The following is a 54,166-nucleotide window of genomic DNA, read 5'->3' as shown; positions in this document are numbered from 1 at the left end:
CTGCTACTGGATGCCTTGAATTTCCCTCGGGATCAATAAAGTATCTATCTATCTATCTATCTATCTATCTATCTATCTATCTATCTATCTATCATAAACATAATTTGCATGACATATCTGTTATTGTCGTATTTCTTGCAACAAAAAACTGTTTTTTTTCCAGTATTGAAAAGAATTAGGAATATTTATCCATTTCCTGATATTTCATATCATATTTTCTCCATGTTTATAAGTAATTGATGTTAAAATATGACTGGTGGGCAGATAGATAGATAGATAGATAGATAGATAGATAGATAGATAGATAGAGATGTTTGTGTGTGTCTTATTTTTATACAGTAGACACAATAAGGATTAGTCCATATTAGTTAATGGCGCTGATGTTAGTGGGAATAGAACTGTTTTGATGTCTTAATGCAAGCCACAAGGTGGCGCCATCAGAACACATTAAATACCCAGCCTGCTTCTATTATAAAGTATTAGCAGATTGAAATACAGATTTTAAAGTAAATCATATCAATAATTAATTATGCACTCAGATTACTATTCATTAATTGTGCTAACACACTCTCCAAACACAAAGGGGACGTGTACTGTCTGGGGAAAAATGAAGCAATGCATGATGGACTGTTTATTATTGACTATTGAGACAGTGAGAGACAAAGAAAGAAACAGTATACAAATATTGGTCATACTGTCAGTGTTGTATGTAAGTATGTTACACACATTGAATTATCTCTCTGGGATACAGTACACCCTCACACTTGACTCATCCACAACATTTCCATCAACATTTCATTTGCCCTCTTGGAGGCAGTAAAGGAATAGCCGTTCTATTTCAAGTACTGAGTGGGATTAATGAAATGAGGATTTCTCCACCAGTGTTCCACATTCATTAACCTAATGTTGGCTGTGGCATTGAAGTGAAATGGAATGGGCTGTAATGGCTCCACAATAGATAAATAATTAAATACTATAAGAAAAATAAATAAATAAATGAATGTAAACATAAAAGGTTGCGCAAAAAACATCAGTTCAAGTGGCAGTGGCATAGAACCTTTTCCCCTACTAGTTAAAGGTTTCTCCAAAAGTAAAAAGCTGAAACAAGCAAAAAATGTATATTTTAATCCACATATTTTCCTATTTTTTAATTCAGAATTTGTTATAAATGGTAATTTGGTCCGAGATTACAAAACATTGTGTTACAATTTAAAACTTTATAGCTCTCTATCTAAACATTTAGAAAATGGGTTGTCAAGAAATGAATGTTAGGCAGGCTAAAATAAACCCAAATTAAGTCAATATCAAGACCATTGCCTGAGAAAAAGCTTAAACAATCTACAAATTCATTTTTGGAATGTTTATAATAGCTTAATACACACGTTACCACTGTTTCTGTTTTTTATTCATATTCTGTAATTCAGCAGTGTGGACTAGATAAAAAGGAGGTCGTTAGATGGAACAGACATAATGGTGAGCTATTTCAAGACCCTTTAAATTGGGCCGGAAAGGTCAGTGATGGCCCATTTTCTAAAAAAAACCCATCATGTCAGTGTCCGCTCAAGAACACATCAATTAACATTGGGGAAATCTCAGGCTAATAGCAGGGCCTGGATTTCAACTTGGAACTCTTGCAGAGCTGGTGCCATGTAGGCAGTTTGCCTGGTGGCGTGACTGGAAATGGGTTTTAAATGCTTTTTGAGTAGATTTTCTGTCTCACACCATTCAGCCTAAGAAATCTGTCAGTATTCTTTGTCCTTTAGTTTGTTTCTTCCTAGTTACATATGCGTGATTGCGTTTTGTATGATTATCTCTGATCGTAGCCATCAGAGGTAATGACTGCACCTAACAAGTCTTTGGAATGCTTTTTTGAAGTCCTCGTTGAATATGGTGTAGATAAGGGGGTTGATCAGTGAGTTGAGGTAGCCCAACCATGTCAGAAAGTCAGCCATCTCCACTGAAGTATCGCAAGAACCGCAGGTGTTGACGATCACCTCCTTGACAAAAAACGGCAACCAACAGATGACAAAGGCTCCTATTATCAGACCCAATGTGGACGCCGCTTTACGCTCCCGTGAGCCCGAGATCCTAGGCCCTTGGTAAAACTGACTACGACGGGACTCGCTGCGTGACTCATGCCGACGAGTTTTGCACTTGAAAGCCTTTACTGACACCCGCGACTTTTCACGTGGAGGTTCCTCAGTTGAGGGTTCAGAGAAAGATTTTTCCGGCGGGCTTACAGGCTCCGGACTTCGAGGTCCCCCATCGATGTCCCCATCTCCGGTAGGGAAGGACGACGGAATCATGCTTCCGTTGGTCATACATGAGTGGCGGCTCGCCCTGCTGGCCTCCCTGCGCATATAAAGGGTCTGAGCAGCCTTGTAGATTTTGTAGTAGAGGATAAGGATGAGCAGAAGGGGGATGTAAAACGCTCCGAAGGTGGAGTACAAGGTGAAGGCCAGGTGATGGTGGATGATGATGCACTGGTCTTCCAGGTCTCCATCCCCGCTGAAATGCCGCCACAGTAAAGGAGGAAGTGAGACAAGAATGGACAAAAGCCAAACCACCGCCACCATCGCTCCAGCTCTGGCCCCTGTACGCTTACGAGAGTACTCAACTGCATCGGTAATTGCCCTGTAGCGATCAATGGCGATTGCAGCCAGATGTAGAATGGAACATGTGCAACAGGTGATATCCACACTTAACCAGATGGTGCACACCACCTTGCCCATGATCCAGGTCTCTATCTGGATATACATGATACTGAAGGGCATGACCAGCACAGCCACCAGCAGGTCGGTCACAGCTAATGAGCAGATGAGGTAGTTGGCTGGGTGGTGCAACTTGCGTGTGACGGCGATGGCTGTGATCACCAGGCAGTTGAAAAATGTAGTCAGGATAGCCACAATAGAAAGAGTCACTGTGAGCAGGACTTTACGAGAAGGAAGTTTAGTGGTCTCCAGTGAGTCATTACCACTCGTGTTAGTGGCAAACACCCCCTCGGTGTAATTGAGGAAATCCATTCTGAAAAGAAAATGGAAAGAGAGTTGGGGCTTATACAGGGAGGAGGCTTATGAAAATTTAAATTTTTTCATATCAAATGAAGACAAACGATTTTCATTCAACATCTTTTTGTTTAATCTGGTTATTGTCAGGCACAGATTTGATCTGTTAACACGTGAGTTGAATGAAATATAAGAACAATCATATTCTTCCCCTGTTTTGTTTCCTTTTGAACGTTCCAAGACATTTGCTCAAATGTTCAACATCAAAATGGATTAAACAAATGTTCTTAAACAAACTGTTTAAGGTCCGCAAACTCTAAAGGTTGGCCAAATATGTTTGGCTGAAATCTTGTAAGTAAAAATCCAGCAATCCGGTCCTACCTGTCTAAAATCTAGGGCTGTGGCGTCCAGTTGGTTCAGTGTGCAGCAGACTGTCTGCGCTGATCCATCCCGCCTGCTAGCTTTGCCATCACATCACCTCTGTCGTTCACTCAGCACCTTCGAGAGAGAGAGAGAGAGAGAGAGGGGAAGGGGAGTCATGAGAGAGACACTGTAAGTAAAAGAGAGAGAGAGGAAAAGGGAGTGACAGAAGATTGATGATAGAAAAAGGACGACTTAAAAGCAACAAAGTGCAGCCAAGGACGAGCACACTTACAAAACGAGAGAAATCACTGCAGATAAAAAGGATGGATTTTCACAAGCTAATGTTTGCAGGTGTGTTTGACTTTGTTGTCACTCACTTCATTTGAATCACCATCTCCGATCCTGGCTCTGTGGCTTTTATTTTAAGCAGAACAATTGACTATTCGCAAATGAGACATCTGCTCCTCTAATTAGGGTCAGTCCAGTGAACCAGATCATTGACTCTGTTATAAATACGATCAAACACAGTCGTTTTAATCATACAATAACAGTCAATGTCAAAAAGAATTCAATCCGGGGGGACAACTTTGTGCCATCATTGACACAAACATGCTTTTGCTTTAAGTTTATATAACATGACACAAAAACATTCAACTCTAATTCATTTTGGGAATTCTTGTATATTTGTCAACTACAATTAATAAGGGGCCACGATGAGTTAATCAAAATGCTCAGGTATGCCTGTCATTGCAGTTCCCCTTCACACTCCCTGCATTGCTCAGTATCCTGAAGACATGAGTGAAAACTGTTGCTATAGAAACACAAGGAGTACAGTACTTTTTTTTCCTAATGTGGTGATGGAGCAGAGGCAGCCAAACCCTGACTGTCAGGTTTCTACTGAGACCATACGATTCCCAGGAGGCCAGTCCGGGGGGGTTAAGCATGTGGGCAAGCCTGGATGTCAGTTCAGTTGACAGCGAGACGATATTTCAGCTCGCTTAACCCTAACACATGGCAAAATGACTGCTAATAGAACTCACCAGGAATACTTCCAAAGTGCTTTCTGGACAAAAAATGGATTCTATATTTGTATGGAGTGATATTATTTTGCTGTTGGACCACAGCTTATCACTTCTTACTGTATATGATATATCATCTGATGCAAAATATAGAAGCCATTATTGTTCTATAAGTATCTGTGTTGTATCATAAATGGTCTGCAGTGATTGGTTTACAGCAAAGAGAACATTTCTTTACAGAATACCTTCCCTCTCAATGTCCCATGTTGCTTCTTTTTAGCATCATGAATCATACAAAATGAATCATTTCCATAAGCTTTACAATATTCAGCATCTTGTACAGCGCAAGTGTAGCTGAGAGTACAGAAGTGCAGAAGCATATGATGTGTAGCATCTCACTACTTCATTGAAGGTGTGGGCACTGGCTAGTTCTCTGCTCAAATGAGTCACCTCATTGCTTATAGTTTGCAGGTTAAAAGGCATTCAAATACAGAACACCACACATTATGTAGAATACTGAAAAACCATAGCAGTGGCTTTCAAGGTCTTACTTGTTTAACCATCATATGAATTAAGTTTGAAGGACACCAGGGAAATCACTAAAAAGCTCAGAAGCGACCGTGAAGAGGCTCGTATGTCTAAAGTTTTACGGATGTATTGTCGGCATGTTGTCAAAGATATGTGGTGATTTGCAAATCTGTAACAATAACAGAAAAAAACAATCCCTCATGTTTCAGCTGAATTGGTACAAATTGTGTTTTAGCTGAAATGTACACACAATTGTACTTTGAGAAACAATGGCATGTTGCTTTGAAAGGGTCCACATACATGCATTTTCTTGATAACTTTCTTTTTTCAAGGTGTATTTTTGGGCTTTTAATGTATTTATTTTAAGATACAGGACAGTGGATAGAGTCAAAAATCAGGGAGAAAAAGAGAGAGAAATGATGTGCGAAAAGGAGCCACAGATCTGATTCGCACCCGGGCCATCCATTTGAAGGACTCTATAGTCATCTATAGATGGGGTGTGCACATTAACCGCAAGACTGTGTGATTCAAGTAGGACATTAACAACGTTAAAAATATGGCAAATATGGGCGCCAGATAGCCAAACAGTGGCAAGTGCCTTATGTTCAGAGGTTTTATTCCTTGTTGCAGTGGTCATGGGTTCGAATGCCTTGGCCTTTTGATGCATGTCATCCCCCATTTTCTTCTCACAATATTTCCTGTCTATCTTTGGCCTTCCTATCCAAAAAAGGCAAACATGTAACTCCCTTCCGCACATTAAAAAAAATAAAAAAAGTCATTCAGAGTTTACGTCCATATTTTTGTGTTTGTAGAAGATAAAACTCTTGTTTTCTCTTCCAGCCCTCTTACACTGCAGTGCCAGACTGACTTTAAAACAGCCTTTCTCGTCTGTGTAAACAAAGTTTTTTTAAATTAATTTTCAGCCTCTGTACAAGCAAATTACTTCCTGACATGAAGTTTCACCACACACTTTAATGACTCTCTCTTTTTTTTTTTTCAGAGGAGTCGGGTACAGTCCATTATGTTGCATTGGCTGCGAACTAATTCAAATCTACACTTTTTTTTTTACTACTATTCCAGAACAAATTGCCTTGCTATTTGTTTCTTCTTACCTGTGATTTGAGTCTTTAGAGACAATAACATTGCCTCCCTCTGTATAATGATGGATTTCTACACTCTTTCTACATTCTCATTTCAATGAATTTAGAAGAACACCCTGCAGAATACTGTTCACAGGTAGATGAATGATAATTACAGATGCACTGTTCTGTTGTGCTCTGGAGTTGCACTGCTGTATTGTCAGCCCTGCATCTGAAATAGTTCTTTTAAAGTACTTGTGGTTATATGTATATTTAGATCCAGTGGGGCATAGCTGGGCATGTTTCCATGCGTGCAGATGTATATGGACTGATTGATGGCATGTGTTAACTGTGCCAGCCTGTCATTATGTGAAACAAAGAAATCATCTGCCTTTGTCTTGCAAATGTTCTAAAACACACTTTTTGTTCAAGGCCATCTGAAGATAAGCTCCAGTGAGCCGGTGCGAAGCTGCTCTCTGCTTTAATCAGACGAAAACCCAGAGTCCTCGCATGAATCCAGCAAACAAGGAAAACAGCATTATGAACGGACTCACTTTGTTTTAAAATGATACACAAACTTAACACCCAGCTTCTTTGTCACATTATTTTTCCCATTATCTGTTAATTATGGATAGGTTGATACAAGATAAGAACCAGAGCTCTTTTTCTTCATTAATTGGCTCCATGAGCGGGAGTGTGAGCAGATGTTTTCAACTTTTACAAATAAATATGGCTCTTCTGAAAGTCAGCATGGATTTCATTTATGTTCAGTGAAGAATACAAAAATAAACAGTTAGGAAATATTTCATTGACATTCAGCAATTTAAAAAAATAAGGTAGAACTTTAATGATTCCATCCTCACGCACAGTTTAATCACCTGTGTACCAGCACATGAATCTCGTGAACACAAACACTGAGGCATTTGCACATCGTAGAAGCTTGACCATCTGACATTCAACCTCTGCGTGTCTCTCGCTCTCTCCTCTTACAAGACGAGGGAATCTGCATCTGTCATGTGGAGTACAATCACTGAAACACAAACACTCTGGCCCAGGCAGGATTTTCAAGCTGCCAAGTGTTGTTGTGAAGGAGGAGAGCTGCGAGAAAGCCGCTAGTGTGACTGACAGCTTTGGAAAGATGCAAAATAGATGACTAACTGTCGCACCATAAGAGGGCACAGCAGTTCTCATTCATTTGCAGCTCTATTTGTCTGTTTATCTTTTATCATCTGGTGTATCCATCTAAATGTGCTGCTGGAGGTAAATGACAAAGTTAGACTCAGGAAATGCGGCAAAGTGCTCCGTATGAAGTGATAAAAGGCTGTTTTTGTTGCTCTGAAAGTGAAAATGGAAACAAATGTTATTTCTCAGAGAAAGTAAAGATGAATTCTACCTTCCCGGAACAAAAAAAGGGCAACCAGCATTAAAAAATCATTATACACAAAGGAAATGTGTAAAATATATGGGTGGCACTATTCCAAAGTAAAGTATTCAATATTTCGCTGATAACTTGTACTAAACGTTTTTCCTTATCTATAACTTAATATTCCAATGTCCAATTACTAAAATGTGTCAAATTCTAAGTGCCTCGTCCTTCCTGACCTCCATTTCACAGGGGTGATATCATTCCCATCACCCTGAGTGGGCTAAACTTCTGTCATGTCCACTTTACAGCAGTCACTGTTCTCACTCATTGACCTGTGTCCTCGTTTCAAGCTCCACTGCATCGCTTCATGCGTGTCACAGCTGGGGTTTCACGGCCCAATATCACACACACACACACACACACACACACACCTACACACACCACGTCACCGTCAGCTCTCTCTACCTGCTTCATGCAGATAGAAGTATTAGCTCGCAAGATGCCCCCCCCAAGGACAGGATTTGATGGAACTGGTTCAAGCACTCACATCATTGAAATGGGGCAGACGTGGTGCATCTTGTCTGTTTTTTTTGTTTGGTGTAATGTTTTGTTAGTGAGCTTTAGGTGTTTTAAATATGGGTCCAGAAGGTGGTAGGTGTTAATAGGTAGCATATGACTTGCTGCTCACAAGGGAAACATTGAAAATGTTTATCATCCCACTGCTGTTTGAGTTTCTCGAACCAGCCTATTAGCTACTATACTGTACATGGGATTTCTGTGTTAACCACAAAGGGGAAGGTTCATGTTTTGTACAGGGCGTCCCTTTCAGTGAAATGTAGTGCTGAATGATTTTAAAGTTTTAAAAAAATCGCATTTCACATTGACTTGTAAATGCACATTTTCGCAAGACTTTTTAAAATTCTAAAATGAACTTCTCGCCATTCTTGTAAATATAGTCATTAATGATTTCGAGTCATATTTTAATGACTCGTAAAATATTTCATTCATTGTCAAATGCTCACCTCCTACATTGGACCTTTTGAACATTTTGTGGGTTTTTTTATTCAACATTTTTAAATTCTATTTAATATACGTTTAATTTATACTTACACTATGTTATTGAAGTTCTTGCTCGTTCTGCTTCGTTTCCTTTGCTAATTGTTTTGCACCAAATACACCAAGACAAATTCCTTGTATGTGTAAATGTACTTGACAATAAAACCGGATTCCGATTCTTAAATCAGAACATAGTCTACGAATTGAGATTAGAATCGGATCATCTAGTATAGGGGAGATTTACACCCCTACTATTTAACGTGAGCACTAACCTTCCCTCTTTCAGGCAATAAATCTGAACACTATCTTTTTATGTCAAACTGCACGACTCTGAGCAGTCGAGATCAAACAACCTAATGTAGTAACAATATGCAAAGCACATTTTTGAACGTCGGGGACTTAAAGGTGACACTTCTGTCGGCTGATACTTTTAAATATGTATAAGAAGTCATCTACACTGAACATGATTTATTGCTCTCTTTTGTAAGAATTTGCCAATCTGTTCTTTGCATCTCATGCAACTGTTGTGTAAATGGGAAATACACCAGAATACCAAAAATATATGACACATATGTTCCCTGTTATTTATTGTGTAGACTTCACTATAGAGTGTGTTGGTGCCAGGGCTGATACAATCATGAATTAGATTGAACTGATTCACTTGAATAAAGTCACATTCAAGGCAGTGTTTACCTGCTGTGAACTTCTGTTTCTTTGAGGTCAGATCGTGATACTTGCCCTTTTTGAATTAGCTCCTTTTACATTGCCTGTTCTGCCCCTGTTCTGCCTTACCATCAATATATATGTCACACAGGCCTTATGGTGGGGGTGGGATGTTCTGCCACTGAGCTAGCATAGTGTACGCAGTTTACCATTGGCGCTGTATGTGTCCGATTGTAAAGCTGATGCTGTCTGTATACATGTTGTGCCTTGTGAGAATCCATAATGCGGGACAAACACACACAAGGATACCAGAATGACTCCACCTGCACTGTAATATATAAAATAAAAGAACAGGTGTAGTGACAGTTTGCTTTGTTTGTTGCAGTATTTCTTTGGACAATTTCATTTATCCAATTGCCAAAATATAGCTGATATACACCCACGCTTACACCTCGACTGATGACAGTAGCTATTTCATTTCTTTCTGTGATGCAATGGCACCTGGACTCGGGCTTTATATGACCAGATGGAAGCAGAGTGGGGAAAAAATAGGCTGAGGGGCTGTGTGGGAACTTGTGCAATGATGTGTGCCCTGTGTGTAATGGCTTTGCTGTTTGAAGTCTGAGAGAGTTTTTCCCTATAGTGGCAGCATTTAACATGTTGAGGAAGCACGAGGAACAAGTGGAACATTTGGTGAATTATGCTTTTGTAGAGCAGCAACAGAAAGTTGAGGGCAGGTGGAAGGAGTCTTTTCGCACCGCAACTAGATAATGTTGAGTCAAAATAAGTGGACTGGAAAGCCAGAGAATGATATAAGCACTAATAAGAGGAAAGACTCATATTTGATTATGCTATACAAAGTCCAGATAAGAAACAGATGTCCTCAACAAGCAAACTTGACCAGGCTTTTTGTCAAAGCATGACAAGAGAAAGCTGTGAGAAAGCTTCCCTGGTTAGAAAGTCTCCATCCCCTCTCTTCTTGCAGAGAATACTTTTTGCCCAGCCGAGCTGCAGAACAGAACAGTTGGAGATTTGAAAAGCCACGTATCTGACTCAAGGAGGAGGTTATATTCTCCCCTGGGTTGCTATCACCTCCTTTCAGATTATTTTAAACAAGACGTAAAATCAGGATTACAACAATTTCTACTAAATAAGTGAGGTGATTGCCAAGATTGTTTATGCCGAAAAATAACGAAGACAGATTCGAATTACAACATAGTGACTTCCCCAACACCATACATACTGTTGATTCCACTGTCAAGCACAGATACTGCAAGATGGGGAACAGCAAAAAGACAATGTAAAAAAGATTCCTTCAACATTTCTTCTATTATGTCAAAACAAAAAAAATCCTGTCAAAAATTTATGAAGCCAGTAGTGAATGAGTCATTGTTTTTGACCAGGGTCGGTATGCTGATCAACAATAAAGTTAAATGTGATTGTTTAAACATATAATAACTGAGTGTAAAATTAATGAGTAATTGTTGCTTGTGCCTGATATTATTGCCCTTCAATTGATTGAGTTTCTTTGGAAGCAGTGTGACTGGTAGCATGTTTCATCATGCTTTTTACTTTCAAAGCCCTGCATCAAACCGATACTCTGATTAAAGCCTCGACAGGCTCTCAATATTCTTCCTTAATGGCAGACATTCCCTAAATTAGAATCAAACAGGCGCAAACATAAAACCAGTCAGTTAAAAATGAAGTACACAATGAACACAGCTTGGGTCAGAGCTCTTGATGTAAGAAAGTTCAGTTTAGTCTAAACAATTTAAACCAGTGGAAATTTCACAGATCCTTTCAAACTACATGCCAAACCTATAAGATACATGAGTAGCTTACTCATAAGAATGTTGGTTTTGCTGGAACCAGTTTTCCCAATAAATTAAATAACAATATCCTATTACAAAAAAAAAGGTCAAGAGGGGCTCTGTCAGTCAGAGGAAAAAGAAAAGTACTGGAACAACCTTTAAAGCACTTAGAAAATGTGTATCATCTGTTGCCAACTGAAAGGTCTGTGGTTTAATCCAAATCTCCTCCAGTCTCTTATGCCACACAAACTCAGTTTCCACAGCATCTGTGTGCACAGCTTCTTCTTTTTTCTTTTTTTTTTACCTCTGCCACCATTTTGCACCAAGTGCAGTGGAGGGTCGGGGGACTGCGTGACTTTTTTTTCATTTTAAAATTGACCGGATGTTCTCAGCGTTATCTTGTGTTACTTGACTTCCAGCCCAGATCATTCTTCTCGGTTCAGTTTGATGCATGCCAGCAGCGGGCTTCATTGAAAATAGATAGAATGTGCGTATTGGAGTGGCACACCCTGGAGTGGAAAAAAGAACAGTGACTAGAGAGGGCGCAATCAGCTACATAGTGTGCGACGCGAGTGGAACCTGGCACCCACTGATCCTGTTAAAACTGCCAAACAAATAATATCTTGGATAAGTATGATGATGTCTAACATTTGATGAGTCAACCCTAAACAATGACCCATCCAGAAATAGAACTAAAATATATATTAAAATTAACATTAACGCTACAAACTCTATCAAAAGTAATATAATTATTACATATTTGTCAATGGGTTTCATTTAAATAATGAGTGAGGTCTTCTGTACCGAAGGCACTCAAACACTTTTTCATGAATTACTATAAGCATTTTCAGTTGGAACAGAACTCTGTTTGCAAGAAATCCATCACTAGAAAGTGTGTAGCTCGGAGCAAACAGAAAAGAGGTGAAAGTTGCTATGTCACAAAACACTGCTTAACGCAATATTGATTATCTTCGTCAGCGTTTGTCTAAAGGTGCACATCCCACACTGTCATAGGCCTTTAAACAAATACTACAAACAAAAAGCAGGATACACTTTGAGATGAAACATCAGGTGGGCCTGGCTGAAGACACAACTTCTCCTTGGGAATAACGTGTGAAGTGTATTAACAAACCTCTAAATCTATTATTCTTCAGAGACTAAAATGTATAGGAGGACTCAAGTCACCCAAAGACAAATGCTTGATCAGTGTCATTTAGCTTAAGACAGATGTTCCCCTACAGTTAATGTCAGTAAAGAGCAGTAGTTCTTTGACACTCGAGAGTTGCAGCTCTTAGGGTCACATGTTGCCTTTAGTACCTGTACACATTTGGTCTAAATCTAATAGAATTGTAACTCACCTCGGGACGATGCAAGATAAGAAATCTCCACAGGGAAAATATGAGCAGCCAAAAATATGATTAATTTTTGCCATTTTAGATGAAATGGCACCATCGGAAACATCCCAGACACACAGCAGTAACTCATCAGCAGCTGCCTACACACATTATCAGCTTATTGTTCATTTGAAGGTCTGCTCACTGACCGAGGTCTGCTAACCAGTTTTGTTTATTCCTGTGACCTCATTAAAGGAACTTGTAGTTAATAGGATGCTCAGATATATTCAAATTTAGTTCCTGTTTTTTCACTCTGAACTCTAGTGAATAGCTTTACATCAGAAGTAAGTTTGTCAGATTAGTGCTGATAAACACTATAATTCCCCCCTAAAGTTAATTGTCTGTATTCAGATTGTCCACATTAACACTTAATGGCTTGTGATAGAAAAGTGATGTAAACAGGTAAATTGTTTTTAACACAGATTAGTCACATGACCTTCTCGCTTCATATCCAAAATGAACACAGAGCCTTATTTACTTTAATTATCCTGCGACAATCACTCTCAGAAGAGGAAGAAAACCAAGCAGCCGAAAGCGAGAACGCGAGTCATTAAGTACTGACAGCATAAACCCCAAAGCTTGATGTTTCTCGACAATTCTGTGATTATCGGAGAAATATATGAACAGCACTAAATTAAAGTCTCTCTCTACCACAAAAAAAAAAAAAAAAGAATGCCAGACGCAATTGGGTCACAACGGACGCTCCTATAGAGGAATTCAGAGAACTGATCACAAACTGGATGCGCAAGTATTTTCGACAGGAAAAAGTTGAATTGTTGGAAAGTTTTCAACCAGTGTTTACTTTTTTAGCAGCAGGTTCACGTTGCCTTGTTTATTACATACAGTTCAAACTTCATGTCTTTACAGTATGGTTCGGGTCAATTTGACCCTGTTCAGAAAATTCCTCGAAGCTAGTATCTATATAATTTAGTTACAGATCAATTTAGAATGTTCTCTATCTGGCATAAATCAAGAGATGATTCATTCCTACAGTGTTTAATATTTCCAGCTTTGCAGGTGTTCATGTTTGCAGATGTCAATCTCAAGACTGTTTCAAGGCACCCTCTGTCCTCTGTATGACTTCTGCTCCTTGCGTGCATCACATGTGATCATTCCTGCACTTTCACTCTTTCACTGTTTCTAGATTCCCCAATGACTCCTCACACACCGATATGTGACTGTCCTGGACCTGGGTACCTGTGGTGGGAAGGAAGAGCTGTCAAATCTCATAACGGGTCAATTTGGACCCCAACAGTTTGTAAGGGTGCAAGCAAATGTGTGCAAAACTCTCCCTTTGATAGCATTGGTCTAGATGGTTTATAGAAATGTTATTTGGCTTGACAAGTCTTGATTAAATAATAACCTTTTTCATCATCCACCAGAAACCATGTTCTGGCCCACACCTTAAAAACTTTTAAAGTTGTTTAGCTTTAACTCAACAAAAAATGCTAACACAGTGTATGTGCTTAGTATAGAAGTCCTGTGCTGTTAGACTTAGCCTCTCTTCCTTCTGTTCTTGTGATGAATGCTGCATTGTGAAGACTTGATAATAATGCAACATTTGTAGTTCCAATTAATGATATATTTGTTAAAGCTAATGTGAAAGCTGCATCAGGTATCTGCATCTGATCGGTCATAACATAAATAGTGGAAGTGTCTCCTGTAGCTACATCAATACGGTATGGTGTTTGTAATGCCATGTATTCCCCCATTTATATCTCCAAGTGTTGTTTCCAACAATTAAAAATAATAATTATCATGGATTAACAAAAAGATCAAATATGAGTTAAAAAAAAGTTTTACTGGTCTTGGTGAAAGAAGAACAGCATGTTTTAAGTGGCAATTATGTCAGTTTTAGTTTAAGAACTGGGGGTGTCTAAGGAGGAACAGGTCAAGAGAAATGTAAAGTCAAGCCAAGGAGTCAATAATATACATACTGAATACTTTGCATGATATATTTAGATAACATTTTTAGAGGTTAAATTTAAAAATTAGTAATTGTGTCCATTTTAACAACGACAAAGCTGTTGAAAATATTAGAAAAACTCTGCTTGCTGTTAGCATTAACCTGTGGATGGTCCCTAAAATGTGGTTTAGTCCTTTCAACTTCTTACTTAACCCTCGGTCATTTCATTTAAGCCAATATCACAAATACTTTACGTTATGTTATGACGATGACGTTTTGACATTACTGATGATGGTTTAGAACCAATTAGAACTCTGAAGAACAGCCGTAAATGTTGTGCTTTGCCTCTGTGCGTTGCCTGTCACCACCTGTGTGTCCTATCTGACTTGAAGCTCTTTGTTTGCACTTCCTGACATTGTTTCCTCTTTTCTCGATCCTCTCTGATGTACATCGCTTTGGATAGAAGTTAATCTGCTAAATGAAATGCAGAAATTGTAGAATGTTAAGGCAACTGACCCTATCAGAGGAATTCATACAAAGCAAATGTATGTTTGCACAATCGTATGTGAAGAGTATAATCTGTTGTCTAAGTGCTACTCACACATCTGCTTATATGCACAAACGTCGCATTGATTTAGCCGTTTTCGTTGAACACAAGTAAACATTTTATTTCATTAAACAAATGTGCAATATTTGAAAATAAAAAGGAGCCTAAACTCTCACATTGAATCACAGGAATTAAATGCTCCTCATGCATAGTTCCCTGAACCAGCAGGAGCGAATATCCACTGCCAATGTTCACTTCTTTCCACAAGACCTGTAATTAGTGCACCTCATTGTAAATGGAATATGCTGGGGGCAATGAAGCACAATGGTAAAACTGATGGGAGGTCCATGTGAAAATCCTTGTCCATGCATAAAATGCAATCTTCAGTGTCCTTTAATGGCATGACCTCTTTTATCAAACTACAACAACCGCGCGCTGCTGTTTTACCGTCATCGAGCTAACATCAACATGAGGAGGAAAATGTGATGTTTCTTTTGTTAAAAAGGCTGCAGATCAACACTGAGTGCTGAATGTCTCTTTAGTCAGAGTGTCCTTGAATGTGTCACCAGGGGAACTTTAAAAAACAGTCCCTGTTCTCAACTTCATTGTTATGTGATAACGTTGTCACAGAAATATACAGCTTGACGATTTTTTTTTTCTTCTACGCTGCAGCAGAGTATGCTTGGAAACAGGCCCATCTTTTTAGCAAGTCTCCTTGAAGTTGAATGGTGCAGATCAAGGTCACACTGGCTGAAGTCCCAGCCTCGTTCTCATAAGATGCTTTAATAACAGTGATGTTGCAAAATGTTCTAATGCAGAACGGCAACAAGGCAATAAAACAGAAAACAAGCAATTTCTTGGCTCACCATCTGATAGTTCTGAGCGAGAGAAGGAGAACTCAATGTGAAACGACTGTTGCATTGCAGCATGCAACATGATCAAAGAACGTGTTACAAAAAGGTTAATGAAATGGCTGGATTTCTTTCCCGTGCGCTGCTGACTGAAGCTGCATGCTCTCCACTGTCGAAACAGATGAGTGATTAAAACCTGCAAGGTGAGGAAAAAAGGCTTCAAGTGCAGCAGTGTGCAGCTCTCAAATATGCTTGAGAGTGACTCGAACGTAGCTGCAGGGGTTGAATATTTCACAAATTATCAACTGAATTGCATTATCAGGTTTTCAGATTACTAACATTCAAATTAAATGATTGCAGCGGGTATTGAGTCCAAGAACAATCCCCAGTCCATTAGCCTTTTGCTCAGCTCAACACTGTCTTTTTCCCAAGCACTGAATACATAGCTCACTGAAACTCCGAAGGTGTTGCTATTACACGGATGAAGAGCCCTAGGCAGGTATGGGGGCTGATTCATCAGTGTAATCACACCCATACAAAGGAACATTTGAGTTTATTTTTAAATGTATAGCTGGTGTTAGTTACAAATTACTAGATTCAGAAATGACAACCTATAATAAGATCTGTAATTAAAACAATCCTGGTGTTTAAGAATAAGTACAAATCTCATCCATGGCTTTTAGCAGCTTTATAAATGTGCTCTGTCCCAGTGCTTTGAGCCGGGATGTTTTTTAATACTGTTTGTTGGATTAGAGGCTTAGACCCTCCAAGCTTGGATTGTATACAACTGTTAGTTTGGGTAAATGACCTGCAATTGCCAGCTTAAAGGATCATTATTAATTCATCATAAATTCCTCGTAGGTAAATTCACATTTACTATTATACCAAAAGCAAAATATGTCTCTATCAGTGTTGCACTGTTCTCCAAGGTGGGCACAATTTAAGACAGATGGGCCGGGATGTATGTGTCATAGTAGCCTGATGCTAACAAGAAAAAGCTAACTTTTTTTTTTACAACCCTAAATTGCACAAATGTGCAAAAATATGGAACTTGTACCGCTAGTCAGAGGAGGCTGTGAGCATTTATTTGAGCGCCCAAGAACAGAAACACTTTATCGATCATCAAAGTTATATAGAATGTTATAAATATCCATTTTTATAAATTTAACTTTTATTCAGAACTTCACAGTATTTATCGCCATTTCAAAACTGTACATTTATCTATTGTGTTTATTGAAAACTCATTTGAAACATTCTTTTTTCAGTAAAGGTCTGTCATTCTCCATCAATCAGTTCATGGCTGCCTCTTTACAAAAAATGATTAGTGAATGATTTTAGTCAGCAAATTCAATAAAAAAAATCATAAGAAATCCTCATTAAGCCACAACGTATTCCTGGAATCTAAAGCATGACAATAAACCAATGTAAAAACACAAGTGTAAAGTGGATAACATCAGCAGACATACGTTTGATCTTATTAGAACAATGCAGAGGTAAAATCTGTTTTATTTGATCAAGTTCACTGACTCACTTCTACCATGAAACAGCTGTTGGTTTGTCATGATAACTGCTCATATATCTGGAAAACCAAGGACATCCAAAACGGCCATGTGAAGGTGCCTTTAAACTGCCTACTTCTCTGGTCAAAACAAATACTGGCACCTTGAACTTTTCTCTCTCTCCCTCTCTCTCTCTCTCTCTCTCTCTCTCTCTCCCTCTTTCTCTGAATTCACATCATATTACTTCATGTCACTATCTGCATATTATAGTTACTAATCACATATTTTCCCGGGAGCTCCTGACATCTCATGACTCGTATGTTACTCGGGGCCATCGGTGGGGAAAGCCTGCTGCTGAGGTCATTTTTTCTAGCCACTGTAACTTTGTGCTGAGCTAATTGCTGCGCTCATGATGGATTTACGCATGGGTCTCTGTAATATGACAACGAGAAAAGTCTTTTACCTGCCCTTTCAGAACATAAGAATGACTAATACCTGCTCTGTTGAAACATAACAATCAGTACAGTCTTTTACCTGCTTTTTGTACAGTGTCTAGATAACATTTATTATGAATTGGCGCTTTACAAATAAATATAGATTGATGGATTGACTATTTCACGTAACGTAATGACAGCTTTTAAAATACAAACACACCTCAAAACAAACAAAACTGCTTTTTGCTTGAAAACATCATCAACATGAACATCACTGGAGTAGAGGCAGAAGATCGTGATGCACATTGTAAAAGGTCTTTAAAGCATGCAAACACGTTCTCACATACAAATACTCATGCACTCATTATCTGGCCTGCATCTACAACCCTCCTACACACACAAGTTAACAGCATCCAAAGTAACTGGAGTGAGTCGTTGAGGTCATTGCAAATTCTCGTTGGATGAGTAATGGACAAGTGCATAACAATCGAATCCGTTTTTTTGGGTTTGTTTTTTTTTGAAAACGCTTTCACACTTGGAAATCAATCACGAACTGAAAACAGGGTGCATCACTTTTGCAACATCAGATCAAGTGGAGTTCATTTATCAGGCATTCAGAATTTATTCAATAGTTTCACCTTTGCTGGTGGATGAACAACTCGTGAGCCGACCCATAACTTGTGGCAGTCCCCAGCTGACTGAGCTGAATGGAACCGCAAGCAGAACAAATTAAATATTGGAAGGCGTTTCCAAGCCAAACTGCGCAGATCCACTGGGGGGAGCCTGTGTGAGATTTGAATTTAAACCCTGTTTTCCCTTTAAACAGTAGAGCACTGAAGCTCCTTTCTGGAGTGTATCACTTATCCACTGGACTTGATTCACTGTACCCCTGAGTCCTGGCTGATTCCAGAGTCCAAAAAAACAATAACGTAACATATTAACGTTTATCGCCGTCTTAATTCACACATCAGGAGATTCAGTCAGTGTTTTTGGTAAAAGTGGTAATGGCATCACTTACACAAAGTGTCCACATCCGAGTGAATAACGCACCTTAAGCCTTTCAGGTTTTGTGCATAACTCAATAAAAACAGCAGGAATTTCAAGCAACTACTTTCATAGATCTCAGCGTGTAATAAAGAAGGAGCTCTCAGATGAGTCCTTTGTGTGAACTGTAATGGCTGCATTACATAAAGAGGTTTGCAGCACGTAGGCAGAGTGTGAAATGTACATCGCCCCAGCTTCTAATGCCATACTTTTTTTTTTTTTTTTGCCATCCAAGCTGCGCAGTTTCCAGCATCATGAGGTTCACTGGTCAGTTTGCCTTTCTACCAAAGGGAAGAAAAAAAGAGTGCTATCCTTTTTTCATTTTCCTTTGACAAACAAAAACACACAGTAGTGTATGCTTTGATACTGAAAATGTCCACAAGCCACTTTGTGCTTGGTTTGTTCTTGTGGTCCTCTATCATCAGTATATATATTTTTTTTCAGACACGTTAATTTCATTTTATTTTTTTAAATATTTTGTTGTTGTATTCTCATGTTCGAAACAAAACAAATAAAAAAAAAAAAGTGTAATAACTTCATCGAATGGAAAGCAGTTTCAGGATGTTATAGTGAAAATGGGCATAAACTGCTCTCTTAGCTCTTGCTTGCTGATTGGATCTGTTGTTACTGGGCTGTCTTGTTATTAAGGCATGGTTGGAATTAGGCTGTGAGAGCAGGGACAGACCTGTTTTTTGTGTTTGGCTTTAAAACAACAAACACCGTGTTGATAATTAAAAAAAAAGATTGTACAGTTAAATCTTTGCAATGGCCAATTACTTTCTTTTTTTTTTGCCAGTGTTGAAATTTTACAGTTCAACCGCAACTTGATAAAGGAGAGTTGGAGTGAAGAAAAGGAATAATGTCGATAGAGAAGTGATCTGACAATAGTTCTATTTGTATCAAGCTGTCATGGTACGACGCGTCCAGCATTATACCGATTATTATTAGTGAAGAGAAAAAGCAATCACACAGTATCGCTCCAGTCCAGGTGAGGGTAATACTCCTGTTTGCTCACGATATTAAACAACCAACGAAAGAGAAGAAGCTGACACAGAAAAACACACAAAGAAGAAGAAGAAAGCGTAGCCAGAGCATATTGCAGGTTAAAGACAAAACTTAACTAATCATAGGAAAATACGTTAACAATACTGTTTTTAAAGAAATTCTGAAATTAATAACCCACAGTGTCTCCTGGAGACGTTTTAGTACGTGTTCGCACGTCTTTGCTCTTTACTTCCGCATTCGGCTGTGACGTAACATAAGGGAGTCCCGCTGAATCCCCGTCTGTTTAACATAGAAAAGCTTGGATCCGAGTGTCACTCCCGTCAATAAATAGGAAGAAAATATGTATTCCTTTACATATAATGGTCCACTGGCTTATTATTCTGAACCTGTTAGATGTGATAGAGAGCAGAAACAGGCAGGATTAGAGGAATAACGGCCTCAGGAGAGAAGCTGTGGTGTGAGACCCGGAGCAGGCGTCCTGCTGAGTGACAGGTGTCAGCTCGCCATATATGGGCTTGTGCTGTGTTCACATCAGCATATGTAAAGTTTACAATCACATTCAATCCATTAAAAAACAATTTGTAGAAGGTGCAAGTGCCGATCATTCACCTTTACATTGTATGGGAGTTGCTCGTAAAAACGGCAAATCTGTACAACGTATTACGGTGCCGCGCTGTGCGCGCGCGCGCGAGAGAGAGAGACATAAAACCCGATTACACGGCCTGTGCAAATGCAGCACTATGTGTTTATTGTTTATTCCTCATGCAGCCCGGTGCTCACGTTGTTATAGAAAATACAGTGTATGGTGCAGGATTCTCCTGACGTGAGTTCACAGCGCACGTAATCCACACAAACATGCACAACAGCGCACACACTCCACAGTTTAATGCGTGCACATATATTAGGCTACTACAAGAAGTTTAACATTTTAATGGGATAAAGGACCGACAGACGTAACGCTTGTGTTTCTGTTTGTTTCCAAACCGTGCGTTCCGTCTTTCCCCACTGCGCGCACACAAACACGCACACGCTCTCTTGTAACAGAGTTGGATTTATAATAAATCGTAAGACTACATATATTAATACAGACTGTCCGGTGTCTATTACGCGCAAACTAGAGAATATAACAGAGGATTCCAGCAGATCAAATCATTAAACGCTTGTCTATCTATATAATATTTTATGTTGTTGAAAAAAAAGCGAGTTCGAAACAGCTACGCTAAAAACAGCCACTTTCTCCTCTAAATTAGAGCACTTATGTGTTGAAGAATATACAGAAAATTGATGTACTTATTCTACAGCCCTTATCTGACAACATGAAGTGTTAATCTCAACTTTTTTTTAACCTGCAATATGCTCTTTAAGATCAGTTGTGTCGCAGTGTGGTTATATATTGTCAAACATGCTCAGGAGAAAAATGAGGTGCTGATGCAAGGCAACAAATTGTTATTGTTGGTATGGATTTCTAAGTCGTTTTTATTTTGTATCATGTTGTTTTTTTGTTTTTTTTAAGTCTGTTTTGTTTGATGTACAGCAGCACCTTGACTTAGTTTATCTGTCTCATTTACTTAATGTGTTATCTTCAGTTTTGTCGACTTCTCCAGTTTTTGTACCTTTAAGGGCGTGACCACACACGGGCAATACGTGCCGGACGTAGCTTCATGTTATAATGAAGCGTGTTTAGTTTACAAACAGGAAGACTCGAGAACATTTTTTTTTTAAAAAGGGACATGTAGTCAAGTCTGCACATTGGAGAACAACACAGAGACCATGACAGCTACTTTGTGACTTATTTTGAGCCATTTTAGTCAGATAAGGCATGCTATAGATTGCCAGTGTGATCATAACCTTAAACTCCTCCCTCCAGGAATCCTCTCTTTTCCCTTGAGTAAACAGACTCATGTCAAATTAAGCCGACTTCTTGCCGTAGATTGATATACAATTACAGTTTGTAATAAGTGCAGCATCCCTCAGCGTCAGCGGCTGTTTTCAGTTGATTTCAATGGTCGACGTCTTTTCAGAAAGGTGCTGTTTACATCACCGGCGCTCTTTTAAACCTGTACGATATTTCTTGTATTCGAACCTCCTACGGATCGTATATATCGTGGTCACACATCATCTTTGCTCCGTTTTTTTTTGTTGGGGTGAAAAGCTATCTCAAATATATAATGTGCAGTAGAAAGTAAGGCAGCAGTGTCTTTCATAGAGCGGCCATTGTCAACACACTTTTGTCACAGGCAGGATGGAAGTGCTGCTCTTTTCTTCTCATCGAACAAACAAACACACGAGGCAGCACTGTACACTTAACAAGCCTTAACAAAGAACATGTTTTGGCATTAAGCCTTATTTCTCTCTGTCATTTGTTCCTTAACTGATGCACAATAACACTGCCTGGTAATATTACAAACAAGACTTTTTCAACAAGATTTTTATAACCATTCTGTGCAAAGACAAACAAAAAATGATCAACTTAACGAGAAAATAATTCTTCTGAGAGTTGATATTTTGATATTAGGCTCTAAATACACTTCTATAGTTGAACTACACACAGCAATAATATAAAGGCAAATATTCTCATTATAACATTGTGTGACTGTTGCTCAGTTTGCCACTAACACATCCTGTCCACCTTCTCTTAACACTTTCAGGAGTGCATAATGTAAAAACAGCTTTATTGAAGTGAAGATCGATCACTGCACTGGTTGTGTGGGGATCTTCAGCAACAATAGTGGGATGTTCAAATAATCAAAAATACAAGCAGATTGGAGTAAAAGAAATGTTGTTTTCTTCACATCTCAAACCAGCCTGCAGTGACCCGAGCAAGCGTCAGCATGGCACTGCCTGTTGCTACACTGTTGCTTAAAAATAGCAGGTTCAGCAATCTGCAGGGCCGTCCATGTGCGAGGCTCTGAAGTCTGGATCGTGTTTTATCTGTGAAATGTGTGAAAAATGACAGTGGAGATTGCATGCACTGCAACCTCATGTGGAAAATGGATAAAAGAGTCTTGTTTTTTTGTTTTTTCATTCTAATGCAAGATTTGCAGCTCTCCAGATTTAAACAGTTGGGGAAGAGAGGAGTTATAGTTTTGTTGACTTTAAAATGGAGTCACAACTAAAATATTTTGGACACTTGACCTCGGTTTACTTTCCTTTACTCTTTGGTCTTTAAAGGACACTTTTAGTCACAGCATTTCTATATGTTGGAAGAAGGTACACTTTATTTATCCAGCAAGGGGAACTTCAGCTTTACACTCTGTTACTGAACATGCAGCACACACAAAGGCTGACATACGGACACACACACATACAGGATCTGAGACATGCACTAATGGAGATGTGTCAGAGTAAGGGGGCTACTTAGATGGTGGGGGGGGGGGGGTTCTACGCCTTGCTCATGGACACCTTGGCCGTGCTCATGATGGGAAATGACACCTTTCCAGCTAACCAGAACAATTTCCAGACGTGGTCTGATATGGGACTTGAACAGTCCCCCCCCCCCCCCCCCCCCCCCCCCCCCCCCCCCACCGGGCTGGGAGGAGACCCAGGGCCCTTCTTTTAGACAGGGGCCACTCGATTCAATGTGTCCAGTTAATGAATGGTCTATTCATGAGTGCCACAGGTTATTCTGAGTTGGGTGGTAGTTCACCTTTAAAGTCATTTATTGAATAATTCCAGAATGAATCTCTGCAAACAAGACAGCTGCATGCAAATAGGTCCTCCCTCCATCTGTCTCTTATGCTGATACTGTGTGTGTGTGTGTGTGTGTGTGTGTGTGTGTTCTACGTCACACGTACACACATAAAAAGCAAGGCCGCCTGCAGTCGTGTTGGTATGTTTGTTCTGTGCTGTTGGTTTTGAAGACCTTTCAACTGTCTTCAAAGATTCGTGAAAAAAACAATGAGAGCTGCGCTGCATTTGCATACTTTTGGCAGCACATGTTGGCACGAGAATCTCTAATTTAAATTCTCGTCTGTCATGGGTTGGTGACAATTAATTAAACATTTATTCGTGAAGTCTATGGGCCTTTAAAGGTAGCTGGGAAGCATTTGTGCAGTTACTTTCAGGATAAGCAGTGCTTGCAGACTTATGGGGGGGAAAACGTCTGAAATGCCTTTTTTTTAATGTCTGACATGAATAGGTGAATTCTTTCTTGACAGATTGGGATTGAACCTCTAGCTTCTGTGACATGTCACTGAAAGGCTGTACATCAGATATCTGTCTGGGCTGTTAGTAGCCAGAGGCAAATAGTAATGAACCAAGAGCCAAAAAGCAGGATCTCAGGGAATTTTATCTGCAGCTGCAGAAGCCAAGATTTTTTTTGCAAAAAAAAAAAAAAAGGACTCCCTTGTCAATCTAATTTACGCAGTAGGACAACACGAGCCTCACAAAGTGCTTTTGTCCTAATGAAATTATGTCATTTGGTAAAGACAACTCTATCACTGGAAAGGACGAATAGTTATTTAAGAGTACGCCCCCAGCGATCAAACATTGCTATTTATCCTAAAAGTATAAGCCCTTCTAATTTGAGCTCGGTTGACATTTTTCGATATCATCTATAGTGCAGATACCTAACAGTGTTGTGGGCAGAGTCAGGCATTCAAACACAAAAAAACATTGTGCTTTCTTTAAGGTATTCAGTCGTATGTATCAGCCACATAAAACTACAAATAGTATAAGCCTTTTAACATTTGTACAAAGTGTTCTTTAGATCAATAAGCATGCACTTCCCTGCCGAGATCCAGAAGGCTGAACAAAACAAATTCAGCCAAGCACATTGCTCCTGCACATTCAAAACGGAGGGAAAGCAGCAGTTAAATATCATTTTACAATGACGCATCAGCGTATTCGGAAACCTACAAACTGGCTTACGGATTAAGTTTTTGTTGTTGTTGTTGCTGGTTTGCTGTCACAGGTGAGAATTCAATTGTCATATTCACTTGGGCATCATCCAGCAGCCTGCTAACAGGTGTCTCAGCCAATGCATAGGGTCTCTCTCTCTCTCTCTCTCTCTCTTGTCCCTTTGGGGTTTAATGGTAACAGATAGCCAACAAACTGTCTCATCAAATCTATGTCTTCTTGTGAGGAGAATGTTTGTATGCCGGGGAGGCAGTTAATTAAAATAACCTCTCAAGTTACAAATTCACAATTTCCACCTTAGACTTTTTGGATCACGTATAAGCAATTCATTTTGGATGTAAGGATGATTTAATCTGGTTTTTATTTCTCTTGTGAAGTCCCTATAATGGCAGGAGTAATTCTTTCACACAAGAAGTCATCAGCTTGTTTGTGTCAGATTTAGAGGAAACCGACAGGACCAAAAACATGGAGCCAACACTGAAGGGTAAAACGCTGGATTCTTTAATGGCCACTTAAGACTATCTCCAACAGTGAGTCAATCCCAATAGACCTCTATGTGTAATGCCAACTTTCAGCAGAAATAACACAAAGTCCTCATACATTAGTTCTTTAAAGGTCACATATGCAAAATACACGTTGCCATGTTTTTTTTCAAGCAATATCATGTGTCCCTAGTCTGCCTACAAACTACCCAATTATGAGAAAAGTCCATTCTCTACGTCTTCTGCCTGCTCCACTATTTAGAATATGTTGTTTGGAGATGTTCACTTTATGACATCACAAAGGGCAGCATTTGAAAACGTCTCGTTTCTAAACATCTACAAACATCTCATCCTTCTGGCTCCATTTCTCTAACATGGCAAGGCCATAATACCAACTCAAAGTGTCAATACAACAATCAGCATTCAAATGTCAGTCTCTGTGTCACATTTATTGTCAACTCCTGAAACACACTTGTTGGGGTTTGATCAATATACTGTACTATTTATTTGGATGTATTTGAACTTTGCTAACAAAATGTAAATAAGTTACACCCTGTGCCATGTTATCACTGTCATTAACACCTCCACTTGCTTCCTTTGAGCACTCTGGACCTGCCCTGGTCCCAAATCATTGAATAGCCCCTACAACTGATTTCTACATTTGCGTGGTTGCAAGCCGCTCCTCCAGATAAGTCCAGGAGTGCCGGTTGGAAAGGGGCCCGGACTACTACAAAGGGCTGTCGGAAACATGGATTGGAGAGCTATTGTGAATGCTTGACATGTGTTTTTTTACTCTTACACCCTTGTTTTTTAATGTTTGCAATTTGCCGACGCTAAGAGGTCTGCTCCACTATGTGATTTTACTGATATTGCCGTACACTTTGTTTTTCAAATAAAGCACTATCAAAACATTTTAAATATGTACTGTAAAAGGTACATATCACTTGCAAAAGGCAGCACAGTAATAAGATATGAGCTGACAAACCCCCCTCTGTTAGATGGACTCTAATAATTGCTTTGCAAGTTGCTAACATCTAATGTTTCAACATAGGCGATATTCAGGTTTAATGGTCCCCTAAGGGAAGTAAGGAACTTGTAGCAAGTAAGACCGCACAGAAGAAAGAATTACTTGGCAAAGAAAGGGAAACAGGATCCATAGAGACCAACAGTTACTATGTCCTGTAGTCCTGTCTAGAAATGTGACTTGAATATCAATGATGGATTAGTATTGGCACTTATACTTACACCTCCACTTATAGTTGAGAGGTCATGTGTGGTTACAGTCATATGTTAAAGGATAATTTAAAAAAACAATCCTTAACGCTTCACCTGGCACTGAAGCTAAAGTCCTCCATTATCAGATGGACACTGTACAGGTCAGTAGCCTGAGTTCCAGTTCCAGCTATCAGCTATAGAGAAATGGTGATTGGTACATCCTCCGCGTAAGAGCCAACTTGGCACGGTGCTAAAGGATGGCCTTGTATCATCAACAGCCACAACGTGTCCTTGGTTTGACTCTGCTACGCCTCTCTCTCTCTCTGGTGTCCATTATTTTCTCCCGCAAGATAACTCTCCCACTGTAATTAACTACTATAAGTAAATGTGTCTCCTCAGAGGAAAAGAAGCAAGCGTATAGACAGTCTTCCATATTTCAAGTTGTGACGTTACTTGTCCCCCTGCAAAGATATTGTTGGCTCTGTTGAACATAGAATACATTCTATCTGTTCGCTGTTAGGGTGATTTGTTGTGTGGTCATGAATGGACCAGCCTGTTTTCCTGGGATTACATCCACATACAGTATATAATGGGAGTTCCCTGCCAAGGTAGGAAGTATTGGGGCAGTGAAAATATGTATACGCAGAATGCAAGAATTTGTATCCAATCTATCAGAGACCTGAAATTCTAACTGTAACCAATAAGCTTTTGTTTCATTAATTAGGTGTTTCTGTTGCATAACTGTACCTGTATAGCTCGCCTCACAAAAGGGTTTGTCCTTGATCCCAACCAGTTGCCATGTGCAGAAACTTGGCAGGGCATTAACTGGTAACATGTTGCTATTTGGGCTTTAAAAACGTGTTTGAATCCTGAATATGCACAATGATCAAGTTTGCATGCCTCATCTGGCACGAAGAATGCATGCACAGTAATAAAAATGGTGACGTTTGCACATGCACAATCATATACAATGTACATGAAGATCCTACAAGTATGATTCCAGGATGACTCCGACTATAAATGAATATGACATTTCTCTCTCATATGACTTCTAAAATACACACTTTTCTGCTTGATCAAGCCTCATATAAAGTTGTGTTTGATTGTCCATGAGTGCAGGTGAGCTTGAGCAGAGGACCGGCTGCGGCTGTGAAATGACCATTTCTTTGCACCATTAAACATCCCCAGGTGAATTCCGGCAGGGTCTTTAGAGGGCATGATTTTTACTTTATATTAAACCTAAAGTGCATTTTAGGCTCATTCTTAGTATGTAAGATGTGGACACACTGGATGTTCACAAGCACACACACACAACCACTTGAATATTTGAGTTTCGAAGAACCCTCCATGCAGAGAGATCTCAACATTAAGCTCTGTGGGTGAATCAGGTTTGGTAAAAATTCCTGCCAGTAGTCAGTCAGTTCTTGTAGCACTGGCAGGGAAATTAATTTTCTTTGATTGTTTCTCTTACATAATTCAAATCAGCCTGAATGTTATGTAGCCTACAGTAATCACTGTCTCTGCCCTGAAAATGAAAAAAAAAAAAAAAAAAACGAGACTGGATACCCAACTCCACAAACACATCAGTGAAATATTTTATATAGAATTAAATAGATGCATTTACCTTAGGTCAAGGGTAAAGTCCACCCCTGACTTTGTCATATCATTTTGTAAATAGTTATGCGCAGTTGAAAGGCAGAGTGGGCTCTCAAGAAGGTTTAGAAATATTCAGAGAATTCAACTGCAATTTTTAAAGGCTGAGGATGAAAACATAAAATTAGATAATATCAATAAAATTATGCGTACATACATTAAATTAAGCTCCCTCCCTCATGTCTTTAAACTACTTCTAATATCGGTCTGTGAATTGAGAAACTGCTTGGCAGCCTGTCCGTTTCTAAATATACAATATCTTGTATTTTTACTCACCCGGCTTCCGTTGGGGAGATTTAATGACAGAAAAGAGCTGGCAGTGGCAGAAGAATATTAAATGTCCTATTAGTGTCCATTCAGAGCTTAGCGACGTTCACGCCGACACCCGTTTACTGTCGGCCGAGGGGGAGGCGCGCGCGGACGGGAGCGCGCGCTCCTTAGCTATAGACAGAGCTCCGAGAGGAGCGTCAGTTAGGAGGAGGTGTGAAGACAAGATAAGAGTAATAACAGCCATCCAGTAACTAGGGCTAATAAGGAGACAAACGTTTCTTCCGGCAAACTAACATTTTCTGTAACACTTAATCAGATAAAAATAATAAAGGTCGCATATGTGTATACTATCATGACGGCTAATTTGAGCTCCTTCATGATGGAAATGGGCTTAAAAGAGGATATTTAGGGCAGTACTGTTACAGGCATGTATTATATTGTACGTTTTGTCACACTTTAAAAGTATTCAAAATCGCCCAATTGTTTTAAAACCCCTATCACCCCAGGAAATATATGCCATGTATTCAAACATGTGTATGCATAAATGTGATAAAATAAGTGATAAAATGTTAAAATCATAGATAAGAATTATTAAATTATTTTTGGAAGCTATTTAATGTGTGTCTCTGAAGATTGCTGATCTTGGGTTATCCTGAAATAGGATGAGTTCAGCCACATACACTTCAGTTTTACCACTGAAATTAATTAAATACTCAAGCCTTCAGGTCAAGTTCCACTCAGTCTGTTGAGTATTGACTCAATCTCTGCATGATGCAGCAGGTCAAATGGGTTTTGGACTTAAATATATGTCAAAATAAGATAAAAAGATGAGCATGTCATACATTGCAAAAGTACACAATGTCTGAAATGTCCGACTAAAACTCTGATTTTAGCAAGATAGTTCACAGTGACACATCAACTTATTTTACAGAAAACGTGTGAAGTGTTTGCAGGTTTCATACAGAGGCGATGAAAAGCTTGAAACAAGTATAAAAGAACCAGAAAATGTAAAAAGAGAGTGTCGATGTCATGGTCAAACATGAGTTTAGATTACATGGTCATAATTAGGGATTTCAGAATCTGGAGAAAAGTGGTAAATACATGAGTCGCATGGCTCAGAGTCTGAGGTGTTGTCTTGCATTTTCTATCAATCTCTCAACTCACCTCCCTCAGAGCACTACTGCTCTCTGCTGTTTCTGGAGCTGGTCATTATGTAAATGTATAGTCACTTTTTTTTTGTAGGAAATCATTAATTGATGTTCAGATTCCCTTGACTGATGGTCAGGATGTAATATAGATTAGTTCTAGTATGATGTGAAGATGGAAAAAAAAAGAAATGAGATGTGTGGGTTGAGCGATTGACAAGAGTGAGGCAAAAGATAGCCCATCACACAATCACTGATTCAAAGTATGATGAATGCCTCATCTACATGTCTCTTTAAACACTATTGTATATCATGTAAATCTTGATTGAAGTTTTTGGGGGGGTTTTCTCTCTAAAAAAACATAATACATGTAAAAGAAAAAAAAAAGTTATTTTGTAGGACATTTTCTGCATTGCAGTCACTTGTCTTGGCTGAGGTGATGAAGCACTATGAAGGCAGCTGCCTACAACAACACTTCAGTGAAGCTCACATTAGTCACTGAGAATAAAAAAATGTCTGCTGCCAAATGATAAAAACCTACATTTAATCAAGTATTGACAGCATGAAAGAGCATACAAAGAGGAGTGCATACAGAAGTGACTCTGGACAAATGTTTAATTTCCTTTGAGAAACATCTCAAAATTAAATAGTGAAGTGGCTCCATGAGGAAAGACGTGGCACAACATTAAAAGATAAAGAAGTTACCGGACATTAGAAAAGTCTTCAATCCAAACTCATGGAACGATAAGGACAAATAAATGCCTGCAGCAACACAACAGTTTTGCAGCAGAACACCAGCTTCTACGAGACCTCAGGAAACAAAAAATGGAGACCTCCTTCCTGAAATACATACGCTGCAGTTGCTCTCCGGCTCCTTGTCTCGTAGCTGTATACAGTGGGCGGTGAAAGCCCTTATGGTCCCTTAGAGAATATTGCTTGAGTAACTCTGAGAAGTCACTACCATGCACTATCATAAGAGGCATTTCTATTTTCCTTATAGAATATTGAGAGGTCCCTAAAGGGAAATGCCTTGAGAGACGTGTGTCTTTAACCTTCCATGAGCATGTATTATATCAAACATCTCTGAGCAAACAGTGGCTTTGATATATGACTGTTACTGTTTTGTTTTGTTTTTGTTCTGTAGAAAATGCTGACAAGATGTTTACAATATTGCAGCAACAGCGAGAACATGGAAAAGTTAATTTAGGGATTATGGCTTCTGTGGTGAACGGGAAATAAAAAAAACTGCATGATTAATATAATCTCAAAACTAAAATCCCCCAAAATGTGCTGCTGTACAAACTTCCTTGCCACATCTGTCTTCTTATTTGGAACTGCTTTTTTACTGGGTTTTTGAGCAAGATAGAACACCTTAATCTGGAATCTAAATTGGCAATTAAAACAAAACATACAGTATTTAGTGTAGTCCTCACTTTCCAGTTTTTAAGGGGATATGAATATGTCACATGCAGAAAAAAAAACAACAATTAGAGAGTGAAAGTGTGTTAACTATTTTCCAACCCTCCTTCTTTCACACATGTACGCGGTGAAGGTATCTCCCAGAATGCTTTCTTCAAGTAACAATGTTTCTGTAGAAATACTCTGTTACACATCTTAATAATGAATACAAAATACTCAATGTGCAGTACGGCTCATTACTGCTGGGTTGCAATGATTAATAGATACATGTATCATTCTAATGCTGCACTATTACGTAGAGCTCTAAAAAATACTAAAGAATGTAGATACCTACAATTTGAAATAAAATGCTCCACAAAGTTTACAAAGGTCACATATTATGTAAAACACTGTACCAAGCCCCCTCATTAAGATACATGTCTATCCTCTTTTAGTGTTTTGCCTGCGCTACTTTTCAGAAAAAATGTGTGCCGATGGAGAATGTGTTCATGACATCACATAGGGCAGTGAACCCTCCCCCAGGTGGGTGACACTGGATTTGTTCCCGTCATCTGAGTATGCCTTCTCACTGTAAACAATAGGGCATGGTGCAAGGAAAACCCAAGCCACCCAAGCCCTTTCAGAGGGGCGTGGTCAAACACAGCTCATTTGTATTTAAAGCTACAGACACAAAAAGCATCTGTTCTGAGCAGGTTTGAAAGGTGACATAATCTAATACAGGACCAGTGTGGAAGACACATGTCTGGGGGAGCTCTGAGACTTATTTAACCTTGTAGTAAAGGAATATAATGTGAACTTTAAACCAAAAACTTTGTCATCAGTTTTTTCTTTCAATATCTTTAAACTGATCTAAATCTTAAGATAAGTCACAAACGTCATTCTGTAAAAAGGTACCATTAAGTGATTGTAAATATATTATTTACTGAAAAAGGAGCATTTTTACCTCCAACCCAAAAGGAGTATTTAGAGAAATGCATTACTTTGCATTTGTCATGCTCAAACCTACAGGTAGATACATAGAGAATGGCACACAGACAGACTTAGCAGCACAGAGCAGACAGGCCGTGCTGTCAGTGTGATGAGGGGGCTGGTAGAGACAGCATTACACTTTCTAACAGAATGTCAAAACTACAGACATATTAGACAGGTGTTTTTTCAAAATATATGGGAAGTAGAAAGCACCCCTCCTTTAGTCTCTTTTCTGACTAAAAGTGAAGGGTCTTAGGTTATGAAAGTTTCCAAACTGTGCTTGCAATGTCAAATGTGTTGCCAGGGCGATAAAGACAATTAAAATCAAAAGAAAACTATGTTATAATAGTACAAAAACTATAATGATTTCAGGTTAATCTGATTCAAGCTGCAATAATATTTCATCAAGTGGGTGTATTAGACAAACGTCTAATGAGACATAGACAAGCTGATGGAAGTTTTAACATCACTTATCACTGTCCAGTTAATTATCTCAGAAAAATACAGTATGTATTCACAGATGGTAGGAGAAGTGTATTTGAATACTGTGGCATAAAATGTTCAAGAATCAGACTAAAGGTTGAGTCAAACAGTGATAAAAACCTCCTGAATAAGGAATAGAAGCTTCCGATTAAACAAACGTGATGCTCATCCAACTCGTTTAATTATTCACCCTTGTGTATGGGGTCTCAAACAGGGGAATCTGAAATCTAACAATATTATCTCATTTAATGCATTTGTAAAATGGAAAACGAGAAGTTTTGTACATGGCGTTCTTTCGCCCAGCTGCAGCTTCCTGCCACTGAGCACTTTGGGAGGGATGGATCTCGCTTCATTCATAACAAGTCTGACTGAATTTCTGTCACCTTCAAAACTCCAGTTGCACCCTTCACTTGTCCTCACCTAATCATTATCTCATCTTATTATTATGTCTTTGTTTCAATGTACTAAAGCTGCTTACCCACTCACTCCGAGGTTTCATTTCCATTCTTTGATTAAAATAAAGACACGGAATGAAGAATAAATGGAGAAATTACAGTTAACCTGGTTGTGGCTAATTAGGTTTTTTCTTATCTCGTCACTTTTGGAAATTACAGAGAAAATTAACAAGTTATAATTACAGTTTAGTTGCGTATGTGTGTTACTGGATTGCAGTCCACAAATTCAGCCAGTTTAATACCCTGTTGCTAATTAGCAATTAACAATTGCATGTAAAGCACAAGCCATATCTGAATTAATAATGTTGGATCATCATTAACTTTAGAACATATACTGCAGTGGTAACTTGTTCTATATCTGATTCCTCCCCTAACAGTCTTGACATTATACAGACTATGTTTTAATATTTAAAAAGTAGCGGATTCCTTTTTTTAAAGGAAGTCTTTCAATTATCTTGAGCTTGCACCAGCAAAATAAGAATACAATATTGTCCTGTCGACACCTACTGTAACACATCCAATTACACAGTTCTCCTTGTTGTCATGCAGGTTATGTTAACATGCAGGCTGATTTCCACACCGACAGGTCTCCTGCAAGACTATGGAACTGCTTTCTTGTTTGCTATCTTTTGGCCATGCTAGAATTTCTACATAGCTCTAAAAAAAACAGAGGGTTATGTCAGTAAGGCCTTCTCACTAAGAATCTCATGTTTTATTCAGTGTGTTTTTGTGGCTACACAATGTGTTTGTCTTTTTGCAAAGATTTGAATCATGCTGAGACAAAAAAAACAAGAATGTTCTCAAGCTGCTCCTGTTTTAGTGCAATTTAGCACAATAAGGTTATTGAGAACATTTGAGGTAATTAAGATAGAATCACAGAATAGAGATAGGAAAAGCTCCCAATCAACCGCCAGCTTTTCTGCATGTGAGTGAAAGAAAGTCTTATCTCCTCACCTTTCAGATTGAGAGCAATCACTTTGCATTCATCCCACTTAACTTAAAGAATAAGCCTATACGTTGTCTGTTGTAGTAATGATAAAGCTTGTGGCATCCAGCACCTCTGTGGAGAATCTGTGTGTTCTTTTTGATCAGGAGATGTCCTTCAACTCCAGGATAAAACACATTTCAAGGTCAGCCTTTATTCACTAATGCCCATTGCAAAAATCCAGCAAATCCTGTCTTAATATGCTGCTGAAAAACTAGTCCATGCTTTTGTTACCTGAGGTTAGATTTTCTTGCAACTTTCCCTTGTCGGGTTCCCTAAAAACTGTCATGACCCATAAGCTGATCCAAAACTCCACAAAACTTTACAAAGGAGACAAGGCAAATTTTTAATTGAAGGAACTTGTTGCACTGAATCAAAGGGAAACACTCCAACACAATGTCATACGCTTTAAGAAAGACTGAAAGAACCGAGTGAGGACACTCCATAGTTGTTTGTCAACCCTTTCATCAGACTGTAGATATCTCTTTCATTCCTCCAGCTTTGGATGTATTAGATGTCAAGAAATAGTCTTGTGTGTGCAATAGTATCAGATCAGTAAAACGTGCTTAAGTTGTGATGACACCCCTGCAGAGATGCCAGCCTCTCATGTGTCACAACACAGCTCTGGTGCTGATTAGGGCTCATTTGAATCAGCAATGTATGTGTGTAAGTGTATGCCTTGTGTCAAATCTGATCTACATGTTGGTTTTTAAAGATAAATCCTGTGGGACATCCGTTCTCTGAACTCACAATTGTTTAAATTCCTGCTTTTCTTTTTATACACACACTTAAACTCTTGCAGGGCTTCAATGACTTGAACTGTGATTCCTGTAGAAGAGCTACACTTTGAGGCCTGAGGATGAAGGATCACTCGGGAAGAGAATTCCTGTTTCATTCAAATGAAGCTCTAGCGTAAGTTCAGTGAGGAAGATTATAAGTAAGCCACGATTCAGGTCTTTCTCATTCACCCTATCTCACGCTATCACATTTCCGCTATCATTCTTGGTATGGGCTGTCTTTGGGTCAATTCGCTGTCCTGTCAGCGGACCACATCTGACCAATGGCACGGCGTTCCTTCCTCATTTTCAGCCCTGTCATCATTCTTCTCCCCTTTTAAATATGATTCTTCCTCTACCCTAGTCCTTCATGCTGATGTTCGTGCACCCCTCCACCTCCCCATCACCGCCATCTTCAGCAGCAGAATCATCCATCTATTCTTCATCCCACTCGGTCTCATCAAGTCCCCAGCTTCACCACCACCAGGGTCAGGACTCCATGGGAGGATTTATCCGAATCACGCTGAGAATGTCTTTCTCCAAACTCATCATCCACCCCGTATAGAGTCCAAGCGCCAAAGACTTTCTGTCAAGTCATATTTTCATTTTATCATTGTAATAAATAATTTTCTTAAGATCACTTGTCTCTCCTGATTGAACTGTTTCTGTCTACTATATCCAAAACAAATGAGCACATTCAACACCTACACAATGGCATATTAAGAGCAACACAAATACTCTGAACCACATTTTCTATCTATAGTGTGGGAACAGTAGACGGCATGAAACACTTTGGGTTATACTTATATAACGTTTAGTCTGTTCTCCGCCATCAGCTACTAGTCTTTAAGAGAGACAGATGGACAGCATGGCTTCTTTATTGCCGTCACAACGTTACCATTGTCTAATGATTTACAGGAAATAAATTGCAGTAGCTATGGCAATAGTTACAATAGCATTTCTTTTTCTTCTTCACTTCCACTGAAATCCGAAGAACAGTCACTGTTGTCTTTTGTCACTCTATTGTTGTCCTCTGTCAATCCTTGGGGTGTTCAGCAACCTCAGAGGTCTACTCCTTGTCAAATTTCACTTGAACATTAATCGGTGACACTGTAGATCAGGGTCCGCGAATTATCATGAATTTCATGCATCATTTATTAATTAAGCATGAAATTATCATAAATTAATTCAATTCAGAAATGTTATTCGTCCCGGGGGGCAATTCATAAAAAAGGTTTTATTATTCATGGTGTTTTTTATCAGTAATGCATCATGAGTCAGAGGTTATGAAGGGATGTTCATGATGTAATGCTGAAGTAATTGTTACAATACACCTATGGTTTATAATGTCAGGACCCAAAAGCATGAAAAAATCCAAATAAGCAAATCAAATTCCAATAAACAGAGTTGTTTAATGTCAACTACTTAATGTGAACAACGAGGGGGGGTGAAGTGACTTCTGGGGATCTGGGAGGCTGTGTCCATTCTCTCCTTGAGCAAGCGTGGTGAGCGGTGATTTCCAGTGAAGTCCAAAGATCCAAAACATGTTGAGTGATCCGTGCAGAGATTGTCCGTGAAACGTGTGTAGGGAGTGCAGGGCTAACAGGCAGGCAGGAAGGCAGGTGAGTGACGTGGCCTTGATTAAAAGAAAAAACACAAGAGAATGAGCACGGAAGCTAACAACGGGGATTCACAACGAAACACTATGAAATAACAAGAGAACCAAGGATTCGAGAGTTACTATACGGCTTCAGCAGATACAATAATCCTGCGACGAGTGAACGCAAAGTCCTGCTATACATACTGGCAGTTGATGAGGAGATGAGTTGCAGCTGGCTGCCACACCCCCGCTGATTACACACACATGACCTTACACACACATGACCTTCCCCCCATCCAGGACTTTACTGTTCCAGAGCCAGGAAACAGGCAGATCAATGTACACCAAAACCATAAGTACAATTTCTTCCCCCACACTGTCACTCTGATGAACGCTAAACAGTCAAAGTGTGAGTGTCAGACCTGTCACTGTGAAAATAACCCTGGAACTAAACAGTCACTGTGAATGTACATGTATTATTTAATTTAAATAACCATCTACACACATTCTATTATAAATACTGTAAAAGATAACTACCTCATGTTTACTTTATCATACTTTTGCACTACTCATTACTGCACTATTATCTTACTTAGTCTTGTAAATATTAGTCTTTAATTACCTGTTTATATTGTTAGCTAATTGTTATTATTTAATGTTTACAATGTACAGAGAGAGCACAGTCTACCGAAGTTAAATTGCTTGAGTGTTAAACATACCAGGCCAATTAAAGCTGATTCTGATTCTGACTCACAGGGGATGAGAAACAAGACAGACAGGGGGAAAACAGACAACACACACAAATGGGAGGGTGCCATACAGAACTAAATCACAACAGTAATCATGACTGCAACACAGATCGACGAGTGTTTTGTCTTTTCCCTTAAACTGAAGACTTGCCTGTGAAGAACCTCCTTACCCGCATTCCTGAAATGTCATCATGAACTCATAAATGTATGGACCCCTATCTAAAGTGTTACACTTTAATCAGTCTTATGTGTTACGACTATATCAATAAGTCAGTTCCTAATGATAAAAACAAACAACAATATCAGTGTCAGTTATGATTTAACGCTTTTTGAAATACTGTTGTTATACTGGGAAACACCATTTTGCAAGGGGAACCTCTAGGCGAAAGTACCCTTTAATGTATGTAGGTAAAAAAAAAAAAAAAAACATATCTTTTTAGCAATGGGTCCTAATTTAAGGTTTCACTCAAGTCCACCAAGGTTGAGGGTCTTCTGTAAGTCATGAAAGTAGGGCAGACTTGGATTCACAAAAAATAATTTACTATGAGTGTTATTTCTTTAAGAAACCTGTCATTGGGATCCTGAAGTGATGTTATCGTTCAGTAACTTTATCTTCTAAGCAGAGACACTTTGAATGTGAGAACATTAAGGGGCAGTAACTGAAGACAAAAATATGTTGCTGACATTTTAAAGCAGGTATCCTTTTCCCTTCACCTCCGTTTTGTTGAGGATTCATGAAAAATTGATAACTAAATAACTAATAACTAATTGATAACTAATATAAACGTATAACCCGTATATGACACTTTGCGTCAAGAATTGAAGCGCTGATGTAAAATGTTCGAATGTTCTTGTTTGAGCAGTCTTGATTCTCAGGAGCACCTTACACAACACCACCACAATCTCCATCTTCAAAAGTCACCCGAAGCTGACTCATCACCACACTTTCTCCGTCCTGACAAAAATGTAACACTCAAAAGAGTAGTGCAGGGCAATCGCATTTTGGCGGTATTGTACCATGCAGGCTTTCTCACACTGTAGCTCGAGATTATTTTGGTATAAAAGCTCTTACTTGACCTCCTGTACTCAGACTTGGAATTATAGTTTGCAGAGTGTTAGCACGAAACACAAAGCGCAGCTATGGGTGTTGGGAATGCAAGTAGTTATGCAGTTCTAGTTCTAACACAAAGTGGGAAGGAGATGTAGGTAGATTAAAAGTTCTGAGGACACAGATTGTAATACAATTTATCTTTAGGGTAACTAATCCAATATTATATATATGACTATATAGAGGCTGTATTCAGGGATGCAGTTACTGTAAAGCCTTTGTTTGAGTATAAAACATGCTGACAGGATAGTCCAAATAACATACAAGCTGAAAAAGAAACTGTTCATTAGATGAATTCCTTACTGATGAATTATTATTAATACATTTTATTACATCAGCAGTCATCATCCTTGTCAGTTGTACTTAATGTTATTGACATCTATCCTGCAATCACACTGTAGATCAGTGGCTCATTGCAGAACTGTCTCCTCTGTGTTTGTGCAAACTAGAAAGATCTCCCCTGAGTAAGTCATAGCCAATGATGTAATGTCACAGAATAAAATCACTACTGTATAATGTGTGTGGTCATCTTTTGATTATTTCTCCAAATAATCTTTAAAACTCAAAATATAATGGGGAAGCAATTGGTGGTTAAATGTTTTTTCCGTTTGTTTCTTTCTCTGCGTTAGTTCCCTCCACCTCCCCATCACCACCCATATTCGAAGAATCAATTTTTCACCCATCTCGTCTCATCGAGTCATGAGGTTCACCACCACCAGTGGCTGGATTTATTCTGTTGACGCTGAATTTAGTGCTCTTCTTTCAGTCTTCTGACTACTAAAAGTGTCGCAGGTCACACCTACACATCCAAACACTGATGGCAGAGGCTGTGCCCATCAGTGTAAACTAATATAATCAATACACATTCATACGCCACTGACAAAGCAGGGGGAACAACTTGAGGTTAAGTGTCTCGTCCAAGAACACCTCGGACATGTAGCTGCAGGAGCCTGGGATCAAACCCCCGACCTTCTGGTTGAGAGACGAACGACTCTACCTCTAGTTCACAGCCGCCCACGAGGTCAGATGCAAGCAACATGTGCAGGATACACTTGGTGGTGATACTGGATGCTGGATTTATACAGAGGCAGCAATGGCATCTGCACCAGCTACTCCAGTGAAAGAGGAAAGTGGTGACTGTAGTAGTTAAAGATGGAATATTTCACTCATACAACCTCTTGTATCATACAAAAAAAATACCATGTGGTGCCACCGGTTTGGCAGTTGGTATAACAGGCCCCCCACAAAGGCAACAGCCCGAGCCGTCACTGTTGACGCTTTTGTTTTTTTTCTCCCAGTATGTGAGCTATTTATTGTGAAGATTTATCTTTTTTGAAAAATGCTCAATCTGTATTTTTACTTTCCCTCAAATAAAACTAAAACATGTATGGCTTTCAGTTTTTTTATTATTTTATTACCCCATGTCATTTCAGAGATCAATTCTATTTACTGTAGTAGTGATCTTTTCCATTGCACAACAACCTTATGGGATAAAAGCTATGTAATTATTCAGATATTAAATAAGCATAACATACATAATTAAAACATATATATCTGTTAAAACAATGTTACATAACTACTTAACACCTTGTGTGTCCATAAATACTGAAAATCCTGGAAACTAAGCCAACCTCCTCTTGGCAGAGGGAGGTAAGAAAGCTGTTATGAGCATTGTGTCCATGACAAAGCCAAGCCTTTTTTACATTTATCACACATGTTGGCCGTCTGTCCAGCCTTTGGTTGGATTGCATAAAGATATGCTCGCTGTTCATGTAGCTCCAAAGTGTAGTCTTGTGAATAATGAATCCCCAAAATAACACTTTGCAGCTCCTTAACTACTACTAACTGTGTGGGAGGTTTAAATGTAACCTGTGTCATTTCTGCCTCACAGAGCTGAAAAACTCATGTAAGCATCTGCCTTCATTAGCCCGGCTGGTTTTCACTGGCATGCTTAAGTATCCGTTGATGGTCCAACAGCTATTTCAGGGGCTTTTGTTGCACTGCCTGTGCACTCTTGACTTTCATGGGAGCTGGTTCACTATAAATAACCAAACTGAATTATGCTGTGTGTAAGCACAAATATTTCGGCAGCATCAGTCTGAAAATTGACAGGGTTATGAGGCGTCGAGAAGCATTCATCAGTAAGTTCCTTTAAAGGTCTGTGCCAGTCAACACATTACAGCAGATCGCAGAAAGATCTGCCATCGCTCAGTGCTCCTCCTCCTCCTGTCCAACTAAACGGCACAAAGGCAGCAGCAGAAAGTGCTACATCTGAAGGTGGGTCTACCAATAAGATAATAGAGGCGCTGTCTGCCACACACATGCAAACACGTTCACACAAAAGCCCACTTCACAAACACAGATTCACGTCTGGTTGGGTCGAGAGGAGATGAATCACTCTTTGAAAATCAGTCACTCTCACATCTCGCCAATGACTGAGGTTGTGCTAAAAAACAGAGGCAGATACAGATAATACTGGTTCAATATGATGAACGGCAATAACAATGCAGGCAGCCATTGAACACACTCACACAGTCACTGAATGGGGAAACCAGGGCCTCTTCAACCATTGATATTTCATAACGGGCATGGAAACACAAAAAAAATGATTTGAGAAGATAGACTCTCTGCCTTTTTTTTATTATTATTATTTCCTCAGTGGATTTTTCTTTCCATCCTATATAAAACCACAGCATGTTTGTTGTTTGTTTCTAAATCTAGTTGTTGGCAGGAGAGATTTTTATTCCCATCTAATCAAGATCCAGGCCAAACTTCATTTGGCTCCTGGACACAACGTCTCCTTGAAAAAAAAAAAGGAAAAAAAAGAAGATATAATTGTTTATCTAAGCTTTTTATTGAATTACGGAGAGAAATTTGCTTTTTTATTCTGACATTAATCAGAAGGAAAGTGTGTTTGTGTTTTTTACTCAACTTACCTAAATCGTCCTTCTTTGTGAAATATTGGCTTTAAAGGTCATATTTTGGTTGACACAGCAAGTGGTTGAACAATATATCTGCACACTATTTTCATTAATGCTAAGACATATATAGCTGCATCCTTTAATTAAAAATGGATCCTAGTGCAATACATTTGGAGCATTATTTTGTAAAGAGCTGTATGACTCCAAATAATGAGCAAGCTGCATTTAGACATGTTATATGTTTTATTTGGCCAAAAGCAGTCAAAAGACTTCACTAACTGGCGTGCTGTTGGAAGAAGCAGCAGCTGTATGACAGCTTAGACAGACTGATTTCCAAGATCTCTTAATTTCAGGGATTTTTTTTTTCACTCCAGAACTTCACTTTATGTCCCTACATCTGTTCATTCACACAATCAAACAAATCAGAACAACAAACAATGCCATCGCTCTCATAATTGAAATGTTTCCTGCTGCCCACAACCTACTGTTTGGATTTTTCAAAAATGTGCTCACAGTATTGTTTTGAATAGCTAAAATGAGATTACTGATCATATCATTGTTAATAAAACTATTTATCTTGTAGATAGCACTACATTTTCAAATTCAACAGGCTCAGCTTGGCACATTGCCAGGAAGTAGGGGGATGAAATAGTCCAGATCTGTTGAAATTTACAAATCTTCCTTCCAGCACCTTTCAAACTTATTGATTAGCAAATTTGTATAAGTAATCAGCACAAAACAACACTGAATAATTTAAAAAGAAAAAAGTATCTGTCAGTCCAGTGACTCCGTGAGTTTTCATCTTGAGGTTCTCTGGTAACTTTTTCTAAGAGAGTAAATAATTGTTAATAATAATTGTGTAATTTAAGTTTAGAATGAATAAGTGGTTGTTTTTCATTGAACAATGCACTCATTATACAACCCTAATTACAAATGGCATCAAATGGGACTGCGTCAGCATTGTTTCCACTCTCTAAAGAAAACTCTGCTCATCTGGTTCCATGGCCTATATCCTCTGTCTGCATGGGTCTGTACACAGAGGCTCAGTCATTGCAAAATTGCACCAAAATCATTTTTTCTGTCCACTCTCATTTAGATCCTGTGCTATCAAATAATGGAGGCACAGATAATGTCCTGTGAGTAGCAGGCTCGGAGGCTGGTAGGTAATTTGTTCGCTTTGTTCATTTAAAGCAGCCTTCCTTGATGATGCAGACTTCACGCTTTACTGAAACATGTCTTTTCACTTGCATTAAAACAGCTCTAAAGCCTTGATATGGCCTTGACTTTTTAACCTTGTATATAATGTTAGGGACTCAATCAATCTTTATGGATGTTATGCCCATTTATGACAAATGTTATCTTACGACTCTTTACAAATGCAGGTCCCTGTCACATTATTGTTATTTTTTGTACATTTTATATAGTTTATTAATACCCAAGGAGGAAATGTGTTATTTAAGCGAATTGCTTCTCACACACATGAACACACATGTACAAGCAGGACCTGGGGACATGCATGAATGGAGAGATGTCAGAATGCGGCTGTTGTCCCCACTGGAAGCGCCCGCTGAGCTGGTAGGGGTTCAGTGCCTTGCTCAAGGGGCACCTCGGCAGTGCTGGAGAAGTGGTCTGGCACCTTTCCAGTGACCAGACTAATTTCCATATTTTAGTCCGCATCGGGACTTGAGCTGGTGACCCTCCAGTTCCCAACTCAAGTCTCTGTGGACTGAGCTACTGCCACCCCTCTACATTAGCTACAAAGACCAACATTAATCCCTCATGAGCAAAGTCAAATTGGCAAGGACAAGGGGGGTCAATAGCAGCAGGTTTTCCCTGCCAACAATCCAGAGGATCCTGCAAGAGAAAATATGTGGTTAGAAACTTACATGGTGCATGAAGATTTACAGAAGGTAATCATATAATGAGTGAATTTTCAAAGAACGTGAGAGAGGGAGAGATGGGATGATTCCTTGGATTTCCACTTTTTCTGATCTTACTTCCAAGCCTCTGTTAAATTTCAAGTTCATGTATTACATAGTCTGTTATTTTTGTCTTTTTTTAAATTTAACAAAATTCCATTTAAAAGACTCACCCTATAGCCAGAGCCCTGAAGGAACCCATATTTATGAAGAGCCACTCATTCAGCTGTTCTGTGGCGCTTACCAGTAAGTGGCCATTCAGTAGCATTACTCCAATCCCCCTTATTCAGCCAAATCAGGAGTAGCAGCTGCACGCGGCTTTTTTCACACGCATAATTATTGAGGGATCGCTGCTAGGTTTGTGAAATAATTGGTTTTTGAAGAACACAAGTACAGCCTATGGCCAAGGGAGAAAGAGAATTCAAGTTGTGGACGCAAAATGTGAAAACCGTGTTCCAGAGAGCCGGCAGGTAACCAATAATAGAATACATTCATCAAATACGTATTTTCCATAATAATGTTTTGTTCCGTTCCAATGTTATGCCAACAAAAATCAATATATCTGTTTTGTGGAACATTGCGGCCATTTTCTTTACATCTTATTGTGGGATTTACACAGATGTTGCAATGTGTGTAAATACATAACCAATGCCTACATACATTAATTGATCCATTAATCATTTATCCACAAGACAAACAAAATATTTAACACATCGACATCACATTTATTAGAAACATATTTAGACTTCATTTATTGTAAATCACTTTTGCACTGCTAATGACAGCGTTAAACATTTTAGAAATGTTTTGTCAAAAGTTCTCAGATGTGTATCGCTCTGACTTATTTCATGTCTGTGATTCATAACAGGATTTGCATTGTACAGCTGCAGAGTGGGTGGTCAAGCATCCTTTCATTGTTTTTTTTGTTTTTTTGTTTGGTGTAGAAAATTGTCATAGTTTTGTAAGTATCGTGTCTCAGCAAAAAGAGGCGGTGTTTGAGGGTTCAGGAGGCATGTAGGTGTAGCTATGTGTTTGTGGGGGTGCGTAAGAGTGAAACATTTAGACCCACTCACTGGTTAAAATATCTCTGCTGGTTATAGCTGCCACATTGAGCAAAGAATAAAAAGCAGTTTTCTTCCACATTTTCTTCCCTGTTGCCCTTTTTGCATTATGATCTACTTTTTAAATGTGTGTTAAACTGGTTACATATCTGGTCAATGCTGTGACTTTACATAACTCTTTTGAGAACCTATAGTTAAAAAAAGACATGAAACATTAAACGAACGAAAGAAGGAGGGGTCATGGCTATGAGGAGAGTGCTGCTTATTTGTATATATAATGTGTGTTTATGGGAGTACAAGATACATTACCAAGACATGTCACTAATGAAAAGTAGACATATTGTAGTAATATTTTTAATATGTCAATTTTGGTATTTTCAGTATATTTAATATGAAGGCCTAAAATCTGGGTCTCTGACCTAAAAAGGATTCAGGGCAGAAAAGAAACATTCCAGAGAAGCAATCATTATCCAGCTGCACAACAGATTCCCGTCAGTACCCTTTGAGATGGACTGAAGAAAATGGCTTGGGTCTTACCATTTCCAATACAAAGATCAAACTCATTCGAAAGAGAGCGGTGAACTTTTCTTGGATTACGTAGCTGTTGATAGAGCATTTTAAAGATTACTATAGTAATCAGCTTAACAGTAGTACTACCATATAAACATACCATGAAGTAAAATATTACATACACTATAAAATTGAAAAGGACATTTTGAGCGTTTTCCCCCCAAATGAATTAATGGACTATTGGCTGCCTTAAACATAACAAAACTCAAACAGGTTCATGGTCTAAATCTAAATATTAGATATCTAAATATTATGGTATATCATACTAACTCATACCCTTCTTCTGTGTAAAGGTCATTAGCTGATTGGCCCATGCACTCCAGCTAAACCCCATGCACTTTAACCTGACTCTTTTCTCTATTTTCTCCACATCCCTAAGATACGTGTTTCTATGTTTCCATTTCCAGTCATTAACATACCCTCGAGTGTCTCAAATGTGTGATGGTGCCTTATGCATTTTTATAAGATGCAGAGGGTCGTAATAAAGGCTGTCATGACATGACATTTACACACATTTTGATCATCAACAAGTTAACAGGTTTTGGAACAGAATTTTAGACCTGGTGGTAAAAACTATCTCAATATTTATATCAAACACAAATCTCAGTTTCTTGGTTGGGAGAAAGGAAAAGTCTGAGAAATCTCCATATGAGAGTCATTTATGTCTTAACATATATGTGGTGCCATCAAATAGATTTGGTTGAGATATTTCAGAGACTGAGTGACTTATATTTTCCCAGGAAACTGAGTCAGTAACTCCTTTTAGGCTTCTCGGGAGATGAAGAATACCTGAAAATGTCAATAAAATATGTCACTGCAGAGGCCACTTTGGCATGGCTTACCCAAAGAAACAAGATTTTACGATTAGAAAAACCAAATGTTTTAAATTAAAGTCCATGAATTTTGCCAGCTGATCCTCGGTCTTTCCTTTTTTTAATTGTTTCTCAGTTATCTCTAAGGGTTTTAGGTTCCGTTTCTCTGCCTAAATCTTGACTCATACATTGGGGTGTTTCTTCATTACACATCGTCGAGATAGAATGCGTCGTGACATCTTGCGCCTTGACTCATTTTTTTTCTCTGTCTAGTCATCCATGATGACTATCACTGTTACCGCTACAGTAAGCACCAGGTTCCAGTTCACCCACATTATTGTGTATGCTGGGATGATTGCATTTGAAAGGATCTTTGGTCCAGTTGTATATAGTGTGCCCTGGTGTGGTGGTAGATGACTGTTCCATCACTGTCAGACTGTGTCTTCCTAGTGAGAGCCACATGTTGCCAGTTCAACCTCCCTTAAAAGAAAAGCCACGACAGCCTCTCTATATGTGAGTAGGCAAAATGCTTTGTGTGGAAGTGCATGCAATGAGAAAAGCAGCATGTACACACAAGTGGAAAATGTTTGATAAGAGGCAGCTCGTTATCTTGAATATAGCCTTTTCATTGTTGGAGGGTTAAGAACCCAGAAGGGACAGGAAATGAAAATGATGATCATTCCTGTCTGGGGACGTACTGAGCTCTGATTATCTGTGTGCCCAAACTGAGAGTGAGTGTGTGTTTCTTCATTTATGCCAGTCTAGGATTATCTCTGCCTGAGTGACTTCCTGCTCCAGTCTCACTCGAGAAGAACCTGTGTTCATTTCCTCAGTGCCTATTACCCAGAAAGGGAATGAAACAACTAGCAATTACAGAAAAAAAGGCTTCAAAGCCCAAAGGAGCACTCTTACCGAAAAATGGTATATTTCTTTTACTTTTTATTCATTCAGGGAAATTCAAAGAGAGCGTCATTACTCTTACATATGAAAAAACAACAACAAAAAAACAGTCCAATCCAGTGGACTCAAAGTCCAGTGGGGGCAGCTTACTCCCCCTTGTGTTGCCCAGTTGTAGAAGTTGGAGTTGCTGATGTCCAGATTATCGTTCAAAGCGCTGCACCCTGAGTTTTAATGCTTTGAGGAGGCTTCACATACTGTATGTGTGTGTATGCTTGTTTTTGTGTCATGCAGTGGAAGAGTTATTGGTGATGATTTCCTATTTTATCAAATCTTAGCAGTCCTTCGGTAACAAAAGGACATTCTCTGGTCTGCCGTCGGTCTAAATGTCAAGTGAGAGGCAGAGACGTGGATTGGTAATTTAGGATGCCAAGAGGAAGAGTGGAAAGAACGTGCACAAAGACATTTCCATCACTCCCTGCAATCATATGTGCACACTAGCAGTCTTGCACATACATACAAACACAGTAAAAACACACAATAAATACCAAACCAATTAAAGCATTTTTAAATTAGCCTGCGTTTGTATGTAAGTGTGCACACAGGCTCTCTACTTTTCCCAGAGGGAGCTGGAGAAAAAAAAATTATACACAGAAAACCCTTTCTCTAATTGGCCTAACTTGCTATGTGTTACAGCGGTGAGACTGAGCAATAGCTGTGGTTACTCGTTGTTAGTGCCAACACTGTGCTGAGCTCATTAGAAAGCCACAGTGCAAAATATTCCAGGAAAAAAACTAAATCATAAACCAACAGCTGCCACACTCACAACAGTATCAGGCTCAATCCCCTAAATATTGTCAATGATCAGAAGCTGAGCAGACTCAGGGCTATTAGCTTGAAGCAATTTAAAGGAAGCTAAAGGGTGGACTTGTTTTAAATTGTATTTTTTTTATGAATCAGATTTTAATGTAAGCCAATTTTTTTTAATTATAGGACAACATGAAAATAAATAAATTCCTATTTAAATTACATTTCCCTCATTGTACCAAAATGTAGCGTTTTTGATGCAGATGACAATTGTTCATTAAAAATCCCTAGAAAAACTCACTGAACTCTGCAGAAGCAGCACATAGGCAATTTAAATACTTGCTTAAAAAAGAATGTGCAACAATTTCCATATGAATACAGCAGAAGTCAGAAAGACTACAAATAGTGTTAAGCTTGAGTCCCAGCAGCTGTACTGTTGTCGCAGCCGTGTTTAGGTCATGGTTACATGGACAGGACGGCCTTATGTATAAGGCTGTTTTAGTCAAGAATTAGAGAAAAGAAGACTATCATATCCTACTCGCTTCTTGTTCGGATGTCACATAAGTGAGTTTAGATTGTGGTTATTTTGTGTCAATATGTAATATGAAGCTATGATTCAACTAAAGTGCGCAAACATTAGCCTGCTAAAAACAATGCAGGCCATGGGCAATTGTAGCTCAAACAATGGACAGGATGTATCCGCCGCTTGCCCTTATTGTTACTTAATTATCTCAGTGCATTCTCAGTCCATTGTCCAAACACGAACACAAAGGGGTTGGAGGTGTGTCGCTGTAGAGCAGAGGCTTAAAAATGGCGGAGGTGTCACTAAACAGCAGTTCATTTTGGTTTCATGCTGGTGCTCAAGGGAGGCATCTCCTGGATCAAAAAGTTGAAAGACAATATTTACCTGAAAAAGAGCCACATACAGAAAGTGGACTTAGGATTTAACACATTCATCAGAAAAAAGTGCTCAAAATGAATTATAAAATATAGTGTACTCACAAGATCCAATTAAAAGCTGATGATGAACGCATTCATTGCTTGTTTTTGAGTAGGACAATCGTGGCTAAGCTGGATCAGCTGCTCCTGATTGATTGGATCAATTTATGCCATGTCAGAAATGTAGCAGAAGCAAATTCTCCGACTTCAGTGTTTTTTTGATTGCACCTGGGTGAAATGGCAGACAGCATTTGAAAGCACAGTGGTGATATGCCAGCATTTCTTTCTTTTCTTTTTTTTTGAGGTTTCAGCACACAGGATGCAACAGATCACCAGAGCTGCACATTTCTGCTTTGTAAGCAGCATTGTAGAAAACATCTTTGCACCCTCTGGCAAAATAACAAATTCAGCGTCCGTCTTCACTAACTTCAACTGGTGGAGTTTTTAAAGTTAACTTTATTGACAATTGTCACTGTGTCTAACAAGTACAGTGTGAGTACTCATGTCATGCTTAAAAATCGGACTGTACAGTGTGAGCACAACCCATGCAGGGTGAGTTGACATTCCATAACAATATTTACACAATTGTTTAGTGTATGCCTAGCCTTTTTATTCAAGTATTGCAGTGTTTTAAACTTTCAAACTACAGTTTAAAAAATCTGGAAAACATTTATTAAGCCTTTGAGTTTTCTTTGTTTTTCTGCACTGAATAAACTGTAGCTTTAATCCCATTTCACATAGGAAAATACAACAACAAAAAACAGGAAATGTCTTCAACACCAGTTGACAACTTTTTGTTAGATGTTGCTCATTGTTACTGCCTGCTTAGGAATGAACAAACAACAGTCAACCTCATTTATTATGTCACTTTTTTTACGAACTTTCTATATGGACTAGACTTTCACAGAAATAAGTTATCACAGCTTTAAAATGCATCAGATGCACATCTTAAACTGGTCTTGAACAGCCAGCACCTCTGCTCTGATTTTCTATGCCCACATGGGAGAAGTTGGTACATCTGTGGCATAAAAAATGTTATCAAGAGCAGAGCAGCATCTTCTTGTCAGAGAAAGTCACAACCACTCTGGCCCGGTATTTTGATCCAATACTCAAAGGGCTGATTACTATTTCTAGCTAACGGGGACACTGCATGAAACGAACCATATAGATGAGCAATATGGACCAAAGGTTCAGAGAATGAACAGTTTGGGCTGAGGCTGTGCTGCTTGTGTAAGCCCCATAGAAAGCTTGTTGCCATGGATTTGTAGCCTCATGCACCGCCAGTTTACTCAAAGAGTTTGGGGATTCAAGATCAGGATTACAACTTCTGAGGCAGCCAGCAAAAGCAGTTGGTGGTTCTGGCTTTAAACAAGGACTCTTGGAATCCAAAACATGTTAATGTAGTTCATGACAACTGAATTTAACTTTATGAAATAAAAGGGGTTGTTTCAGTAAACACAGAGAATTGTGCTCTTCATTTCCAACCCGGAGGGCTGCTGCAGGCTCTCAAAGTGTCAAATAAACATCAGAATCTGCCAGCCTTCAAGACTCCTTATTAACATTTGGACAGTTTCCCTGCCATTCCTGGCTCATTACTTTTTTTTTTTTTGATGTGTCATTCCCCAACACAGTTTTCAAGGATTCAAGTGATTGAAACACAAGCAGCATTATGTTAATAATTTGCAGATATATTTCGTTTTTTTTGTATAATGAACGGAAATTAACTCATCAGCATTATAATAGTCATAGAATTAATTACTGATCTGTTATAAATAGACCCTAATGGAGGGTCCTGATTCCATTTTAACAGAAGCCTGTATGCATGTGAATTGCAGCTGACAGTGGAAATCTGAAATCTGCTGTGTTGTGTGCTCTCTAGACCCCGCAGTGAAATGTTGTACTTCATGTCGACGGCGGGTTTGTATGGTGTATGCTTTTTGAGACACCTAAATCTACTATTGGCCTGCTTCACTGTAACAGCAGTGAAGGAAGGCACCCATCTGATAAAGTGTTCACCTGACAGATGGTGCCACAGGATTTACTTACCTTACAATCCAAATTTAAAAGTGCAGATCCCCAGACTTCCAAAAAACATCAAATATAGTTGAACGAGAGTTAACATACTGAATATAAGAAACCATGTGGTAAAAAAAAAAATTGTCAACATTAAAGTGCACTGATGAAAATAAAGCCACAACAAATAAATTAATTGCTGAAGTGAAAAAAACAAATTGTCTATGCAAAGTTTTCTTGGAAGACGAAGAAAGGGCCTATCAACATGAGTAAACTTTGTTAAACAGCATATTTGGTTTTTATATTGGCCAAAAACAACTTGGTAAAATTTTAGCTTTAAAACTGAAACCCATCATAAGACAATAATACAAACTTTAGGGCTTCTGTTGAAGCCAGAGGAAAGCCACTGTGTTGCCATTGTTTATGGTCTAACCAGCAACATGTGAATGCAGGGTAAACATGGAATTGAAAGACAATGACAAAGCGCTGATTGTTAGCTGTATTAGCATGGAGATGTAGGCTGTTAAATAAAAGTCAAATCATTGACACATGATAGGTCATGGTTTCCAGGCTTGCATTCTAGTGGATTATGCTCCTTTATTTACTACATGGACAGTTTTGCTGGATTAAACCAGTCCGCACTGATGATGAACAATATGGGGCGCTGGTGTCGCCGTGGTTGGTCCCATGGAGGCTATGGTCCTCAACGCAGACAGCCCAGGTTTGGGTCCAACCTGTGGCTCTGATTTCCACATGCCAGTCTCCAGTCTCTTCCCCGGAATTCTGGCTCTGTCCGCTGTCTTATCTCTCCTGTGGAGGCACTTCAACCCCAAAAAATAAATTAAAAAAAAAGTAAGCAATACAGCTGGGACTTCAACGAAACCAAAAAACTTCCAACGTCCAAAATCATGTCACCTGTTATATGCATGGTTCATTTATAGAGATTCAGGTAGGTAAGTATCACATATTTAATTAAATCATTGACTGTGTTTCACTCATAACATGCGAAGAGAGGTACATAAGTCAACAGGGACTTTATGAATGACAGGGTAACTGAACTCTATACAAGCTCAAGTCCAAGTCCATTCCTCGGTCATGGACTCGTACGCATACTAATACTCTACATCAGTGCCCCCTCCACACAATTACATGTTATTGGGATGTACATTTTGGTCATTTACATATTGATATGTGCATTACACAAGTCATAATGTCATGATTGGGTAGATGCAGATAAATTGTGATATTTTTAAGAAGGGGGGGGGGGGCTGTTGTGTATAAGATTGTTGTCATTGTATGCAGATTTTCCCCCCTAATGTGAATGAGATGGGTCCTCGTGATTCAGGCTTTCTTACAGATGGACTGAAGCAGATGGTGGAAGCACTTGATCATGTGACTAAGTGGGAAGAGAAGGCACAGAGAGGCTGCAGAAGGAGGTGACACTGATGTACACATCATGGTGCACAGTACTACACTGATACTACACGAACTGGAGTGGCTCTTGACCTAATTTACACATGCCGTGAATGTAGAAACAGCAAACACTGTAAAGTAAACTGTGTGTGTGTGTGTGTGTGTGTGTGTGTGTGTGTGTGCATTATCTGAACTGCTGGAGCTTAAAACAAACTGACAATTTTTATTGCTATTGACTTCCCACTGACAAGAGCTCAAACCCCGCAGATAGGATTTTTTCTTTCTTTCTGTGAGTGTATATAAGTATACAGATTTTTAAAATTAAAAGAGCCCAATTGAAAATAAACATGTTGTTATACTGCCCCTGACTCCAGGCCATGATAATACTGTTTTAATATTGGAAACATTGTCTTATCTATATTTTTTTAAGATCAAAATTACCCTGGCACTACAGCAGTGTTTTCTCAAGTCAATTCTCTTTTCTTGTTTCATTTTATTTTATCATTTTGTTTGTATTGTTTGCATGCATAAGGACACACATTGACATTTCTGCAAACATTTGAAACTACCACTCTGATTGACTGCAAAAAAAAAGAAGAAGCTTGCTCCGTTTTCACACACAAAAACCTAGCAACCAGTAGCCTACCGTGTCCTACTTCTTGGGACCCTTCTGTTGGGGTGCCACAAGTGCCCTTGTCTGTCGATTGTCTGTCGTCGTTATTTGTTGTCCAAAATGTCTTTAGTTAAGTTATCTGTTTTATAGTATAGTTTTTTATTGCTAGTTTTTTTAGTGCTCTTTTTATGCACTGCAGGTTTGCACTGGGGGTTGGGGGGGATTGCAATTTCATCTGTGCTGTATGTTTAACATGGAGCATATTTGACAAATAAACAACCTTGAACTTGAAGTATATCAATACCCTAAAAGGTGGAGCTAAAGCAGTCCGTTACATAGTCCATTGACTTTTTTTCTCCTCGCGGCACAGAGCCTTCTCTGAAACGAAGCTTGATTGTGTTTTGTAACAAAGAACCACATGCCAATGACAAACTAGCTGAATTGCAGGATTTCTTCCATTGTTGGTCGTTGTTTACTGTCTCACATTTTTCTCCTTTGTTGATTAGCTGGGTCGCTGTTAGTGATTAGCTGCTATAATGTCATGCTATCACGTAGCTGACGCTGCTGTCAGCATACAGCTTTCACGCTGCCTACCAAATAGGGCACGGTTGGCTGTGGAAACGCAAACAGGATCGGGCTTTACCGAACCAAACCATACCAAACTGTACTGATCCATACCAGACCACTTGGTGGAAACTTGGTGGGGCCTATGTTAATACTGTAGGTGCTAACAATACTGTTTGTGCTCCCCTCCGATTCCAACTGAGGATGAAACCTCTAAGATTCTGAAGGACTCTCTCTGCCCCACTTACAGTCTGCATGAGCCAGTAAACCTCCTTAAAACCATTTTCCCCTCTTCATGCTCCACTTAAGCCTGCACTCATCAACTCCTCATTGTTAAAGGGTGTTTTATGACAACAAAAGTTCCTACTAAAAAGAAAACGATAACCAAACCCACTGAAAAACTCAGACGTGTAAACTTTTAACATAATTTTAAAAAACCCCACTCCCAGTCAGTCCTCAGCTCTATTGCTGTTTAACCTGTCAACTGATTTTGGCACAGTAAACCATTAAATCCTCCTCTCCACTCTCTGAGCTTGGTTTCTCAGGATCTGCCCTCCACTGGTCCATGCCCTACCTCTCAGGGAAATCTTGTAGAGATTCTTGAAAGGGAGATGTGTCCAAACCGCAAAGCTTATCCACAGGAGTGCCTTAAGTGTCAGTGCTCGGTCCCCTTCTCTTCTCAATAAACAAACCCACTTGGTGCAATTACTCGCTCCCATGATTTCTCATACTGTTGCTATACCCAACTCTTCTTGCAGACATTTCAATGGAGGTGCACCTCAAATCAAGGGAGAAAATCAGGGGACGTGCAACACTGGGGAAAATAATGAAGTATATAATGAAGTTAATTGTGCTTTGTGAGAAAATGGGTAAATTTTAAGTATTTATAAAGACCGAGGAGCCAGCTAAAACAAAGTTAACATAGTTTTGGGATGTCTGTTGGTACTGAAGTCCCACAAAAATCCTTCATTTTATGGTTGTAACCCCCATGACATGACCGACACAACACGTTAATTGTTGTCATGAATTACTTTGGAACATCAGCTCTGAGAATAGGTCTGCAAAAACAGATCTGCTTTTATGTCAAATGTGTTATTTTCTCATACAAGTTCTACATAGAAAGATATTTCATGATACATATGGCGAGGTCGCCCATGACTGTGAAATTGGTCGGCTACATATTGACCCTTCCTGGCTGCAAACAAACCTTTCTCCTATCTGTGGCTTTCCATGTTGTAAAATTGCCTGTTGATTGTGACTAAAAAAGGGTAAGGAGGTCATCTAACTACAATGATATTATAACTTGTGATTTCTTGTCAAATCCCAGAATATCCATTTGTTTGCATGATATCGTATTCATAAATATAGTTTTGTCTTCATTAGAACCTGAAATTAAAGAGCCACGTCCAGGATATTAATACATGTGTCTTGAAAGTGGCTGCAGTAACAGCACACAATACATTTTAGAGGCATTTCACAGCAGGACCAGCCACACAAATTAAGGATTAATCTCAGTCCCTATCTGACAACCTCTGTGCCTCCTCCTTTTACTTCATTATATCAAAGGGGAATTCAGCTCAACATCACATCGAATGGAGGTGTGCAAGTGTTGTTGAGAATGACAGATGGTTTCTCATTTCCTTTTCTTGCTGATGATTTTCACAATATTACAAACAACACCTCTCAACATACAGCGCTTTGATTCCAGGGGGATGTGGTTGTTGTAGGGGAGGTGTAAGTCCTGCTGGAACTAAATCAGCCCTGGGAAAATTACATGCTACCAAGTGCTCAGAAATGTTTAAATGATATATATGTATACTGAAAGACACTACGAGGGGATATAGGAGCACCAGCTAACTGTGCGTACTTCGAATGACACACCCATAGCGTTGTATACAATA

General features: G+C 39.1%; 1 protein-coding gene across 1 annotated transcript; it reads right to left on the bottom strand.

Annotated features, from left to right (window-relative positions):
* Positions 1-293: 293 nt before the first annotated feature.
* htr1fa (5-hydroxytryptamine (serotonin) receptor 1Fa) lies at positions 294-28,182 on the bottom strand. Its single transcript, XM_079357784.1, has 3 exons — positions 28,054-28,182; positions 3,387-3,503; positions 294-3,024 (listed from the first exon to the last, which is right to left on the bottom strand). Exon 3 carries the CDS (start codon positions 3,021-3,023, stop codon positions 1,827-1,829), a length of 1,197 nt encoding a protein of 398 aa, XP_079213910.1. The 5' UTR covers position 3,024; positions 3,387-3,503; positions 28,054-28,182; the 3' UTR covers positions 294-1,826.
* Between the last annotated feature and the right edge of the window lie 25,984 nt (positions 28,183-54,166).

Source organism: Symphodus melops, assembly GCF_947650265.1.
Source record: "Symphodus melops genome assembly, chromosome: 12".
NCBI classification, from domain to species: Eukaryota; Metazoa; Chordata; class Actinopteri; order Labriformes; family Labridae; genus Symphodus; species Symphodus melops.
The sequence above is the reverse complement of the archived record's forward strand: the minus strand, read 5'-3'. Positions and strand labels throughout refer to the sequence as shown.

What these genes read in the sequence shown, in the direction of transcription:
- htr1fa (XM_079357784.1), bottom strand. Translation starts at nt 3,023, where the DNA reads ATGGATTTCCTCAATTACACCGAGGGGGTGTTTGCCACTAACACGAGT.